The sequence below is a fragment of the Pseudophryne corroboree genome, chromosome 8, assembly GCF_028390025.1.
Source record: "Pseudophryne corroboree isolate aPseCor3 chromosome 8, aPseCor3.hap2, whole genome shotgun sequence".
In the NCBI taxonomy this organism is placed as follows: Eukaryota; Metazoa; Chordata; class Amphibia; order Anura; family Myobatrachidae; genus Pseudophryne; species Pseudophryne corroboree.
The window spans coordinates 165,351,850-165,418,816 of record NC_086451.1 but is presented as its reverse complement, the minus strand read 5'-3'; the positions used below and the strand labels follow the sequence as shown (position 1 = coordinate 165,418,816).

At 46.0% G+C, this 66,967-nt stretch overlaps 40 non-coding genes and 4 pseudogenes across 40 annotated transcripts; 24 read left to right on the top strand and 20 right to left on the bottom strand.

The window, feature by feature from the left end:
• Positions 1-477: 477 nt before the first annotated feature.
• LOC134952370 (U1 spliceosomal RNA) lies at positions 478-640 on the top strand. Its single transcript, XR_010184911.1, has one exon. It is a non-coding gene; the product is annotated as a U1 spliceosomal RNA (small nuclear RNA).
• Positions 641-25,779: 25,139 nt separating this feature from the next.
• On the top strand, positions 25,780-25,943 carry LOC134951008 (U1 spliceosomal RNA). Its single transcript, XR_010183825.1, has one exon. It is a non-coding gene; the product is annotated as a U1 spliceosomal RNA (small nuclear RNA).
• A 152-nt stretch (positions 25,944-26,095) lies between these two features.
• Positions 26,096-26,258, top strand: LOC134953057 (U1 spliceosomal RNA). The gene has a single exon (XR_010185397.1). It is a non-coding gene; the product is annotated as a U1 spliceosomal RNA (small nuclear RNA).
• A 670-nt stretch (positions 26,259-26,928) lies between these two features.
• On the top strand, positions 26,929-27,092 carry LOC134950503 (U1 spliceosomal RNA). The gene has a single exon (XR_010183410.1). It is a non-coding gene; the product is annotated as a U1 spliceosomal RNA (small nuclear RNA).
• A 152-nt stretch (positions 27,093-27,244) lies between these two features.
• Positions 27,245-27,407, top strand: LOC134952524 (U1 spliceosomal RNA). Its single transcript, XR_010185029.1, has one exon. It is a non-coding gene; the product is annotated as a U1 spliceosomal RNA (small nuclear RNA).
• Positions 27,408-28,077: 670 nt separating this feature from the next.
• Positions 28,078-28,241, top strand: LOC134950792 (U1 spliceosomal RNA). The gene has a single exon (XR_010183649.1). It is a non-coding gene; the product is annotated as a U1 spliceosomal RNA (small nuclear RNA).
• Positions 28,242-28,393: 152 nt separating this feature from the next.
• Positions 28,394-28,556, top strand: LOC134952970 (U1 spliceosomal RNA). The gene has a single exon (XR_010185326.1). It is a non-coding gene; the product is annotated as a U1 spliceosomal RNA (small nuclear RNA).
• Positions 28,557-29,227: 671 nt separating this feature from the next.
• Positions 29,228-29,391, top strand: LOC134951469 (U1 spliceosomal RNA). The gene has a single exon (XR_010184203.1). It is a non-coding gene; the product is annotated as a U1 spliceosomal RNA (small nuclear RNA).
• Positions 29,392-29,543: 152 nt separating this feature from the next.
• On the top strand, positions 29,544-29,706 carry LOC134953203 (U1 spliceosomal RNA). Its single transcript, XR_010185483.1, has one exon. It is a non-coding gene; the product is annotated as a U1 spliceosomal RNA (small nuclear RNA).
• Positions 29,707-30,377: 671 nt separating this feature from the next.
• LOC134951049 (U1 spliceosomal RNA) lies at positions 30,378-30,541 on the top strand. Its single transcript, XR_010183860.1, has one exon. It is a non-coding gene; the product is annotated as a U1 spliceosomal RNA (small nuclear RNA).
• A 152-nt stretch (positions 30,542-30,693) lies between these two features.
• LOC134953573 (U1 spliceosomal RNA) lies at positions 30,694-30,856 on the top strand. Its single transcript, XR_010185649.1, has one exon. It is a non-coding gene; the product is annotated as a U1 spliceosomal RNA (small nuclear RNA).
• A 2,621-nt stretch (positions 30,857-33,477) lies between these two features.
• Positions 33,478-33,641, top strand: LOC134950280 (U1 spliceosomal RNA). The gene has a single exon (XR_010183225.1). It is a non-coding gene; the product is annotated as a U1 spliceosomal RNA (small nuclear RNA).
• Positions 33,642-33,793: 152 nt separating this feature from the next.
• LOC134952873 (U1 spliceosomal RNA) lies at positions 33,794-33,956 on the top strand. The gene has a single exon (XR_010185256.1). It is a non-coding gene; the product is annotated as a U1 spliceosomal RNA (small nuclear RNA).
• Positions 33,957-34,617: 661 nt separating this feature from the next.
• Positions 34,618-34,781, top strand: LOC134950980 (U1 spliceosomal RNA). The gene has a single exon (XR_010183803.1). It is a non-coding gene; the product is annotated as a U1 spliceosomal RNA (small nuclear RNA).
• A 152-nt stretch (positions 34,782-34,933) lies between these two features.
• On the top strand, positions 34,934-35,075 carry LOC134953114 (U1 spliceosomal RNA; annotated as a pseudogene).
• Positions 35,076-37,407: 2,332 nt separating this feature from the next.
• On the top strand, positions 37,408-37,571 carry LOC134951468 (U1 spliceosomal RNA). The gene has a single exon (XR_010184202.1). It is a non-coding gene; the product is annotated as a U1 spliceosomal RNA (small nuclear RNA).
• Positions 37,572-37,723: 152 nt separating this feature from the next.
• LOC134953202 (U1 spliceosomal RNA) lies at positions 37,724-37,886 on the top strand. Its single transcript, XR_010185482.1, has one exon. It is a non-coding gene; the product is annotated as a U1 spliceosomal RNA (small nuclear RNA).
• A 670-nt stretch (positions 37,887-38,556) lies between these two features.
• Positions 38,557-38,720, top strand: LOC134950970 (U1 spliceosomal RNA). Its single transcript, XR_010183794.1, has one exon. It is a non-coding gene; the product is annotated as a U1 spliceosomal RNA (small nuclear RNA).
• Positions 38,721-38,872: 152 nt separating this feature from the next.
• LOC134953070 (U1 spliceosomal RNA) lies at positions 38,873-39,035 on the top strand. Its single transcript, XR_010185406.1, has one exon. It is a non-coding gene; the product is annotated as a U1 spliceosomal RNA (small nuclear RNA).
• Positions 39,036-39,706: 671 nt separating this feature from the next.
• LOC134951240 (U1 spliceosomal RNA) lies at positions 39,707-39,870 on the top strand. Its single transcript, XR_010184017.1, has one exon. It is a non-coding gene; the product is annotated as a U1 spliceosomal RNA (small nuclear RNA).
• A 152-nt stretch (positions 39,871-40,022) lies between these two features.
• Positions 40,023-40,164, top strand: LOC134953296 (U1 spliceosomal RNA; annotated as a pseudogene).
• A 695-nt stretch (positions 40,165-40,859) lies between these two features.
• LOC134951368 (U1 spliceosomal RNA) lies at positions 40,860-41,023 on the top strand. The gene has a single exon (XR_010184121.1). It is a non-coding gene; the product is annotated as a U1 spliceosomal RNA (small nuclear RNA).
• Positions 41,024-41,175: 152 nt separating this feature from the next.
• On the top strand, positions 41,176-41,338 carry LOC134952402 (U1 spliceosomal RNA). The gene has a single exon (XR_010184934.1). It is a non-coding gene; the product is annotated as a U1 spliceosomal RNA (small nuclear RNA).
• Positions 41,339-42,008: 670 nt separating this feature from the next.
• LOC134950731 (U1 spliceosomal RNA) lies at positions 42,009-42,172 on the top strand. Its single transcript, XR_010183599.1, has one exon. It is a non-coding gene; the product is annotated as a U1 spliceosomal RNA (small nuclear RNA).
• A 2,074-nt stretch (positions 42,173-44,246) lies between these two features.
• On the bottom strand, positions 44,247-44,410 carry LOC134952746 (U1 spliceosomal RNA). The gene has a single exon (XR_010185181.1). It is a non-coding gene; the product is annotated as a U1 spliceosomal RNA (small nuclear RNA).
• A 156-nt stretch (positions 44,411-44,566) lies between these two features.
• On the bottom strand, positions 44,567-44,730 carry LOC134951367 (U1 spliceosomal RNA). The gene has a single exon (XR_010184120.1). It is a non-coding gene; the product is annotated as a U1 spliceosomal RNA (small nuclear RNA).
• A 695-nt stretch (positions 44,731-45,425) lies between these two features.
• On the bottom strand, positions 45,426-45,567 carry LOC134953468 (U1 spliceosomal RNA; annotated as a pseudogene).
• A 152-nt stretch (positions 45,568-45,719) lies between these two features.
• On the bottom strand, positions 45,720-45,883 carry LOC134950730 (U1 spliceosomal RNA). Its single transcript, XR_010183598.1, has one exon. It is a non-coding gene; the product is annotated as a U1 spliceosomal RNA (small nuclear RNA).
• A 695-nt stretch (positions 45,884-46,578) lies between these two features.
• On the bottom strand, positions 46,579-46,720 carry LOC134953372 (U1 spliceosomal RNA; annotated as a pseudogene).
• Positions 46,721-46,872: 152 nt separating this feature from the next.
• LOC134950669 (U1 spliceosomal RNA) lies at positions 46,873-47,036 on the bottom strand. Its single transcript, XR_010183548.1, has one exon. It is a non-coding gene; the product is annotated as a U1 spliceosomal RNA (small nuclear RNA).
• Positions 47,037-47,706: 670 nt separating this feature from the next.
• On the bottom strand, positions 47,707-47,869 carry LOC134952420 (U1 spliceosomal RNA). The gene has a single exon (XR_010184945.1). It is a non-coding gene; the product is annotated as a U1 spliceosomal RNA (small nuclear RNA).
• Positions 47,870-48,021: 152 nt separating this feature from the next.
• On the bottom strand, positions 48,022-48,185 carry LOC134951185 (U1 spliceosomal RNA). The gene has a single exon (XR_010183973.1). It is a non-coding gene; the product is annotated as a U1 spliceosomal RNA (small nuclear RNA).
• A 661-nt stretch (positions 48,186-48,846) lies between these two features.
• Positions 48,847-49,009, bottom strand: LOC134952872 (U1 spliceosomal RNA). Its single transcript, XR_010185255.1, has one exon. It is a non-coding gene; the product is annotated as a U1 spliceosomal RNA (small nuclear RNA).
• Positions 49,010-49,161: 152 nt separating this feature from the next.
• Positions 49,162-49,325, bottom strand: LOC134950319 (U1 spliceosomal RNA). The gene has a single exon (XR_010183258.1). It is a non-coding gene; the product is annotated as a U1 spliceosomal RNA (small nuclear RNA).
• Positions 49,326-51,948: 2,623 nt separating this feature from the next.
• LOC134953253 (U1 spliceosomal RNA) lies at positions 51,949-52,111 on the bottom strand. Its single transcript, XR_010185520.1, has one exon. It is a non-coding gene; the product is annotated as a U1 spliceosomal RNA (small nuclear RNA).
• A 152-nt stretch (positions 52,112-52,263) lies between these two features.
• On the bottom strand, positions 52,264-52,427 carry LOC134951118 (U1 spliceosomal RNA). Its single transcript, XR_010183916.1, has one exon. It is a non-coding gene; the product is annotated as a U1 spliceosomal RNA (small nuclear RNA).
• A 671-nt stretch (positions 52,428-53,098) lies between these two features.
• Positions 53,099-53,261, bottom strand: LOC134953063 (U1 spliceosomal RNA). The gene has a single exon (XR_010185401.1). It is a non-coding gene; the product is annotated as a U1 spliceosomal RNA (small nuclear RNA).
• Positions 53,262-53,413: 152 nt separating this feature from the next.
• LOC134951467 (U1 spliceosomal RNA) lies at positions 53,414-53,577 on the bottom strand. Its single transcript, XR_010184201.1, has one exon. It is a non-coding gene; the product is annotated as a U1 spliceosomal RNA (small nuclear RNA).
• Positions 53,578-54,248: 671 nt separating this feature from the next.
• LOC134953442 (U1 spliceosomal RNA) lies at positions 54,249-54,411 on the bottom strand. The gene has a single exon (XR_010185581.1). It is a non-coding gene; the product is annotated as a U1 spliceosomal RNA (small nuclear RNA).
• A 152-nt stretch (positions 54,412-54,563) lies between these two features.
• Positions 54,564-54,727, bottom strand: LOC134950918 (U1 spliceosomal RNA). Its single transcript, XR_010183752.1, has one exon. It is a non-coding gene; the product is annotated as a U1 spliceosomal RNA (small nuclear RNA).
• Positions 54,728-55,397: 670 nt separating this feature from the next.
• Positions 55,398-55,560, bottom strand: LOC134953119 (U1 spliceosomal RNA). Its single transcript, XR_010185436.1, has one exon. It is a non-coding gene; the product is annotated as a U1 spliceosomal RNA (small nuclear RNA).
• Positions 55,561-55,712: 152 nt separating this feature from the next.
• Positions 55,713-55,876, bottom strand: LOC134951943 (U1 spliceosomal RNA). The gene has a single exon (XR_010184582.1). It is a non-coding gene; the product is annotated as a U1 spliceosomal RNA (small nuclear RNA).
• Positions 55,877-56,549: 673 nt separating this feature from the next.
• On the bottom strand, positions 56,550-56,706 carry LOC134953655 (U1 spliceosomal RNA). The gene has a single exon (XR_010185700.1). It is a non-coding gene; the product is annotated as a U1 spliceosomal RNA (small nuclear RNA).
• A 152-nt stretch (positions 56,707-56,858) lies between these two features.
• On the bottom strand, positions 56,859-57,022 carry LOC134950502 (U1 spliceosomal RNA). Its single transcript, XR_010183409.1, has one exon. It is a non-coding gene; the product is annotated as a U1 spliceosomal RNA (small nuclear RNA).
• Positions 57,023-66,967: the final 9,945 nt, after the last annotated feature.

Here is a 66,967-nt window from a genome sequence, read left to right as displayed (position 1 = left end):
GAGAGCTGCGCATTGGAAAATTCAGGGCTATGCCGTGTAGATGATGGCCTAACAGGAGGCTTTAAAATTTTCTTTCTAGTGTCCTTCGTTTGGGAGAAAAATGCAAAGGTACAAGACAGCTTTTCCTTGCCAAAATCTCTCTTTTGCAAAGAGCTGCGCAATGGAAAATTCAGGGCTATGCCGTGTAGATGATGGCCTAACAGGAAGCTTTAAAATTTTCTTTCTAGTGTCCTTCGTTTGGGAGAAAAATGCAAAGGTACAAGACAGCTTTTCCTTGGCAATATCTCTCTTTTGCAAAGAGCTGCGCATTGAAATATTCAGGGCTATACCGTGTAGATGAAGCACTAACAGGAGGCTTTAAAATTTTCATTCTAGTGTCCTTCGTTTCGAGAGTTTCCTTGTGCTGCCTCGGTTGGATCTCCTTCACTTGACAGGGGGGTGCCCGAGCAGCGACCCTCCCCAGCTCTATCCCAAATCTTACTTACCTGCCAGGTGAGATACTATGATCATGAAGCTGCTTCTCCCAGGGCAAGGCTCACCCATTGCACTCTGGGTGTGCTGCTCCTGCGATTTCCCCAAATGTGGGAAACTTGACTGCATAATTTGTGTTTCCCCTGGTCGGCTCTCGTATAATTCAGATCTCTTTGTCTCAGGTCTCTCTCCAGCCTAGTTTGCTGTCTGTTTCCACTTCTCTTTTCTTGAGCCGCTCCCTTCTATGCCCTTGCGCACTATCCTGACTTCTCCCGTCTGCTTAATTTGTGCCTTCCAACGCACAATGCGAACTACAGGTAGTGCTGCAGGGCCCACACCCTTTTACTTGCCTTACAGATCAGCTCTGGAGCTGTTACAGTGCCCAGCTGCTGCAAGAAATCAGCTTGAATGCTTCAGGGGCTGGGGCATAGCCAACATGAGCCCCACACCGAAGGAGGGTGGAGGTGTTTAATGCGAACTAGGGGTCATCCAAGCGCCGCAAAAGGCTGCCATGCCCTGCACGCCCCTTTTCTCTTTTCATATGCAGATGTAGGTCCCTGCGGCCCTGGCATTACCGCTCCAACTAGTCACCCCTGGCCGGGGTTCCCTGGAGGAGTGGGGACCCCTTAAATCAAGAGGTTCCTCCCCTCGAGGCACCCAAGGGCCAGAGGTGAAGCCCGAGGCTGTCCCCAGCACCCCTGGGTGGTGGGTGCCGGGCTGATAGCCATGTGTGTAAAAAAAGAATATTGTTTTTTGTTGTTGTAGAACTACAAGGCCCAGCAAGCCTCCCCTGCTTGCTGGTACTTGGAGAACCTCAAGTACCAGCAGGCAGGGAAATAACGGGCTTGCTGGTACCTGTAGTTCTACAACAACAAAAAATACCCAAATAAAAACACAAACACACACAGCGTGACAGTAAAATTATTGAGACAGGCTGTAGCATGTGGGTGCATGTAACCCTATAAAAGTGATGGATTGGGTGACTATTACAATACCCACTGTTGCTGTCTGAAAAATTATGGATTTATAGATTGCTCTGCCGAGACATGTTTTTTTCTAAAATGCACCACAGGTATGGATGGATAGTATACTTGACGACACAGAGGTAGGTAGAGCAGTGGCCTACTGTACCGTACTGCTATATATTATATTATTTATTATTATTATTATTATCCTTTATTTATATGGCGCCACAAGGGTTCCGCAGTGCCCAATTACAGAGTACATAAACAAATAATCAAACAGGAAAACAGCAACTTACAGTTGACGACAATATAGGACAAGTACAGGGTAAATAAACATAGCTACATCAGCAGATGACACTGGAATAAGTATCAGGTGGCAGAAGACTGCTGGATTTGGTGCAGCTGAAGATTATTAAAGTAAGAAAAGAGTAAGCACATGAGGGAAGAGGGCCCTGCTCGTGAGAGCTTACATTCTAAAAGGGAGGGGTAGACAGACAGGGGTGAGACAGATGGGGTACATAGAGAGCATGGAACAGAGGTTTAGGATGAGATTTGGCTGGGTTTGGTGAAGAAGTGGGTCTTGAGAGCCCGTTTGAAGTTTTGTAGAGAGGTGGAGAGTCTGAGGGGGAGAGGTAGGGAATTCCAGAGAAGTGGTGCAGCACGTGAAAAATCTTGGAGGTAGGAGTGGGAGGAAGTAATCCGTAGGCAGGAGTCGGTGTGCATTAGCAGAGCGAAGAGGACGGGTGGGAGTGTAAAGCGAGATAAGATCAGAGATGTAGATGGGAGAGGAGTGGGTGAGGGCTTTGTAAGCAAGTGTGAGAAGCTTGAAATGGATTCTGAAAGGGAAGCGGAGCCAGTGAAGGACTAGTAAGAGAGGAGAGGTGGACGTAGTGCGTTTGGTGAGGAAAATGAGCCGGGAAGCAGCATTGAGGATAGATTGGAGTGGAGAGAGGTATTTGTCAGGAATGCCAGTCAGGAAGAGATTACAGCAGTCCAGTCTGGAGATGACCAGTGAGTGGATAAGAGTCTTAGTAGCATCCTGGGTCAGAAAGGGTCTGATCCTGGAAATATTTTTTAGATGAAAACGGCAGGTTTGTGAGAGGTGCTGAATGTGTGGTTTGAAGGAGAGGGAGGAGTCAAGGATTACTCCAAGACAGCGCACTTGGGGGGTAGAGGAGATAGTAGTGCCATCAATAGATAATGAGATTGTAGGAGGTGAGGTTATGCGGGAGGGAGGGAAGATGATCAGCTCGGTCTTAGACATGTTAAGTTTAAGAAAGAGCTGGGACATCCAGGAAGAGATAGCAGAGAGACAGTTGGAGATACGAGTGAGGAGAGTAGGGGAGAGGTCTGGAGAGGAAAGATAGATTTGAGTGTCATCAGCATAGAGATGATATTGGAAACCAAAAGAACTAATGAGCTTACCTAGTGAGGACGTATAGAGAGAGAAGAGAAGAGGACCAAGGACAGAACCTTGGGGAACCCCTACAGTTAGTGGAAGTGAGGGGGAGGTGGAGTCATGAGAGGAGACAGAGAATGAACGGTCAGAAAGGTAGGACAACAACCAAGAGAGGGCTGTGTTACGCAGACCAATGGAGTGAAGGATTTGCAGTAGGAGAGGATGGTCCACAGTGTCAAAAGCAGCAGAGAGATCAAGTAGAATAAGTAGAGAGTAGTGTCCCTTAGATTTAGCAGCATAGAGGTCATTGCATACTTTTGTAAGGGCAGTTTCAGTGGAGTGGAGAGGACGGAAGCCAGACTGGAATGGGTCAAGCAGTGAGTGTGAGGAAAGAAAGGAAGTAAGGCGGTTGTAGACAATACGCTCAAGGAGTTTGGAGGCAAAAGGGAGGAGAGAGATGGGTCGGTAGTTGGAGAGAGTGTTTGGATCAAGGGTAGGTTTTTTAAGAATAGGAGAGATGAGAGCGTGCTTGAAGGCAGAGGGGACAGTGCCTCATGAGAGGGAGAGATTGAGAAGGTGGGAAAGATGGGAAAAAGCAGAAGAAGAGAGGTGGCAAAGGAGGCGGGAGGGGATTGGGTCAAGTGGGGAGGTGGTGAGGGGACAGGAACGAATGAGGGCCATGACTTCCTCTCCAGATGCATGGGAGAAAGATGACAGAGTTGGTGCGAGGGATGGGGAGGGTTGGTAAGGGTTGGGAGAAGGCTGGTTACTGATAGTCTGGTGTGATGTGATGTCCTGACGTATGGAGTCAATTTTGGATGTGAAGTAAGTGGCAAAGTCAAGAGCAGAGAGTGAGGAAGGGAGACGAGGTGGAGGTGGGCAGAGGAGTGAGTTGAGAGTGGCAAAGAGGCGCCGGGGGTTGGAAGACTGGGAGGAGATGAGGTTCTTGAAGTATGACTGTTTAGCAAGAGAAAGGGCAGCACTGAAGGATGAGAGCCTAAGTTTGAAATGGAGGAAGTCTGCCTTAGAGCGTGATTTCCTCCAGTGTCGCTCAGCCGTACGTGAGCATTTTTGCAGATATCTGGTGCATTTGGTGTGCCAGGGTTGAGGTGTTAATTTGTGAGGGTGAATAGTGGTTGGTGGAGCAACAGAGTCAAGAGCAGAAGTAAGGGAAGCATTGTATGTGGAAGTGGCTTGTTCAGGGCATGAGAGAGAGAGAATAGGAGAGAGAAGTGAGTCAAACAGGGAGGAAAGGAATGTGGTGTCAATAGCCTCAATGTTACGCTTAGTGATGGTAGCCTTAGGAGGTAGAGATGGGGAAGTCGAGAGAGATAGGTTGAAGGAGAGCAGGTGGTGGTCAGAGAGGGGAAATGGGGAGTTGGAAAAATCAGAAATATCACAGCGGTGAGTGAAGACCAGATCCAGTGAGCTCCCATTCACATGGGAGGGTGAGGAGGTCCACTGGGAGAGACCAAGTGAAGAGGTGAGGTTAAGGAGTTTAGAGGCAGGGGATTGTGTGGGGATGTCAATAGGGATGTTGAAATCGCCAAGGATAATGGTGGGAATGTCAGAAGAGAGGAAGTGAGGAAGCCAGGAAGCAAAGTTGTCGATTAATTTGGAAGCAGTGCCAGGGGGGCGGTAAATGACAGCTTCTCTAAGATGGACTGGTTGGAAGAGGCATATGGCGTGGACCTCAAATGTAGAGAATATAAGGGATGGTTCTGGTGGTATGAGTTGGTAGGAGTTACTAGAAGGTAAAAGGACCCCAACACCACCCCCATGGCGACCCCCAGGTCGGGGTGTGTGTGTGAATGTAAGGCCCCCAGCAGAGAGAGCAGCAGCAGAAGTAGTGTCAGAGGGCGTAATCCAAGTTTCAGTAATGGCTAGTAGGTGTAGGGAGTTGGAAATGAAAAGGTCATGAGTGGGGACCAGTTTGTTATAAACAGATCTGGCATTCCAGAGGGCACAGGATAGGGGGTATGAGTTTGTGGGAGAGATGTGAATTAGATTTTCAGGGTTGCTGTAGCGATGAGGTGGGATTAACTTTGAGGGCAGGGATGATGAGAGAGTAGTGATGGTACGGGTGCCTGAGCTAGGAGGGGAAACTGCAGGAGGTGGGCAGGGAGGGAGGTCAGTGTGATGTGAATGGGGGTGTGGGGAGGTGACAGGGAAGGGAGAGAGGGAGCAGGGCTGAGTTGTGGGGTAGCAGGACCATGGGGCAGAGGTGAATGAAAGTGGGGTAACAGGAAAGGTGGGGGAAGGAAACAGAGGGATGGAGGGGAGACAGAGGAGGGGAGAGAGGAGGAGGTGGAGGAGACTAGGGGGGAAGGCTAAAGATACATTATTAGGTAGACACTGAGTGATGTGGGGAGTATAAGAAAACCTTGACATAGTGTTAAGTAGGTAAATAGGTTGAGGGAAAGTGGAAGTAGGAGAGGAGACTGTAAGGCAATCCGAGCAGAAGAATTGCAGAAATGCAGGTGAGAAAAGCAGTGTAGGCTCAAGGGGTGTAGATTTAGTATGAAATGAGTCAAAAGCGTAGATAAAGTGGGTGCAGAAAAGTATTTGGAGTGTAAGAAATGAAAGGATTGTGAGAGGTTTAAGAAGCAATGGTAATTATGTTAGATGTTTTAAGTGTTTGCAGGTAAAATTGCATTGGTGCAGCTGTGCTTAAAAAACAAAATTACAATAATACAGATACAGGCATTTGTAGGTGAAATGGGTGGTTTATGAAATGTCCAAGTAAGGTAGTTCTGTGCTATGTAATCAGATGCAACAATCAGGAGGTGAGTGATCTGAGGAGTAAGTGACTCACATTTGTTATTAGTTCTTCAGTTTTCTTTGTTTTGTTAGATTGGTGTGCTTCTGTTTTCCTTCTTTTTCACTTCGATTGAACGCTGATTGAACACTGCTGTTATGTGTCAATTTTATCACGCTTTGATAAAAATGCACGCTTAGATCAATAAATGCACAGCCAAATGGCTTTGCACAGCCTACACCATTGGACTTAAGTAGAAGACTATTACAAGTGAAACCAATAATTGAAATCTGTAACCACACCCCACCCCCTCAAATGCCAGGCAATAAATTACCTTAAAAACAACAACCAGGCATTCCACAAAGATTAAACTGGGTCTATATCATTCAAAACTTTAAAAAAGTACTTCAAAATCACATACTATGCAATAATGTTTCAATTTGCATAACCCAGCAGAATTAGCTTTGCATATATAGATATAGTGCAGCAGAATATATTGGTGGTTGTAGTCAATTGTAATTACCTGTAGGTGACAAGAAGAGAAGAAACGTCAATTCACAATCAATATCAGCTGAAGATAAATTAACGCTGATTGAACGCTGCTGTTATGTGTCAATTTTATCACGCTTTGATAAAAATGCACGCTTAGATCAATAAATGCACAGCCAAACGGCTTTGCACAGCCTACACCATTGGACTTAAGTAGAAGACTATTACAAGTGAAACCAATAATTGAAATCTGTAACCACACCCCACCCCCTCAAATGCCAGGCAATAAATTACCTTAAAAACAACAACCAGGCATTCCACAAAGATTAAACTGGGTCTATATCATTCAAAACTTTAAAAAAGTACTTCAAAATCACATACTATGCAATAATGTTTCAATTTGCATTACCCAGCAGAATTAGCTTTGCATATATAGATATAGTGCAGTAGAATATATTGGTGGTTGTAGTCAATTGTAATTACCTGTAGGTGACAAGAAGAGAAGAAACGTCAATTCACAATCAATATCAGCTGAAGATAAATTAACGCTGATTGAACGCTGCTGTTATGTGTCAATTTTATCACGCTTTGATAAAAATGCACGCTTAGATCAATAAATGCACAGCCAAACGGCTTTGCACAGCCTACACCATTGGACTTAAGTAGAAGACTATTACAAGTGAAACCAATAATTGAAATCTGTAACCACACCCCACCCCCTCAAATGCCAGGCAATAAATTACCTTAAAAACAACAACCAGGCATTCCACAAAGATTAAACTGGGTCTATATCATTCAAAACTTTAAAAAAGTACTTCAAAATCACATACTATGCAATAATGTTTCAATTTGCATAACCCAGCAGAATTAGCTTTGCATATATAGATATAGTGCTGCAGAATATATTGGTGGTTGTAGTCAATTGTAATTACCTGTAGGTGACAAGAAGAGAAGAAACGTCAATTCACAATCAATATCAGCTGAAGATAAATTAACGCTGATTGAACGCTGCTGTTATGTGTCAATTTTATCACGCTTTGATAAAAATGCACGCTTAGATCAATAAATGCACAGCCAAACGGCTTTGCACAGCCTACACCATTGGACTTAAGTAGAAGACTATTACAAGTGAAACCAATAATTGAAATCTGTAACCACACCCCACCCCCTCAAATGCAAGGCAATAAATTACCTTAAAAACAACAACCAGGCATTCCACAAAGATTAAACTGGGTCTATATCATTCAAAACTTTAAAAAAGTACTTCAAAATCACATACTATGCAATAATGTTTCAATTTGCATTACCCAGCAGAATTAGCTTTGCATATATAGATATAGTGCAGTAGAATATATTGGTGGTTGTAGTCAATTGTAATTACCTGTAGGTGACAAGAAGAGAAGAAACGTCAATTCACAATCAATATCAGCTGAAGATAAATTAACGCTGATTGAACGCTGCTGTTATGTGTCAATTTTATCACGCTTTGATAAAAATGCACGCTTAGATCAATAAATGCACAGCCAAACGGCTTTGCACAGCCTACACCATTGGACTTAAGTAGAAGACTATTACAAGTGAAACCAATAATTGAAATCTGTAACCACACCCCACCCCCTCAAATGCCAGGCAATAAATTACCTTAAAAACAACAACCAGGCATTCCACAAAGATTAAACTGGGTCTATATCATTCAAAACTTTAAAAAAGTACTTCAAAATCACATACTATGCAATAATGTTTCAATTTGCATAACCCAGCAGAATTAGCTTTGCATATATAGATATAGTGCAGCAGAATATATTGGTGGTTGTAGTCAATTGTAATTACCTGTAGGTGACAAGAAGAGAAGAAACGTCAATTCACAATCAATATCAGCTGAAGATAAATTAACGCTGATTGAACGCTGCTGTTATGTGTCAATTTTATCACGCTTTGATAAAAATGCACGCTTAGATCAATAAATGCACAGCCAAACGGCTTTGCACAGCCTACACCATTGGACTTAAGTAGAAGACTATTACAAGTGAAACCAATAATTGAAATCTGTAACCACACCCCACCCCCTCAAATGCCAGGCAATAAATTACCTTAAAAACAACAACCAGGCATTCCACAAAGATTAAACTGGGTCTATATCATTCAAAACTTTAAAAAAGTACTTCAAAATCACATACTATGCAATAATGTTTCAATTTGCATTACCCAGCAGAATTAGCTTTGCATATATAGATATAGGAGCAGCAGAATATATTGGTGGTTGTAGTCAATTGTAATTACTCAGCAGAATTAGCTTTGCATATATAGATATAGTGCAGCAGAATATATTGGTGGTTGTAGTCAATTGTAATTACCCAGCAGAATTAGCTTTGCAAATATAGATTTAGTGCAGCAGAATATATTGGTGGTTGTAGTCAGTTGTAATTACCCAGCAGAATTAGCTTTGCATATATATAGTGCAGCAGAATATATTGGTGGTTGTAGTCAATTGTAATTACCCAGCAGCAGCTCTACTGCACTCAACATCACCAGTGCTCACAATATATATAATGCTATATACTATGCCATAGTGGTGCTTACTATATAACACCTCCTACTGCGTTCCCCCTGGCAATGAGCATGACACCCAGAGAGTGAAACCCCTGGCAATGAGCATGACACCCAGCACGTGAAACTCTTGGCATTGAGCAGTTTTTGTAAAAGTAATTAGAAGCTTTACTGTAGGGCATAGTGTATCACAGATATTGTGGTGAGTGACATAATATGTTCCAAAGGGCATTAATGTGTGGGGCTTAACATGGTGGAAATTACTGTACTTTTTTCCCTGTGGTGGCCGAGGTCTGTTGGTGCAGGGTCAAGAACTGGGGTGTAAGGTAGTCTTTGCCTGCAAGGCTACGCCCATTTTATGGAGACCATACCCATTTTTGCGAGGTCACGCCCCCCCATCCCGTCCGGAGCGCTCACGCAAATATAGTTTTTTTTATATATATATATATATATGGGGGAGGGGCACAATTTTTAATGCCAATGGTGGCGGGGGGCACGCATTTGAAGCCAAATTGTTTAGAAACACCCCTGCAAGAAAATATCTGCAAATCCAATGTTACCATAAGTGTGGCATATACCTGCGCTTGCTCGCGGGGTGAGAACATCTCCCTAATTGAATTCAGCGATATGAATAGAGGTTGTGCAGCAGCCACAGAAAGGGTTAATCTCTGCAGCTTGTCACTAAATTACATTGTTGCAATTTTAGCTGGGAGCTGCAATAATTACTCTAATACATAACACAGCCAACACTTCTATATTCACACAATATACTGCATGGTGAATATAGAAGTGGTGCTTACTAAACAGCACCTCCTACTGCATTCCACATCACCGCTGGTCACACTCATATCAGGCCCATAATGCTGTATACTATGCCATAGTGGTGCTTACTATATAACACCAGGTGATGTGCAGTGGTCAAAACACACTAACTGGTCCCATGCTGTTGTTGAACTAAAGGCCTATACACACGATGAGATTCGGTCTATGCTAATAGGTTTAAAAAGGTTACATAAAAGCTACTTTATGTATTTATTCATTAAAGTTTTTAAGTTGTATTTTACAACCATACAATGATATGATATATAATGTATCGTATAATCATTACATAATGTTGATGGCATTGAATTGTCTCTGCCTTGACTAGTGGCAGCAGCTTCAGCACTAGGTGGAAGTGGATCTTGATCTTTCCCTATTTTACCCTCCACCTTTTTGTTCTCCGTTTTTTAATGTGTGGAATTATATGCCAGTAATATATCTGGAATTAGACGGTGGTAATGTCTGGAATTAGATACCACTAGATAGATACCAGATATCACTGTGACTGGAATGATGACATATGCACAGTGACAGGACACTACCACAGCACCCTACAGCAGCCATATGCGGCACAAGACACTGGAGTATTAGTAATGTACTGTAGTATACTGAGCACCACAAGACAATGAGCAGTGATACGGAGCACTGATGAGATTACTAGAACTGACACTGAGCAGCCAGATGCAGCACTGGACTATTAGTAATGTACTCTAGTATACTGAGCACCACAATGCAGCACAAGACAATGAGCAGTGATACTGAGCACTGATGAGGATACTACTGAGAACTGACACTGAGCAGGAGAGACACACTACAATTTCATCTTGCGCCTCTTTTTTTATTTATCTTTGCATCATATGCTGTTTGGGGCTATTTTTTTAAGTGCCATCCTGTCTGACACTGCAGTGCCACTCCTAGATGGGCCAGGTGTTTGTGCTGCCCACTTGGGTCGCTTAGCTTAGTCATCCAGGGACCTTGGTGCAAATTTTAGGACTAAAAATAATATTGGGAGGTGTGAGGTGTTCAGAATAGACTGGAAAGGAGTAGAAATTATGGTTATTGAGCTTAATACTATAGGATCAAAATTACCCCCAAATTCTATGATTTTAGCTGTTTGAGGTTTTAAAAAAAAATCACCCGAATCCAAAACCCGAAAGGGTGGTTTTGCCAAAACGCGTCCGTATCCAAAACACAACTGCGGATCCGAAACCAAAACCAAAACATGAAACACGAAAAATGCCCGCTGCACATCTCTAGTTAGGGGAGAAGCATGTAGCCTTGTAGACTATGCACAGCTATATCTAGAAAAATATACGATCTAATCTTTAACCAACCAATGCAAGAAAGTATTTAATGTGAAAATACGAAACACTAGACTAATTGGAGGTGCGCCCTAAAGCAAATTACAATGTTAGGATTAGGGGGTTCGGAAAGACCTCTAGTGTATACACTACTATATACATTTTAAGATAGGAAGGTACAAATTACATATTCACATTGCATCTATGGGCTGGATTCAAATGTCCCTTTCCTCCCTCAATCGTGCCCGTCAGCAGCTATTCTAATGTTGCTGCCAACGGGTGCGACATGTTTATTTCAGCTCGCTACCCCCAGGGGAAACAAGCTGAAATGTGAGCAAAGAGACCCATTTGGGCAACCAAACGGTGTCTTTTCACGATCGCGCCCATTACTTTATTCAGGTTTAGGTGCTTTGTGCACCTAAACCAGAGTGTAATGGGCGCAATAATTGAGGGCATTTGAATTTCCCTTATATGTGTGTGTGTGATATACACACAGACACACATACTGTATTTCTTTATATAATGGACACCTCAGTTTCTATTCATTCATGTCCTGCCCCCTACTCTGTCAGACCCCTTCCCCTCTACTTTTCTGACCCCAAACGCCACTCATTCTTGTTGAGTGCTGGTGGGCCCATTCAGAATTTTGCTATGGGGCCCACAAAGGTCTAGTTACGCCACTGGGCAGGGTTATAGAGGAGGCGGTGCAAGGCATCCTGGGAACAGTCAAAGCTTTAGCCTGTTGGTGCCTTGGATCAACATCCAACTCTACACCCCGATGTTAGTGTAGTGCCTTTTGGGGTTAAGGTTTTACAGAAAGTTACAGGTTTTTTTAATTTAGTAAAATATGCCCCATTTTAAAGATAGGGCATTTAAATTTGTTGCACCTGTGCAGTACATAGCAGCCTGCAGGGCATGTACAGTGGCTTCATTTGGGTGCACATACATTGCCGGCTCCTGGTCGCAAACTGAAATTATTGTGTGTAAGTGGAATTAGCGGTGTTTATGTCATACAGGGGGGTGGGGGAGGTTTGTGGTTGGCGGGGGGCACGCTGTGCGATTATTATCCTGCATCTATACATACATGCGCTAACACCTGGACATACACTGATGTACCCACACCTAATATCCATACATACACGCCCTGACACCTGGACATACACCAACATTCCCACACCTGCATCTATACATACACATGCTGACACCTGGACATACACCAACATTCAAGCACCTGCATCTATATATACACGCGCTGACAAATGGACATACACCGACGTACCCACACTTGCATCTATACATACATGCACTGACATCTGGACATACAAGCACCTGCATCTATACATACACGCGCTGACACCAGAACCTACACTGACGTTCCCACACCTGCATCTATACATACACATTCTGACACCTGGACATACACAGACGTACCCACACCTGCATCTATACATACACGCGTTGACACCTGGACGTACACTGACGTACACACACCTACATCTATATATGCATGGATGCAAATGTGGGTACGTCTGTATACGTCCAGTTGTTAGCATGTGTATGTATAGATGTTAGGTGTGGGTACATCAGTGTATGTCCAGGTGTCAGCACATGTATGTATAGATTCACATGTGGGTACGTTGGTGTACGTTTAGGGGTCAGCGTGTTTATGTATAGATGTTGGTGTGTGTATGTCAGTGTACGTACAGATATAGGTGTGTGTATGTATGTATGTATGTATGTATGTATATGTATAGAGGAAGGTGTGATACATACATATAACACATACATGATAGATACATACATATATCACACACACGATAGATAGATAGATAGATAGATAGATAGAACACATACATACAAGATAGATACATACATACATACATACATGATAGATACATATATACACACACATACGATAGATAGATAGATAGATAGATAGATAGATATATAATTATTTATATATCACAAACATATATGATTCATACATATATCACACTCACATACATGATACATACATGAGAAAGACCTGGGAAGGTGATGAGGCCCGGGCCCCCTGCTGATGTTGCGTTGAGGAAGGCAGTGTTCCAGGGCGGATGCCAGTCGGGGAGAGCGCCGCGCAGCCCGGGAAAAATACTGCTGAGGAGCTACATCTGGAAGAGCCCCAGGGAGGGAGAGTGTCACATGCCCCATCCTGCGCGGCACACTCTGCAGGCCTGCACATGGGAAGGGAGGTCTCTGGCCACACATACTCACCCTGCTGCTGAAGCCCCGTTGCTGTCCCCATCAGCGCTCTCCAGCGGGGAGCGGGGCCAGGATGAACCTCAACCTGTGAGAACTATCTTCATGATCAAGAGATCTCATATGCAAGATAAGTATGTGTTGGGAAAGGGCTGGGGAGGGCGGCTGCTCGGGCACACCCTCGTCAAGTTAAGGAGATTTAACTGAGGAAGCACAAGGGAACTCTCGTCTGGGGACAACAACTGCAGGGAGACCACATCTTTTCAGATGAACATGGGAGGGCGGAAGGCTGCCTAATACTGAAGCACCCTCAGACATTAAACCATATGCAACAACTATTGCAAGCATTCCTGGGGGAAGGTCTGCAGCAGACGGATTTGCATTCAGTGATGTCATCCAAGCAGTGGGCCAAAGTTGGCTGGAACCCTCATCTGTATATGAAAAGAGAAAAGGGGCATGCGGGGCATGGCGGTCTTTTGCGGCGCTTGGATAACCCCAAGTTTGCATTAAACACCCCCACCCTCCTTCGGTGTGGGGCTCATGTTGGCCATGCCCAAGCCCCTGAAGCATTCAAGCTGATTTCTTGCAGCAGCTGGGCTCTACAAGACAAGTAAAAGGGTGTGGGCCCTGCAGCACCACCGGTAGTTTGCATACACACATATATAGGACAGCATCTCTTATATGCCCCAGGGTCAATAAAATAGTATCCTTGTCTAGGCTATCCATCCCCTCAGATAAGGCATTTGTCCATGCCGCTACAGCACTACACACCCAGGTCGACGCAATTGCCGGTCTGAGTAAGGTACCTGAATGTGTATAAATGGACTTCAGGGTAATCTCCTGTTTGCGGTCAGCACACTCTTTGAGGGTAGCCGTATCCTGGGACGGGAGGGCTACCTTCTTGGATAAGCGTGTTAATGCTTTGTCCACCCTAGGGGAGGATTCCCATCGTAACCTATCCGTTGATGGGAAAGGATACGCCATAAGATTCCTTTTGGAAATCTGCAGTCTTTTATCTGGAGATTTCCAAGCTTTTTTACATAACTCGTTCAGCTCGTGTGAGGGGGGAAAGGTTACCTCAGGCTTCTTTCCCTTGTACATATGTACCCTCTTGTCAGCGACAGGGGGTTACTCTGTGATGTGCAAAACATCTTTTATTGCCATAATCATAAATCGAATGGATTTTGCCAATTTTGGCTGTAACTTTGCATCATCGTAATCGACACTGGAGTCAGAATCCGTGTCGGTATCTGTGTCAACAAACTGGGATAGTGGGCGCTTATGAGACCCTGACAGTCCCTGCAACATAGGATCAGGCATGGGTTGAGACCCTGACTGTCCCAAAGCTTCTGCCTTGTCTAATCTTTTGTGCAATGAGTTTACACTAGCATTTAAAACATTCCACATATCCATCCAATCAGCTGTCGGCAGAGAAACCACATTCATTTGCTCCCGCTCCTCTCTAATATAGCCTTCTTCCTCAGACATGTCGACACACGTGTACCGACACACCACACACACAGGGAATGCTTTTTCTGAAGACAGTTTCCCCACAAGGCCCTTTGGAGAGACAGAGAGGGAGTATGCCAGCACACACCCCAGCGCTATATAACCCAGGAATAAAACAGTAACTTAATGTTTGCCCAGTAGTGCTGCTGTATGTAATTTGCGAATTATGTGCCCCCCCCCCCTCTTTTCAACCCTCTTGTCTAACGTGGTATAAGCAGGGTAGAGTCCGGGGAGCTTCCTCTCAGCGGTGCTGTGGAGAAAAAATGGCGCTGGTGAGTGCTGAGGGAGAAGCCCCGCCCCCTCGGAGGCGGGCTTCTGTCCCGCTTAAACTGTAAAATTGGTGGGGGCTCATACATTTATACAGTGCCCAGCTGTATATATGTTATATTTTTGCGAAAGAGGTTTATATTGCTGCCCAGGGCGCCCCCCCTGCGCCCTGCACCCTTACAGTGACCGGAGTATGTGAGGTGTATGGGAGCAAAGGCACACAGCTGCAGTGCTGTGCGTTACCTCAGTGAAGATCATGAAGTCTTCTGCCGCCTCTGAAGTCTTCTTTTCTTCTCATACTCACCCGGCTTCTATCTTCCGGCTCTGCGAGGGGGACGGCGGCGTGGCTCTGGGACGGACGGCGAGGGTGAGATCCTGCGTACCAATCCCTCTGGAGCTAATGGTGTCCAGTAGCCTAAGAAGCAGGACCTTGCAACTCAGAGAGTAGGGCTGCTTCTCTCCCCTCAGTCCCTCGATGAGGGAGTCTGTTGCCAGCAGTGCTCCCTGAAAATTAAAAACCTAACAAAATACTTTCTGTCAGAAAGCTCAGGAGAGCTCCTGAAAAGCACCCAGTCTCCACTGGGCACAGTATCAAACTGAGGTCTGGAGGAGGGGCATAGAGGGAGGAGCCAGTGCACACCCAGAACTAAAGTCTTTCTTAAAGTGCCCATGTCTCCTGCGGAGCCCGTCTATCCCCATGGTCCTTACGGAGTCCCCAGCATCCTCTAGGACGTTAGAGAAAATAGGATTTTAATACCTACTGGTAAATCCTTTTCTCTTATTCCGTAGAGGATGCTGGGCACCCGTCCCAGTGCGTACTGTGTCTGCAGTTATTAAATGGCCCTTAACTCCAGAACATTTATGTGGAGACAACTTTCCTGACTTGACCATCTTCCTTGGATGTTTTCCCCCTGTGTGACTGCTCCCCAGCCTCGGAGGGTTGCATCCGTGGTCCCTAGGATCCCGTCCTGGATCCCAAACCATCGCCCCTCTAGGTGGTGAGAACTGTGCAGCCACCAATGGAGTGAGATTCTGGTCTTGGAAGACAGGATTATCCTCCGGTGCATGTGTAGGTGGGATCCGGACCACTTGTCCAACAGGTCCCACTGGAACACTCTGGCATGGAGCCTGCCAAACTGAATGGCATCGTAGGCCGCAACCATCTTCCCCAGCAACAGAATGCATTGATGGATTAACACTCTTGCTGGTTTCAGAATTTGTTTGACCAGACTCTGGATCTCCAGAGCCATTCCACTAGAAGAAAACCTCTTCTGTGTCCAGTATCACTCCCAAAAACAACAACCGCGTCATTAGGACCAACTGCGATTTTGGCAAGTTTAGGAGCCAACCATGTTGTTAAAGAACTGTCAGGGAGAGTAGATGTTTTGCACCAACTGGTACCGGGATCGCGTCCTTTATCAGGAGATCATCCAAGTACGGGATAATTGTGACTCCTTGCTTGCGAAGGAGAACCATCATTTCCGCCATCACCCTGGTGAAAATCCTCGGAGCCGTGGACAGACCAAACGGCAACGTCTGAAATTGGTAATGACAATCCTGAATTGCAAACCTCAGGTAGCTTGATGCAGTGGCTAAATGGGAACATGTAAGTAGGCATCCTTTATGTCTACCAAAACCATGAAATCTCCTTTATCCCCCGGACTGGAGATCACTACCCTGAGAGATTCCATCTTGAAATTGAATTTCTTTAGGTAGAAATTAAGGGATTTCAGATTTAAGATTGGTCTGACTGAGCCGTCCGGCTTCGGGACCACGAAGAGGCTTGAATAAAAACCTTCTCCCTGCTGACTAAGGCTGATTTGAACAATTGGTGAGGGGGAACTTCTTGAAACCCCAGTTTGTACCCTTGGGACACTATTTGTAAAACCCACGAGTCCAGGTCCGAATGAATCCAGAACTGACTGAAGAGTTTTAGACGTGCCCCCCAGTGGCGGAACTAGCGAGCAGTGGGCCCATGTGCGACAAAATGGCTTGGGCCCCCCCCCCCCCCATCCCATCCCATCCAAGTCCACCCCCTCACCCCTGGAGAGGATCTGGTGAGGGGGGCCTGCTCAGGGAAGTGGATACCTAGCAACAGTGCCGTAACTAGACATTTTAGCAGTGTGTGCAAGAAACGGCATTGGAGCCCCACCCCTGCATGCAAAACAGGGGCAGTGCGCGCCGTAGGCGCGCGCAAAAAAACATAGTGGCGTGGCTTCGTGGTTAAGGGGTGTGGCCACAAAATAATACCAATTCATAAAACGGTGCACAGTAGTCTCCATTATTCAAATTACGCCGCACAGTAGCACCACTACACCAGGTAGAGACCCTTTTACACCTTACGGCGGACAGATTCCTCTTTTTACACATTACAGCAGACAGCGTCCTCTTTTTACACATTACAGCAGACAGCGTCCCCTTTTTACACATTACGGCAGACAGCATCCCCCTTTTTTACACAACGGCAGACAGCGTGCCCTTGTTACACATAGCGGCAGACAGCGTACATTTTTTTCACATAACGGCAGACAGCCTGCCCTTGTTAAACATAGCGGCAGACAGCGTACACTTTTTTCACATAACAGCAGTCAGCCTGCCCTTGTTACACATAATGGCAGACATCGTACACTTTTTACACATTACAGCAGACAGCTTGCCCTTGTTACACATTACAGCAGACAGCTTGCCCTTGTTACACATTATGGCAGACAGCGTGCCCTTGTTACACATTAAGGCAGACAGCATCTCCCTTGTTACACATTACGGCAGGCAGATTCCCCCTTGTTACACATTGCGGCAAGCAGATTCCCCCTTTTTACACATTGCGGCAAGCAGCTTCCCCCTTTTTACACATTGCGGCAGGCAGATTCCCCCTTTTTACACATTGCGGCAGGCAGTCCCCCTTTTTACACATAGCTGCAGGCAGATTCCCCCTTTTTACACATAGCGGCAGGCAGATTCCCCCTTTTTACACATTGCGGCAGGCAGTCCCCCTTTTTACACATAGCTGCAGGCAGATTCCCCCTTTTAACACATAGCTGCAGGCAGATTCCCCCCTTTTACACATAGCTGCAGGCAGATTCCCCCTTTTTACACAAAAAGCGGCAGGCAGATTCCCCCTTTTTACACATAGCGGCAGGCAGATTCCCCCTTTTTACACATAGCGGCAGGCAGATTCCCCCTTTTTACACATAGCGGCAGGCAGTCCCAACAAAGAAAGAAAGAGAAGAAAGAAAGAAAGAAAGAAAGAAAGAAAGAAAGAAAGAAAGAAGAATTATACTTACCCTCTCCGCTGGCTCAGGCTCCTCGTGCAGCTTGACGATTCCCGGGCAGTAGAGAAGGAGGAGAAGGGAGGTGGAGGAGGGAGCCGCAGCAGCGCTGTGTTATTGGTGGAGGCGCTGCTGCTGCTGCCCCTCTGCTTCACTATAGGCTGTTCTCGGAAGACAGCCTATAGTGAAGCAGAGGGGCAGCAGCAGCAGCGCCTCCACCAGTAACAAAGCGCTGCTGCGGCTCCTTCCTTCACCTCCCTCCTCCTCCTCCCCCCCCCCCCCCGTGCCGCTGCTCCTCTCATCTCCAAGCGACCCTCCTCCCTCTTCGTGTGTTACAGAGGCGGCAGCGTGTCTGGTGCTGCGGCTGCTGCCCGTAGTGCCCTGGCCTGATCTGTTCGTTACGACGGGCGGGCGGCGGGAGTCGCAGGACGCAGACCCGACGGGAGCGCTGGTGTGCGGCTGCGGCATGATACAATGAGTCATTGTGACTCATTGTAATGCCGGCGGCTGTGGGCCCTTGAGTGCGGCGGGGCCCCAGTGCAATGCACTGCCTGCCCTGCCAGTAGTTCCGCCCCTGGTGCCCCCCACTGGTGTGGGCTCCTGCAAGAGAGCCCCAGCGTCATACAGTGGATTTGGCAGAAGCAGAGGACTCTGCTCCTGCGATCTTGAAGAGGCTTCTTGGAGTCAGCATCAGCATTCCCTTGGTGAATCCACAATGCCCTCCTATCCGAGACTGCCATGAAATTGGCCCGTGAGCACTTGTGCCCGGTGTAGGATTTTTAAATATGTGTAGTTTACTGTATGCAAGGGTTTAAAACCTTTTAGGAACTGAGATCTAAGGTGTATTACATGTAGTTTAAAAAAAACAAAAAAGGTTTATTTTATGGCAGTAGTTTCCAAACTGGGGTTCTTGCACTGGTAGCATAGTTTGGTGGTCCAGGACCAATTAAAATTATTTATACTTTAATAAATTGGCAAAACCATTCCCTCACAACATAACTGAACCTGAGGATGACATGCTATAAACACAATTTACTTAATTTTATATTTTTTTCTGAATTTCTCAATAAAGAAAACTTTGGCCTAGGGGTGCCGTGAAACAAATTTTGATACTATTTATTTATATAGTGCTCTTTCTCCAACAGGACTCAAGGCGCTTGAGATATGGCTTCTGGAACTGAACACAGGATTCTAAATGTGGCTGTACCAAGGACCTATACAGTGGCATTACAGGTTGAGTATCCCTTATCCAAAATGCTTGGGACCAGAGGAATTTTGAATATCGGATTTTTCTGTATTTTGGAATAATTGCATATCATAACGAGATATTATGGTGATGGGACCTAAATCTAAGCACAGAATGCATTTATGTTTCATATATACCATATACACACAGCCTGAAGGTCATTTTAGCCAATATTTTTTATAACTTTGTGCATTAAACAAAGTGTGTGTACATTCACAGAATTCATTTATGTGTCATATACACCTTATACACACAGTCTGAAGTTCATTTAATACAATATTTTTAATAACTTTGAGTATTAAACAAAGTTTGTGTACACTGAGCCATCAAAAAACAAAGGTTTCACTATCTCAGTCTCACTCAAAAAAGTCCGTATTTCGGAATATTCCGTATTTCGGAATATTTGGATATGGGATACTCAACCTGTATTACTTTTTTCTGCTACTGGTTCTTTACCTATGCAAACAAGCATCTGACTTGCCTTTCCTATTGCTTTGTTACATTGCTCACCTGAAATAGTAATACTTAGATAGCTTTCCTCTTGCCATAATAATGCCCTTAATATTATAGTTAGCCTTTGTATTTTTGAGACGTGTATGATTTTGCATTTTTTGGCATTAAATGTTGCCATGTTCTTGACCATTCCTCTAGTGCAGGGGCGGAACTGCCAGAGACAACGGAGTCAGTTGCCGCCGGGCTCCAGCCCTAAAGGGGCTTCCTCCATTGCCCTCCGGCTGTTACGTGCCCTTCCTACTAAATAGACAAAGGCGCTACCAGCAGGGTCTCGCAGTTTGTACATTCCATGCCGTAACACCCTTCTTTCCACCTTTTTAAAGATCCAGCCCAGCAGCCTCGCCGCTGCCACCACCGCTAGCTGCAGCACTGCCAGCGGTGGGGTGCCCCTGCTTCTTCTCACACCACAGATAGCTGGGCAGCACTGCAACTGCCTGCCTGATTGCTCCGCCCCCTTCCGGCTCCCAAGCACCTCTGCTGCCCAGTGATCCAGGAGCCTGCTGCTAGGAAGAAGTGGCCGAGCTTCAGTAAGCGAGTCTGGACACTGGCGGAGGAAGCCATGATAACCAGATAATGGGGAGTGGAGAGCCAGTTCCAAGGTAATACTTTATACAGCTGGTTGAGATCCTGGTCGGTGGATATGGATTTCAAGAAAACCCTGGAGGTGCTTCCTTTCAAGGGAGACACTCTCTTTGGAGAAGACCTCAATAAGATTGTAGCTGATCTGGCTACTGCTAAAACAGCTTGCCTACCTTGTATGACTCCTACCACGCAGAAGGCTAAAAGTACTTTCCCTTGGCCCTTTCATCCTCAAGGTAAAGCGTACCCAAGGTCAGGCATACCCAAAGCAAGCTCATGCTTCCAGACCTGACAAGCCCAGACTGAAGCAAGCCTGGGCTGCCCATCAGCCTGCTTCCAAAACGGACAAGCCTGCCGCATGACGGTGCAGGCCTCCCTCTGGGGGATCCCAGGGTGGGGGGCCCGACTTCTAGGTTTGGCATAATTCTAAGCTAGAGAATTCTGTTTGGAGCTCACCTTGTACTTTGTGAAGAAATAATCAGCATTGTGGCTGAGCAGATACATGTAGTGTGTGGCTGCAAACTGCATGGATCTGCTGCGTTGTAATGCTGATACTTTTTTTTTCAAAGTACCAATAGCTTCATATAATGTTCACTATTTTTATGCAGGATCAAATAGCTCAGTAGGTAGGGTGTTTGATTAGAATTCAACAGGTTATAGGTTTGAATCCTGGGTATGGTAGTTATAGGTTTGAATCCTGGGTATGGTATAGTTGTTCTGACTGCCGGCATCCTATCACCTGGGATATCATACTAAATAAATGGAGTTGATCAATTTTTTTTATTTTTTTTTTAAACTAGGGACAATTTCCAGATACTTTTCTTTATAACTGAGATTGCCCCCTGGAACTTCACATCAGTTGACAACTATGCATGAGTGGGCAGTGCTTGCTCTGGATCTGCCCACCCATTTATGTGCCGTCATAAAAGAAAGCACAACTGACAGTTATCCTGGGCGTACACTACACAATTATCTGTCAGGCTATCTATCCAGTCTGGATGGATGGAATGAAAATCTGGTAATGTATAGGAGCAAATGTCAATTAACCATTTGCTCCCAAACACTAGAAAAGTGGTCAAAAATGGTCATTACACAAATTGGTTAAACCCAAAATTTAACCAATTTGTTTAGGGGACCATTTTTGTCCATTTTCTAGTGTTTGAGAGTAAATCGTTGATGGTCATTTGCTCACATAGATAACCGGATTTCTATTCCAACCAGCCAGTGTTGGAGATATGGTCTGCCAGATTACATAATGCATACCAGAGCCATAACTAGACTTTTTGGTGCCCTGTGACAGATAATTATATGCGCCCCCCCCCTCCCCATTTTTGCAATATGGACAAAAGGCGCATGCCTTGTGGGGAAGGGGCATAACAAGATTGGTCTCAGAGAAAGCACATGAGATATGAAGATATATCTAGTATACTTGACACTCAATGGTTTGTGGTATTGCCGGGGTGCCCTCCTTAAATGCATATACAGTCACACATGGCGTGTTTGTGCAAATGGCATATCAGCAGTCAGCACTAACTGGTGACATGCCATTTGTACAAGTAAGCCATGTGTGACTAATATATAAACATACTTTATTAAATAACACCTCAAACTATCATACCCAGGATTCAAACCTATAACCTGTTGAATTCTAATCAAATACCCTACCCATTGAGCTACTTGATCCTGCATCTATTCTAACCTCCAAAAACAGATTCAGTTGCATTTTCCAGCGTGTTTTGTTTGCGCCTTTGCAAATGTCTTACATCGACAAACTTATTTAGTACTATTTTGCAAATAGGGTTACATTGTCGCAACATTGTGTTCCCTAATTGCTTGATATTTTTAAATGCAACAATTGATAAAGACACCTGATAATTGCTCTGTGGAGTCTTATTTTGTGTCTACTTCTTATCTACATTTAATTCCCTACCTCTAATCAAGGCATTTTTAAATGCTGGGGGCTGCCAGGACGTGAGGCCTACCTAGACTTTAGATCTGAATTTGAAAGTACTTGTGAACTAACTTAATTTCCTACTTCTAAATTCATTCCTAAATTCACTACTTACATGAATCCTGTAGTTGGGCATTTTGAGCCTTCAATTGTGGGCATTGTTTTGTGTCCAGACCAGCAGCTGGTGGTGTGCATTTGCTGGAAAGGCATCGAAGACCTCCGATATGCTGCATCTCCTGATGTGTGTCTCCCTCAAGTGGCTGTCAGCAAATGCATGCTAGACACCCCATTCCAAGCTGATTGTGACATCACGGAACATGCATCATAGAACAGGCATGCTAGAATATGGGTCTTCAACCTGCGACCCTCCAGCTGCTGTGGAACTACATATACCAGCATGCCCTGCCTCAGTTTTAGCATACCTTAATAGCAAAACTGTGGCAGGGCATGCTGGGATGTGTAGTTTCACAGCAGCTGGAGGGCCACAGGATGAAGACCCATGTGCTAGAGCCAAGCCGCAGGTACATTGAATGCTAGCAAGCTGAATGTTTAAATCCTTTTTGTTCCGCAGCATTCCAATGCGGAAGATTCCATGGAACCAGAGATTATTCCATTGAGAAGGACATGCTGCCTGGATGACTGCACTGTGCAAATTAAATCACGGAGCCAGTTGGCTTGTGGGTGGCTCTGGTGACTGGGTGGTTGGGTGGGCGGTGTGTCGGAGGTGGAGCACATGCAAATGAATGTGTATCATCCAGCTAGTGAGAGTGAAAACTCATGCAGGAGTGTGCCTGCTTGTCAGTGGGTTATGCACCTTGCCAGGCGTCAAATCTACATGGAGCAGCTGGAGGGGACAAGAGCAGGTTTGCAAAATATAGATAGAAGAGCATATATGCTGGCGCATTCTCCATGATTGTGTCAGCTTATGTTTTGGTGCACTGCACTTTCCTTCACTAAGTTTTAGCCATTTTGGTTAAACGCAAGTGTAGTTGCTTCTCGCACTTTTGGCTGTGATCTTGTATCGTGGTTGAAGAGTCTGCTGGAGGGATTGTTTTCTTCATTGGCGAGAGACTGAAGATATTCCAGGATGGAAGGCTTGGGAACACTATCCGTTTTTCAGTTGTGGAAGAGTTGAAAGACCGGATTGGACTACATTCTATAGTAAAGGATATCTTTGTATTTATTAATCCTCCCTTTATATGTGTCTGTCTTTCAATAAAGCTTCGGGCTTGTGATTCCCTCACCCTCTTACACTCCACACACATAGCCTTATTAACTGTTGTATTATTGTATAGTTTAAATGTATAGTGCAGTTCATGATTTATAGTGTAGGCTGGCCTGTGCTGTAGTTCTTGAACTGTACTATACCGACAGCATTTGTATTGTGTTTTATCTGTGCTGCAACACAGTACTTATGTGTGTAATGTTTATGTATGTTTTTTTGCTTCTTTATGTCAATAAAGACTGCTTTTTCAATCCAATATCTGAAAACAATCAATGTTTATCTTTGATGGCAATAGAAGTGGTATGATATTTGCTGCTTTTGAAAGGCAATATCTGATATGTCCCCTATCTGGGAACCATATATTAAATGGCTTTTCAGAAAAGGAAGATGGTAGAAGAGCTTTCAGTTCTTGTTGGACCGATGCACATTTCCTATTCTAGCCTCCAAAAACAGATTCAGTTGCATTTTCCAGCGTGTTTTAAATGCGCCTTTGCAAATGTCTTACATCGACAAACTTATTTAGTACTATTTTGCAAATAGGGTTACATTGTTGCAACATTGTGTTCCCTAATTGCTTGATTTTTTAAATGCAACAATTGATAAAGACACCTGATAACTGCTCTGTGGAGTCTTATTTTGCGTCTACTTCTTATCTCCATTTAATTCCCTACCTCTAATCAAGGCATTTTTAAGTGCTGGGGGCTGCCAGGACGTGAGGCCTACCTAGACTTTAGATCTGAATTTGAATGTACTTGTGAACTAACTTAATTTCCTACTTCTAAATTCATTCCTAAATTCACTACTTACATGAATCCTGTAGTTGGGCATTTTGGGACTTCGATTGTGGGCATTGTTTTGTGTCCAGACCAGCAGCAGGTGGTGTGCATTTGCTGGAAAGGCATCGAAGACCTCCGATATGCTGCATCTCCTGATGTGTGTCTCCCTCAAGTGGCTGTCAGCAAATGCCTGCTAGACACCCCATTCCAAGCTGATTGTGACATCACGGTACATGCATCATAGAACAGGCATGCTAGAACATGGGTCTTCAACCTGCGACCCTCCAGCTGCTGTGGAACTACACATCCCAGCATGCCCTGCCTCAGTTTTAGCATACCTTAATAGCAAAACTGTGGCAGGGCATGCTGGGATGTGTAGTTTCACAGCAGCTGGAGGGCCACAGGATGAAGACCCATGTGCTAGAGCCAAGCCGCAGGTACATTGAATGCTAGCAAGCTGAATATTTAAATCATTTTTGTTCCGCAGCATTCCAATGTGGAAGATTCCATGGAACCAGAGATCCTTCCATTGAGAAGGACATGCTGCCTGGATGACTACACTGTGCAAATTAAATCACGGAGCCAGTTGGCTTGTGGGTGGCTCTGGTCACTGGGTGGTTGGGTGGGTGGTGTGTCGGAGGTGGAGCACATGCAAATGATTGTGTATCATCCAGCTAGTGAGAGAGAAAAATCATGCAGGAGTGTGCCTGCTTGTCAGTGGGTTATGCACCTTTCCAGACGTCAAATCTACATGGAGCAGCTGGAGAGGACAAGAGCAGGTTTGCAAAATATAGACAGAAGAGCTCTCCAGCCTAGTTTGCTGTCTGTTTCCACTTTTCTTTTCTTGAGCCGCTCCCTTCTATGCCCTTGCGCACTATCCTGACTTCTCCCGTCTGCTTACTTTGTGCCTTCCAATGCACAATGCAAACTACAGGTAGTGCTGCAGGGCCCACACCCTTTTACTTGCCTTACAGAGCAGCTCTGGAGCTGTTACAGTGCCCAGCTGCTGCAAGAAATCAGCTTGAATGCTTCAGGGGCTGGGGCATAGCCAACATGAGCCCCACACCGAAGGAGGGTGGAGGTGTTTAATGCGGACTAGAGGTCATCCAAGCGCCGCAAAAGGCCGCCATGCCCTGCACGCCCCTTTTCTCTTTTCATATGCAGACGAGGGTTAAAGCCAACTTTGACCCACTGCTTGGATGGCATTACCATATGCAAATCAATCTGCTGCAGGCCTTCCCCCAGGAATGCTTGCACTAGTTGTTGCATTTGGTTTGTTGTTTGGGGGTGCTTCAGTATTAGGCAGCCTTCTGCCCTCCCATGTTCATCTGAAAATATGTGTTCTCCCTGCAGTTGTTGTCCCCAGATGAGAGTTCCCTTGTGCTGCCTCAGTTGAATCTCCTTTACTTGACAGAGATGTGCCTGAGCAGCGGCCCTCTCCAGCCCTATCCCAAATCATACTTATCTTGCATAGGAGATACCATGGTCATGAAGATTGTTTTCCCAGGGTGAGGTTCATTCATTGCATTCTGGGTATGCTGACCCCTGTTATTTCCCCAAATGTGGGAAACTTGACTGCATTATTTGTAGTAGTGGGGGACTGTGTTTGTGCTTTCCTCTGGTCAGCTCTGGTAAAAGTCAGATTTCTTTGTCTCATTTCTTCCTCTAGCCTTGTTCTTCTTTCGAGAGTTCCCTTGTGCTGCCTCAGTTGGATCTCCTTCACTTGACAGGGGGGTGCCCGAGCAGCGACCCTCCCCAGCTCTAGCCCAACTCCTACTTACCTGCAAGGTGAGATACTATGATCATGTAGGTGCTTCTCCCAGGGCAAGGCTCACCCATTGCACTCTGGGTGTGCCGCTCCTGCGATTTCCCCAAATGTGGGACACTTGACTGCATAATTTGTGTTTCGCCTGGTCGGCTCTCGTATAATTCAGATCTCTTTGTCTCAGGTCTCTCTCCAGCCTAGTTTGCTGTCTGTTTCCACTTCTCTTTTCTTGAGCCGCTCCCTTCTATGCCCTTGCGCACTATTCTGACCTCTCCTGTCTGCTTACTTTGTGCCTTCCAACGCACAATGCAAACTACAGGTAGTGCTGCAGGGCCCACACCCTTTTACTTGCCTTACAGAGCAGCTCTGGAGCTGTTACAGTGCCCAGCTGCTGCAAGAAATCAGCTTGAATGCTTCAGGGGCTGGGGCATAGCCAACATGAGCCCCACACCGAAGGAGGGTGGAGATGTTTAATGCGAATTAGGGGTCATCCAAGCGCCGCAAAAGGCCGCCATGCCCTGCACATCCCTTTTTTCTTTTCATATGCAGACGAGGGTTGAAGCCAACTTTGACCCACTGCTTGGATGACATCACCATATGCAAATCCATCTGCTGCAGGCCTTCCCCAGGAATGCTTGCACTAGTTGTTGCATTTGGTTTGTTGTTTGGGGGTGCTTCAGTATTAGGCAGCCTTCTGCCCTCCCATGTTCATCTGAAAATATGTGTTCTCCCTGCAGTTGTTGTCCCCAGATGAGAGTTCCCTTGTGCTGCCTCAGTTGAATCTCCTTTACTTGACAGAGATGTGCCTGAGCAGCGGCCCTCCCCAGCCCTATCCCAAATCATACTTATTTTGCATAGGAGATACCATGGTCATGAAGATTGTTCTCCCAGGGTGAGGTTCATTCATTGCATTCTGGGTATGCTGACCCCTGTGATTTCCCCAAATGTGGGAAACTTGACTGCATTATTTGTGGTAGTGGGGGACTGTGTTTGTGCTTTCCTCTGGTCAGCTCTGGTAAAAGTCAGATTTCTTTGTCTCAGATCTTCCTCTAGCCTTGTTCTTCTTTCGAGAGTTCCCTTGTGCTGCCTCAGTTGGATCTCCTTCACTTGACAGGGGGGTGCCCGAGCAGCAACCCTCCCCAGCTCTAGCCCAACTCCTACTTACCTGCCAGGTGAGATACTATGATCATGTAGGTGCTTCTCCCAGGGCAAGGCTCACCCATTGCACTCTGGGTGTGCTGCCCCTGTGATTTCCCCAAATGTGGGAAACTTGACTGCATAATTTGTGTTTCCCCTGGTCGGCTCTCGTATAATTCAGATCTCTTTGTCTCAGGTCTCTCTCCAGCCTAGTTTGCAGTCTGTTTCCACTTCTCTTTTCTTGAGCCGCTCCCTTCTATGCCCTTGCGCACTATTCTGACCTCTCCTGTCTGCTTACTTTGTGCCTTCCAACGCACAATGCAAACTACAGGTAGTGCTGCAGGGCCCACACCCTTTTACATGCTTTACAGAGCAGCTCTGGAGCTGTTACAGTGCCCAGCTGCTGCAAGAAATCAGCTTGAATGCTTCAGGGGCTGGGGCATAGCCAACATGAGCCCCACACCGAAGGAGGGTGGAGATGTTTAATGCGAATTAGGGGTCATCCAAGCGCCGCAAAAGGCCGCCATGCCCTGCACATCCCTTTTTTCTTTTCATATGCAGACGAGGGTTGAAGCCAACTTTGACCCACTGCTTGGATGAGATCACCATATGCAAATCCATCTGCTGCAGGCATTCCCCAGGAATGCTTGCACTAGTTGTTGCATTTGGTTTGTTGTTTGGGGGTGCTTCAGTATTAGGCAGCCTTCTGCCCTCCCATGTTCATCTGAAAATATGTGTTCTCCCTGCAGTTGTTGTCCCCAGATGAGAGTTCCCTTGTGCTGCCTCAGTTGAATCGCCTTTACTTGACAGAGATGTGCCTGAGCAGCGGCCCTCCCCAGCCCTATCCCAAATCATACTTATTTTGCATAGGAGATACCATGGTCATGAAGATTGTTCTCCCAGGGTGAGGTTCATTCATTGCATTCTGGGTATGCTGACCCCTGTGATTTCCCCAAATGTTGGAAACTCGACTGCATTATTTGTGGTAGTGGGGGACTGTGTTTGTGCTTTCCTCTGGTCAGCTCTGGTAAAAGACAGATTTCTTTGTCTCAGATCTTCCTCTAGCCTTGTTCTTCTTTCGAGAGTTCCCTTGTGCTGCCTCAGTTGGATCTCCTTCACTTGACAGGGGGGTGCCCGAGCAGCGACCCTCCCCAGCTCTAGCCCAACTCCTACTTACCTGCCAGGTGAGATACTATGATCATGTAGGTGCTTCTCCCAGGGCAAGGCTCACCCATCGCACTCTGGGTGTGCTGCCCCTGTGATTTCCCCAAATGCGGGAAACTTGACTGCATAATTTGTGTTTCCCCTGGTCGGCTCTCGTATAATTCAGATGTCTTTGTCTCAGGTCTCTCTCCAGCCTAGTTTGCTGTCTGTTTCCACTTCTCTTTTCTTGAGCCGCTCCCTTCTATGCCCTTGCGCACTATCCTGACTTCTCCCGTCTGCTTACTTTTTGCCTTCCAACGCACAATGCGAACTACAGGTAGTGCTGCAGGGCCCACACCCTTTTACTTGCCTTACAGAGCAGCTCTGGAGCTGTTACAGTGCCCAGCTGCTGCAAGAAATCAGCTTGAATGCTTCAGGGGCTGGGGCATAGCCAACATGAGCCCAACACCGAAGGAGGGTGGAGGTGTTTAATGCGAACTAGGGGTCATCCAAGCGCCGCAAAAGGCCGCCATGCCCTGCACGCCCCTCTTCTCTATTCATATGCAGATGAGGGTTGAAGCCAACTTTGACCCACTGCTTGGATGACATCACCATATGCAAATCCATCTGCTGCAGGCCTTCCCCCAGGAATGCTTGCACTAGTTGTTGCATTTGGTTTGTTGTTTGGGGGTGCTTCAGTATTAGGCAGCCTTCTGCCCTCCCATGTTCATCTGAAAATATGTGTTCTCCCTGCAGTTGTTGTCCCCAGATGAGAGTTCGCTTGTGCTGCCTCAGTTGAATCTCCTTTACTTGACAGAGATGTGCCTGAGCAGCGGCCCTCCCCAGCTCTATCCCAAATCATACTTATTTTGCATAGGAGATACCATGGTCATGAAGATTGTTTTCCCAGGGTGAGGTTCATTCATTGCATTCTGGGTATGCTGACCCCTGTGATTTCCCCAAATGTGGGAAACTGGACTGCATTATTTGTGGTAGTGAGGGACTGTGTTTGTGCTTTCCTCTGGTCAGCTCTGGTAAAAGTCAGATTTCTTTGTCTCAGATCTTCCTCTAGCCTTGTTCTTCTTTCGAGAGTTCCCTTGTGCTGCCTCAGTTGGATCTCCTTCACTTGACAGGGGGGTGCCCGAGCAGCGACCCTCCCCAGCTCTAGCCCAGCTCCTACTTACCTGCCAGGTGAGATACTATGATCATGAAGGTGCTTCTCCCAGGGCAAGGCTCACCCATTGCACTCTGGGTGTGCAACTCCTGCGGTTTCCCCAAATGTTGGACACTTGACTGCATAATTTGTGTTTCACCTGGTCGGCTCTCGTATAATTCAGATCTCTTTGTCTCAGGTCTCTCTCCAGCCTAATTTGCAGTCTGTTTCCACTTCTCTTTTCTTGAGTTGCTCCCTTCTATGCCCTTGCGCACTATCCTGACTTCTCCCGTCTGCTTACTTTGTGCCTTCCAACGCACAATGCAAACTACAGGTAGTGCTGCAGGGCCCACACCCTTTTACTTGCCTTACAGAGCAGCTCTGGAGCTGTTACAGTGCCCAGCTGCTGCAAGAAATCAGCTTGAATGCTTCAGGGGCTGGGGCATAGCCATCATGAGCCCCACACCGAAGGAGGGTGGAGGTGTTTAATGCGAACTAGGGGTCATCCAAGCACCGCAAAAGGCCGCCATGCCCTGCATGCCAATTTTCTCTTTTCATATGCAGACGAGGGTTGAAGCCAACTTTGACCCACTGCTTGGATGACATCACCATATGCAAATCCATCTGCTGCAAGCCTTCCCCCAGGAATGCTTGCACTAGTTGTTGCATTTGGTTTGTTGTTTGGGGGTGCTTCAGTATTAGGCAGCCGTCTGCCCTCCCATGTTCATCTGAAAATATGTGTACCTCCTGCCGTTGTTGTCCCCAGATGAGAGTTCCCTTGTGCTGCCTCAGTTGAATCTCCTTTACTTGACAGAGATGTGCCTGAGCAGCGGCCCTCCCCAGCCCTATCCCAAATCATACTTATTTTGCATAGGAGATACCATGGTCATGAAGATTGTTCTCCCAGGGTGAGGTTCATTCATTGCATTCTGAGTATGCTGACCCCTGTTATTTCCCCAAATGTGGTAAACTTGACAGCATTATTTGTGGTAGTGGGGGACTGTGTTTGTGCTTTCCTCTGGTCAGCTCTGGTAAAAGTCAGATTTCTTTGTCTCAGATCTTCCTCTAGCCTTGTTCTTCTTTCGAGAGTTCCCTTGTGCTGCCTCAGTTGGATCTCCTTCACTTGACAGGGGGGTGCCCGAGCAGCGACCCTCCCCAGCTCTAGCCCAACTCCTTCTTACCTGCTAGGTAAGATACTATGATCATGAAGGTGCTTCTCCCAGGGCAAGGCTCACCAATTGCACTCTGGGTGTGCTGCTCCTGCGATTTCCCCAAATGTGGGAAACTTGACTGCATAATTTGTGTTTCCCCTGGTCGGCTCTCGTATAATTCAGATCTCTTTGTCTCATGTCTCTCTCCAGCCTAGTTTGCTGTCTGTTTACACTTCTCTTTTCTTGAGCCACTCCCTTCTATGCCTTGCGCACTATCTTGACTTCTCCCGTCTGCTTACTTTGTGCCTTCCAACGCACAATGCGAACTACAGGTAGTGCTGCAGGGCCCACACCCTTTTAGTTGCCTTACAGAGCAGCTCTGGAGCTATTACAGTGCCCAGCTGCTGCAAGTAATCAGCTTGATTGCTTCAGGGGCTGGGGCATAGCCAACATGAGCCCCACACCGAAGTAGGGTGGAGGTGTTTAATGCGAACTAGGGGTCATCCAAGCGCCGCAAAAGGCCGCCATGCCCTGCACGCCCCTTTTCTCTTTTCATATGCAGACGAGGGTTGAAGCCAACTTTGACCCACTGCTTGGATGACATCACCATATGCAAATCCATCTGCTGCAGGCCTTCCCCCAGGAATGCTTGTACTAGTTGTTGCATTTGGTTTGTTGTTTGGGGGTGCTTCAGTATTAGGCAGCCTTCTGCCCTCCCATGTTCATCTGAAAATATGTGTTCTCCCTGCAGTTGTTGTCCCCAGATGAGAGTTCCCTTGTGCTGCCTCAGTTGAATCTCCTTTACTTGACAAGGGAGGCATTTTGGATTTTTTCTTTGGGTACCCTTACACCTGATGGTCTGAATGAGAGCATCGAACTGAACAACATTGGCAGTCTCTGAAGATTTTATCTATTGATTTACCTAATATATTATTTATTGAATATCCATTTATTGTATGTTTAATAAATAAACAAAATTATTAGAAGTAGCTATTTTGGAAACAGCTTTCCTCTTAGGATGAAACTGTATAATCCTGTTGTGTGTATTCCTTTAATGTTCCTTAGTAAAATCCACTAGTAATGATGAACATCAGATTTCTTCCTCCATCCTCTTTTTACACTTTCTCTTGGTTCTATATATATATTTTTTTTTTCTATTTTTATTTTTTCCCCCTCCTTCTCCCAAAAGGCCCCCTCCCTCTCCCCCCCTCCCTGTTTTAAATTTTAAAATCTTTAAATATTTAAATCTTCGAATCCTTAAATTGTCTGTTTAATATTTATTTTTTCTTCAATTCTTTTTGTTGTTTAAACAGCAATGTAATTATTCCAGGGGTTAAAATAATGAAATATAGAAATAATATTAACAAAAATTAAAGGTAAAAATGAATTGATAGAATGATCCCATTAAAAGTAAATAAATAATATGGATGTTAAGCTGAGCAGGTTGGATTCGAACATGGGACTAGCTGCATAGAGTGCAGGTGATGTTTCCCCTGCGCCACAAGAACTGCTTTAGTAGTGGCATGGATTTATGTTACCCTAAAAGGTTTTATATAAGTAAATGGGGATCCTTAGTGCTGAGTCTCTGAATTATGTATATGTGATTATAGATATGAGGTATTGATTGAAAGATTATAGGTTAATCTGTATATAGATTATATATTTTCTGTTATTTTTTAAACCACCTTGTTGCTTATTTTATTATTATTTTTAATCACCATGTTGCTTATTTTTATATTATGAAATGCCTTTATATGTGCAATTGCAATTAGAAAGTTGTTCCATATGTGAGTCATTACATGTATGCATCCAATTAGTACATGTATGTATCCAATCAACTAATTAGTAATACTATTGGTCCGGTGCATTTTAAAAAGAGCCTGCTAGGCTGCTGATGTATCCTCTGACGAAACCGCTCTTGGATAACAGCGGAGAAACGCGTAAGGAAGGTGATTACCGGACACTCTGATTGCTGAGATATAAGCCCGTTCATGAACGAGCTACATCACAGCGGACGTCTGATGTAAAGACAGCGGTGAAGGGGAAAAAGCAATTTGAGACCGAGCAAAAGGAGGTCTCTACCCCACGGCAGGGAGAAATATCCCGACCGCGAGTGCCAATAAGATCCAGCCACGGTTAACGGGGGTCGTAGCATACCGCTGTGTTTCACCAACCATCACAGCGCTCTCCCCCTGTTTTCTTTCATTACTCACGTGAGTTACATATGAACTTTAACTGCAGTAAATAAGAGGCGTTGGTTACAACTGTTGCTGTTCATCCACAAGAAGGAATTTAATGTATCAATTACAATTGGAAAGTAACGATTAAATTACAACAGCTGTATCCAGGAGGATTTTTTGGACACTTTAATAAACATTCCGTTGTCATCAAGGGCAATATGAAATAGATCCTGATTACATTTAGATATGGATAGTGGTGCCTATATATGTTGACTCCATTATATTTTATTGAATGTGGGTTTCTTCTGTCTATATATATTTTTTTTAAAATAAAGAGCTTGTATATTTTATTTTTTGCGCTCCCTTGATAACAAGTGTGATTATCTTTAAAATTTGGTTTATTATTGGTAGAACAGTACTACCTATGGGAGCACCATTTTATAATATATGGTGAAAATTAATAGATGTATAAAGATTAAATAAGCAACAAATTGGTGAAATAGATAAGTTTTGATAGGAGCACTGGGTTCTATATATATTTATTGACATTTGGTTATATATATGTATAGACTTTATAAATTCTTGACAGAGATGTGCCTGAGCCCTCCCCAGCCCTATCCCAAATCATACTTATTTTGCATAGGAGATACCATGGTCATGAAGATTGTTCTCCCAGGGTGAGGTTCATTCATTGCATTCTGGGTATGCTGACCCCTGTGATTTCCCCAAATGTGGGAAACTCAACTGCATTATTTGTGGTAGTGGGGGACTGTGTTTGTGCTTTCCTCTGGTCAGCTCTGGTAAAAGTCAGATTTATTTGTCTCAGATCTTCCTCTAGCCTTGTTCTTCTTTCGAGAGTTTCCATGTGCTGCCTCAGTTGGATCTCCTTCACTTGACAGGGGGGTGCCCGAGCAGCGACCCTCCCCAGCTCTAGCCCAACTCCTACTTACCTGCCAGGTGAGATACTATGATCATGAAGGTGCTTCTCCCAGGGCAAGGCTCACCCATTGCACTCTGGGTGTGCTGCTCCTGCGGTTTCCCCAAATGTTGGACACTTGACTGCATAATTTGTGTTTCCCCTGGTCGGCTCTCGTATAATTCAGATCTCTTTGTCTCAGGTCTCTCTCCAGCTTAGTTTGCTGTCTGTTTCCACTTCTCTTTTCTTGAGTTGCTCCCTTCTATGCCCTTGCTCACTATCCTGACTTCTCCCGTCTGCTTACTTTGTGCCTTCCAACGCACAATGCAAACTACAGGTAGTGCTGCAGGGCCCACACCCTTTTACTTTCCTTACAGAGCAGCTCTGGAGTTGTTACAGTGCCCAGCTGCTGCAAGAAATCAGCTTGAATGCTTCAGGGGCTGGGGCATAGCCCCACACCGAAGGAGGGTGGAGGTGTTTAATGCGAACTAGGGGTCATCCAAGTGCCGCAAAAGGCCGCCATGCCCTGCACGCCCCTTTTCTCTTTTCATATGCAGACGAGGGTTGAAGCCAACTTTGACCCACTGCTTGGATGACATCACCATATGCAAATCCATCTGCTGCAGGCCTTCCCCCAGGAATGCTTGCACTAGTTGTTGCATTTGGTTTGTTGTTTGGGGGTGCTTCAGTATTAGGCAGCCTTCTGCCCTACCATGTTCATCTGAAAATATGTGTTCTCCCTGCAGTTGTTGTCCCCAGATGAGAGTTCCCTTGTGCTGCCTCAGTTGAATCTCCTTTACATGACAGAGATGTGCCTGAGCAGCGGCCCTCCCCAGCCCTATCCCAAGTCATACTTATTTTGCATAGGAGATACCATGGTCATGAAGATTGTTCTCCCAGGGTGAGGTTCATTCATTGCATTCTGGGTATGCTGACCCCTGTGATTTCCACAAATGTGGGAAACTCGACTGCATTATTTGTGGTAGTGGGGGACTGTGTTTGTTCTTTCCTCTGGTCAGCTCTGGTAAAAGTCAGATTTATTTGTCTCAGATCTTCCTCTAGCCTTGTTCTTCTATCGAGAGTTTCCTTGTGCTGCCTCAGTTGGATCTACTTCACTTGACAGGGGGGTGCCCGAGCAGCGACCCTCCCCAGCTCTAGCCCAACTCCTACTTACCTGCCAGGTGAGATACTATGATCGTGAAGTTGCTTCTCCCAGGACAAGGATCACCCATTGCACTCTGGGTGTGCTGCTCCTGCGATTTCCCCAAATGTGGGAAACTTGACTGCATAATTTGTGTTTCCCCTGGTCAGCTCTCATATAATTCAGATCTCTTTGTCTCAGGTCTCTCTCCAGCCTAGTTTGCTGTCTGTTTCCACTTCTTTTTTCTTGAGCCCCTCCCTTCTATACCCTAGTGCACTATCCTGACTTCTCCTCCCGTCTGGAAATACAAACGAAAAAAAGGTTTTTAGGCGCTGAACAGGGTCGTGCAAATATAGCACTGATAATGGCAGCCACTTGGTAAGGAGGTAGCCGGCCTCCTGAAAGTAAAACAACTAAAACAAAATCACCAAGTAGGCGCACAATACCAATGATGTTGATAAAAACACAATTTATTAACATAAAACCAATGACAAACTGATTAAAAAACACAACACTACACAGAGCATATAACTGAGGTATTATACCTTATAATTCACACATAAAGTGTATTATTAAGTGAAAGGGACACTGAAATGCAGGAGAACCCGTCTCTGTAAAATAGGGTTAATCTCTCACATTAATTCCATATCAGACAGTTTAAATGAAAAGGAAGTCCTGTAAACTGATGTAATAAGCGTTTGTGACCATAAAGGTATCCGGATTTAAATAATGTTTCCTTGGAGCAAAATAAACCAACCGATTAATGTTACTCACAGAGACGTAATGATCTCTTGCTGCACGGGATAAATGGTTAAGGAACCGCTTGTTATCACCCTGTGCATGGGTGAGACATCCGTCAGCGGTATATTCAGATGAAAGCCATTTCTTTCTGTGCAGCACCAGTTGCCTGTATCAGACAACCATACAGATCCTCCAGCTTGCTGAGCGACGCCCGGCCGGGCAGGAGGTAACAATGTTCCAAATGCAAGGAGAGTTAGAGTGGAATGATTGAATCACAGGCTGGATCATTCACCGGTGACTTGTAACGGACGGCTGAAAGTGATGGATGTCGTGCTCCGTGGGACACTTAATGGTCAAGTGTGGCCCTTTCTTCTGTACCCTCAACGCGTTTCTCCGCACCTAAGGCGGCTTCTTCAAGAGGCAGAGTGTCTCTGCCTCTTGAAGAAGCCGCCTTAGGTGCGGAGAAACGCGTTGAGGGTACAGAAGAAAGGGCCACACTTGACCATTAAGTGTCCCACGGAGCACGACATCCATCACTTTCAGCCGTCCGTTACAAGTCACCGGTGAATGATCCAGCCTGTGATTCAATCATTCCACTCTAACTCTCCTTGCATTTGGAACATTGTTACCTCCTGCCCGGCCGGGCGTCGCTCAGCAAGCTGGAGGATCTGTATGGTGGTCTGATACAGGCAACTGGTGCTGCACAGAAAGAAATGGCTTTCATCTGAATATACCGCTGACGGATGTCTCACCCATGCACAGGGTGATAACAAGCGGTTCCTTAACCATTTATCCCGTGCAGCAAGAGATCATTACGTCTCTGTGAGTAACATTAATCGGTTGGTTTATTTTGCTCCAAGGAAACATTATTTAAATCCGGATACCTTTATGGTCACAAACGCTTATTACATCAGTTTACAGGACTTCCTTTTCATTTAAACTGTCTGATATGGAATTAATGTGAGAGATTAACCCTATCTTACAGAGACGGGTTCTCCTGCATTTCAGTGTCCCTTTCACTTAATAATACACTTTATGTGTGAATTATAAGGTATAATACCTCAGTTATATGCTCTGTGTAGTGTTGTGTTTTTTAATCAGTTTGTCATTGGTTTTATGTTAATAAATTGTGTTTTTATCAACATCATTGGTATTGTGCGCCTACTTGGTGATTTTGTTTTAGTTCTCCTCCCGTCTGCTTACTTAGTGCCTTACAATGCACAATGCAAACTACAGGTAGTGCTGCAGGGCCCACACCCTTTTACTTGCCTTACAGAGCAGCTCTGGAGCTGTTACAGTGCCCAGCTGCTGCAAGAAATCAGCTTGAATGCTTCAGGGGCTGGGGCATAGCCAACATGAGCCCCACACCGAAGGAGGGTGGAGGTGTTTAATGCGAACTAGGGGTCATCCAAGCGCCGCAAAAGGCCGCCATGCCCTGCACGCCCCTCTTCTCTATTCATATGCAGATGAGGGTTGAAGCCAACTTTGACCCACTGCTTGGATGACATCACCATATGCAAATCCATCTGCTGCAGGCCTTCCCCCAGGAATGCTTGCACTAGTTGTTGCATTTGGTTTGTTGTTTGGGGGTGCTTCAGTATTAGGCAGCCTCTGCCCTCCCATGTTCATCTGAAAATATGTGTTCTCCCTGCAGTTGTTGCCCCCAGATGAGAGTTCCCTTGTGCTGCCTCAGTTGAATCTCCTTTACTTGACAGAGATGTGCCTGAGCAGCGGCCCTCCCCAGCTCTATCCCAAATCATACTTATTTTGCATAGGAGATACCATGGTCATGAAGATTGTTTTCCCAGGGTGAGGTTCATTCATTGCATTCTGGGTATGCTGACCCCTGTGATTTCCCCAAATGTGGGAAACTGGACTGCATTATTTGTGGTAGTGAGGGACTGTGTTTGTGCTTTCCTCTGGTCAGCTCTGGTAAAAGTCAGATTTCTTTGTCTCAGATCTTCCTCTAGCCTTGTTCTTCTTTCGAGAGTTCCCTTGTGCTGCCTCAGTTGGATCTCCTTCACTTGACAGGGGGGTGCCCGAGCAGCGACCCTCCCCAGCTCTAGCCCAGCTCCTACTTACCTGCCAGGTGAGATACTATGATCATGAAGGTGCTTCTCCCAGGGCAAGGCTCACCCATTGCACTCTGGGTGTGCAACTCCTGCGGTTTCCCCAAATGTTGGACACTTGACTGCATAATTTGTGTTTCACCTGGTCGGCTCTCGTATAATTCAGATCTCTTTGTCTCAGGTCTCTCTCCAGCCTAATTTGCAGTCTGTTTCCACTTCTCTTTTCTTGAGTTGCTCCCTTCTATGCCCTTGCGCACTATCCTGACTTCTCCCGTCTGCTTACTTTGTGCCTTCCAACGCACAATGCAAACTACAGGTAGTGCTGCAGGGCCCACACCCTTTTACTTGCCTTACAGAGCAGCTCTGGAGCTGTTACAGTGCCCAGCTGCTGCAAGAAATCAGCTTGAATGCTTCAGGGGCTGGGGCATAGCCATCATGAGCCCCACACCGAAGGAGGGTGGAGGTGTTTAATGCGAACTAGGGGTCATCCAAGCGCCGCAAAAGGCCGCCATGCCCTGCACGCCCCTCTTCTCTATTCATATGCAGATGAGGGTTGAAGCCAACTTTGACCCACTGCTTGGATGACATCACCATATGCAAATCCATCTGCTGCAGGCCTTCCCCCAGGAATGCTTGCACTAGTTGTTGCATTTGGTTTGTTGTTTGGGGGTGCTTCAGTATTAGGCAGCCTCTGCCCTCCCATGTTCATCTGAAAATATGTGTTCTCCCTGCAGTTGTTGCCCCCAGATGAGAGTTCCCTTGTGCTGCCTCAGTTGAATCTCCTTTACTTGACAGAGATGTGCCTGAGCAGCGGCCCTCCCCAGCTCTATCCCAAATCATACTTATTTTGCATAGGAGATACCATGGTCATGAAGATTGTTTTCCCAGGGTGAGGTTCATTCATTGCATTCTGGGTATGCTGACCCCTGTGATTTCCCCAAATGTGGGAAACTGGACTGCATAATTTGTGGTAGTGAGGGACTGTGTTTGTGCTTTCCTCTGGTCAGCTCTGGTAAAAGTCAGATTTCTTTGTCTCAGATCTTCCTCTAGCCTTGTTCTTCTTTCGAGAGTTCCCTTGTGCTGCCTCAGTTGGATCTCCTTCACTTGACAGGGGGGTGCCCGAGCAGCAACCCTCCCCAGCTCTAGCCCAGCTCCTACTTACCTGCCAGGTGAGATACTATGATCATGAAGGTGCTTCTCCCAGGGCAAGGCTCACCCATTGCACTCTGGGTGTGCTACTCCTGCGGTTTTCCCAAATGTTGGACACTTGACTGCATAATTTGTGTTTCACCTGGTCGGCTCTCGTATAATTCAGATCTCTTTGTCTCAGGTCACTCTCCAGCCTAATTTGCAGTCTGTTTCCACTTCTCTTTTCTTGAGTTGCTCCCTTCTATGCCCTTGCGCACTATCCTGACTTCTCCCGTCTGCTTACTTTGTGCCTTCCAACGCACAATGCAAATTACAGGTAGTGCTGCAGGGCCCACACCCTTTTACTTGCCTTACAGAGCAGCTCTGGAGCTGTTACAGTGCCCAGCTGCTGCAAGAAATCAGCTTGAATGCTTCAGGGGCTGGGGCATAGCCATCATGAGCCCCACACCGAAGGAGGGTGGAGGTGTTTAATGCGAACTAGGGGTCATCCAAGCACCGCAAAAGGCCGCCATGCCCTGCATGCCAATTTTCTCTTTTCATATGCAGACGAGGGTTGAAGCCAACTTTGACCCACTGCTTGGATGACATCACCATATGCAAATCCATCTGCTGCAGGCCTTCCCCCAGGAATGCTTGCACTAGTTGTTGCATTTGGTTTGTTGTTTGGGGGTGCTTCAGTATTAGGCAGCCTTCTGCCCTCCCATGTTCATCTGAAAATATGTGTAACTCCTGCAGTTGTTGTCCCCAGATGAGAGTTCCCTTGTGCTGCCTCAGTTGAATCTCCTTTACTTGACAGAGATGTGCCTGAGCAGCGGCCCTCCCCAGCCCTATCCCAAATCATACTTATTTTGCATAGGAGATACCATGGTCATGAAGATTGTTCTCCCAGGGTGAGGTTCATTCATTGCATTCTGGGTATGCTGACCCCTGTTATTTCCCCAAATGTGGTAAACTTGACAGCATTATTTGTGGTAGTGGGGGACTGTGTTTGTGCTTTCCTCTGGTCAGCTCTGGTAAAAGTCAGATTTCTTTGTCTCAGATCTTCCTCTTGCCTTGTTCTTCTTTCGAGAGTTCCCTTGTGCTGCCTCAGTTGGATCTACTTCACTTGACAGGGGGGTGCCCGAGCAGCGACCCTCCCCAGCTCTAGCCCAACTCCTACTTACCTGCCAGGTGAGATACTATGATCATGAAGTTGCTTCTCCCTGGGCAAGGATCACCCATTGCACTCTGGGTGTGCTGCCCCTGTGATTTCCCCAAATGTGGGAAACTTGACTGCGTAATTTGTGTTTCCCCTGGTCGGCTCTCATATAATTCAGATCTCTTTGTCTCAGGTCTCTCTCCAGCCTAGTTTGCTGTCTGTTTCCACTTCTTTTTTCTTGAGCCCCTCCCTTCTATACCCTTGTGCACTATCCTGACTTCTCCTCCCGTCTGCTTACTTTGTGCCTTACAATGCACAATGCAAACTACAGGTAGTGCTGCAGGGCCCACACCCTTTTACTTGCCTTACAGAGCAGCTCTGGAGCTGTTACAGTGCCCAGCTGCTGCAAGAAATCAGCTTGAATGCTTCAGGGGCTGGGGCATGGCCAACATGAGCCCCACAGAGAAGGAGGGTGGGGGTATTTAATGCGAACTAGGGGTCATCCAAGCGCCGCAAAAGGCCGCCATGCCCTGCATACCCCTTTTCTCTTTTCATATGCAGATGAGGGTTCCAGCCAACTTTGGCCCACTGCTTGGATGACATCACCGTATGCAAATCTGTCTTCTGCAGACCTTCCCCCAGGAATGCTTGTACTAGTTGTTGCATTTGGTTTGTTGTTTGGGGGTGCTTCAGTATTAGGCAGCCTTCTGCCCTCCCTTGTTCATCTGAAAATATGTGTTCTCCCTGCAGTTGTTGTCCCCAGATGAGAGTTCCCTTGTGCTGCCTCAGTTGAATCTCCTTTACTTGACAGAGATGTGCCTGAGCAGCGGCCCTCCCCAGCCCTATCCCAAATCATACTTATTTTGCATAGGAGATACCATGGTCATGAAGATTGTTCTCCCAGGGTGAGGTTCATTCATTGCATTCTGGGTATGCTGACCCCTGTGATTTCCCCAAATGTGGGAAACTTGACTGCATTATTTGTGGTAGTGAGTGACTGTGTTTGTGCTTTCCTCTGGTCAGCTCTGGTAAAAGTCAGATTTCTTTGTCTCAGATCTTCCTCTAGCCTTGTTCTTCTTTCGAGAGTTTCCTTGTGCTGCCTCAGTTGGATCTCCTTCACTTGACAGGGGGGTGCCCGAGCAGCGACCCTCCCCAGCTCTAGCCCAACTCCTACTTACCTGCCAGGTGAGATACTATGATCATGAAGGTGCTTCTCCCAGGGCAAGGCTCACCCATTGCACTCTGGGTGTGCTGCTCCTGCGATTTCCCCAAATGTGAGAAACTTGACTGCATAATTTGTGTTTCCCCTGGTCGGCTCTCGTATAATTCAGATCTCTTTGTCTCAGGTCTCTCTCCAGCCTAGTTTGCTGTCTGTTTCCACTTCTCTTTTCTTGAGCCGCTCCCTTCTATGCCCTTGCGCACTATCCTGTCTTCTCCCGTCTGCTTACTTTTTGCCTTCCAACGCACAATGCGAACTACAGGTAGTGCTGCAGGTCCCACACCCTTTTATTTGCCTTACAGAGCAGCTCTGGAGCTGTTACAGTGCCAACTGCTGCAAGAAATCAGCTTGAATGCTTCAGGGGCTGGGGCATAGCCAACATGAGCCCCACACCGAAGGAGGGTGGAGGTGTTTAATGCGAGCTAGGGGTCATCCAAGCGCCGCAAAAGGCTGCCATGCCCTGCACGCCCCTTTTCTCTTTTCATATGCAGACGAGGGTTGAAGCCAACTTTGACCCACTGCTTGGATGACATCACCATATGCAAATCCATCTGCTGCAGGCCTTCCCCCAGGAATGCTTGCACTAGTTGTTGCATTTGGTTTGTTGTTTGGGGGTGCTTCAGTATTAGGCAGCCTTCTGCCCTCCCATGTTCATCTGAAAATATGTGTTCTCCCTGCAGTTGTTGTCCCCAGATGAGAGTTCCCTTGTGCTGCCTCAGTTGAATCTCCTTTACTTGACAGAGATGTGCCTGAGCAGCGGCCCTCCCCAGCCCTATCCCAAATCATACTTATTTTGCATAGGAGATACCATGGTCATGAAGATTGTTCTCCCAGGGTGAGGTTCATTCATTGCATTCTGGGTATGCTGACCCCTGTGATTTCCACAAATGTGGGAAACTCGACTGCATTATTTGTGGTAGTGGGGGACTGTGTTTGTGCTTTCCTCTGGTCAGCTCTGGTAAAAGTCAGATTTCTTTGTCTCAGATTTTCCTCTAGCCTTGTTCTTCTTTCGAGAGTTCCCTTGTGCTGCCTCAGTTGGATCTCCTTCACTTGACAGGGGGCTGCCCGAGCAGCGACCCTCCCCAGCTCTAGCACATGTAAGTTTGTTTTTATTTTACTACATTGTGGTTTGTGGCTCTATACCATGTAATGCATGTCTTTTAACAGTAGTCAAGTCTTCCAATGTGCTTGTTAGTGAAACCCAATACATAGCTTTATTTTATTTTGTTTCTTCAAATATTGAATGCATATGTCTTATAACTTTTTTTTCAATATATAAACATTTTTATTATAAGATTTTCAATGACACAAGTACATCCAAGTTGCAGATTATGGGTTGTGAAGGACAAATCAACCATATAAACAATTTAAGCAATTTAAATTGCATGCAGGTAGTAGAATATCAAACTCCTTGGATGAGAGTTGGTCGTAATAAACTAGGATAGAAAAGAATAAAGTAGAAAATAAGATTTTAAACCTACCGGTAAATCTTTTTCTCGTAGTCCGTAGAGGGTGCTGGGGACTCCGTAAGGACCATGGGGATAGACGGGCTCCGCAGGAGACATGGGCACTTTAAGAAAGACTTTAGTTCTGGGTGTGCACTGGCTCCTCCCTCTATGCGCCTCTATGCCACAGTTAGAGAAACTGTGCCCAGAGGAGACTGACAGTATGAGGAAAGGATTTTGTTAATCCAGGGCAAGATTCATACCAGCCACACCAATCACACTGTATAACTTGTGATAAACTACCCAGTTATGAGTACGAAAAAACAACATACTGTAGCATCAGTGCAGGACCGATGCAACTATAACATAACCCTTATTGAAGCAATAACTATATACAAGTATTGCAGAAGTAGTCCGCACTTGGGATGGGCGCCCAGCATCCTCTACGGACTACGAGAAAAAGATTTACCGGTAGGTTTAAAATCTTATTTTCTCTAACGTCCTAGAGGATGCTGGGGACTCCATAAGGACCATGGGGATTATACCAAAGCTCCAAAACGGGCGGGAGAGTGCGGATGACTCTGCAGCACCGATTGAGCAAACATGAGTTCCTCCTCAGCCAGGGTATCAAACTTATAGTATTTTGAAAAGGTGTTTGAACCTGACCAAGTAGCAGCTCGACACAGCTGTAGTGCCGAGACCCCTCGGGCAGCCGCCCAAGAAGAGCCCACTTTCCTCGTGGAATGGGCCTAGACCGATTTCGGTAACTGCAATCCAGCCATAGAATGCGCTTGCTGAATCGTGTTACAAATCCAGCGAGCAATAGCCTGCTTTGAAGCAGGGGCACCAATCTTGTTGGTTGCATACAGGACAAACAGCGCTTCAGTTTTCCTGACTCTAGCCGTCCTGGCCACGTAAATTTTCAAAGCCCTGACCACATCAAGTAACTCGGAATCCTCCAAGTCACGCGTAGCCAAAGGCACCACAATAGATTGGTTCATATGAAAAGATGAGACCACTTTTGGTAGGAATTGAGGATGGGTCCGCAATTCCGCTCTATCCACATGGAACACCAAATATGGGCTTTTATGTGACAAAGCCGCTAATTCCGACACTCGCCTAGCCGAAGCCAAGGCTAATAACATGACCACCTTCCACGTGAGATATGTTAACTCCACCGTTTTAAGGCTGCTAAAAACTGCTAGCGAGCAATCAACTCAGAATGACCCCCATAGTGTATTGCAAGAAAATATCTGTAAATCCAATGGTACCGTAAGTGCGGTATATACTCGCACTTCTTTGCGGGGCGAGAACATCTCCCCTAAGTGAAGTCAGCCCTATGAATAGAGTTTGTGTGATCCCTGTGCAGCAGTCACAGAAAGGGTTCATCTCTGCAGTTTGTCACTCAAATTACATTGTTGCATTTTTTCTAGAAGTGGATCTGAGAGCTGTTACCCGCAGACCAGCTACAATAATTATCCAGGGATAGTGCGCAAGGGCATAGAAGGGAGCGGCTCAAGAAAAGAGAAGTGGAAACAGACAGCAAACTAGGCTGGAGAGAGACCTGAGACAAAGAGATCTGAATTATACGAGAGCCGACCAGGGGAAACACAAATTATGCAGTCAAGTTTCCCACATTTGGGGAAATCGCAGGAGCAGCACACCCAGAGTGCAATGGGTGAGCCTTGCCCTGGGAGAAGCACCTTCATGATCATAGTATCTCACCTGGCAGGTACAGTAAGTAGGAGTTGGGCTAGAGCTGGGGAGGGTCGCTGCTCGGGCACCCCCCTGTCAAGTGAAGGAGATCCAACTGAGGCAGCACAAGGAAACTCTCGAAAGAAGAACAAGGCTAGAGGAAGATCTGAGACAAAGAAATCTGACTTTTACCAGAGCTGACCAGAGGAAAGCACAAACACAGTCACTCACTACCACAAATAATGCAGTCAAGTTTCCCACATTTGGGGAAATCACAGGGGTCAGCATACCCAGAATGCAATGAATGAACCTCACCCTGGGAGAACAATCTTCATGACCATGGTATCTCCTATGCAAAATAAGTATGATTTGGGATAGGGCTGGGGAGGGCCGCTGCTCAGGCACATCTCTGTCAAGTAAAGGAGATTCAACTGAGGCAGCACAAGGGAACTCTCATCTGGGGACAACAACTGCAGGGAGAACACATATTTTCAGATGAACATGGGAGGGCAGAAGGCTGCCTAATACTGAAGCACCCCCAAACAACAAACCAAATGCAACAACTAGTACAAGCATTCCTGGGGGAAGGTCTGCAGAAGACGGATTTGCATACGGTGATGTCATCCAAGCAGTGGGCCAAAGTTGGCTGGAACCCTCATCTGCATATGAAAAGAGAAAAGGGGTATGCAGGGCATGGCGGCCTTTTGCGGCGCTTGGATGACCCCTAGTTCGCATTAAATACCCCCACCCTCCTTCTGTGTGGGGCTCATGTTGGCCATGCCCCAGTCCCTGAAGCATTCAAGCTGATTTCTTGCAGCAGCTGGGCACTGTAACAGCTCCAGAGCTGCTCTGTAAGGCAAGTAAAAGTGTGTGGGCCCTGCAGCACTACCTGTAGTTTGCATTGTGCATTGTAAGGCACAAAGTAAGCAGACGGGAGGAGAAGTCAGGATAGTGCACAAGGGTATAGAAGGGAGGGGCTCAAGAAAAAAGAAGTGGAAACAGACAGCAAACTAGGCTGGAGAGAGACCTGAGACAAAGAGATCTGAATTATATGAGAGCCGACCAGGGGAAACACAAATTACGCAGTCAAGTTTCCCACATTTGGGGAAATCACAGGGGCAGCACACCCAGAGTGCAATGGGTGATCCTTGCCATGGGAGAAGCAACTTCATGATCATAGTATCTCACCTGGCAGGTAAGTAGGAGTTGGGCTAGAGCTGGGGAGGGTCGCTGCTCGGGCAGCCCCCTGTCAAGTGAAGGAGATCCAACTGAGGCAGCACAAGGGAACTCTCGAAAGAAGAACAAGGCTAGAGGAAAATCTGAGACAAAGAAATCTGACTTTTACCAGAGCTGACCAGAGGAAAGCACAAACACAGTCCCCCACTACCACAAATAATGCAGTCGAGTTTCCCACATTTGTGGAAATCACAGGGGTCAGCATACCCAGAATGCAATGAATGAACCTCACCCTGGGAGAACAATCTTCATGACCATGGTATCTCCTATGCAAAATAAGTATGATTTGGGATAGGGCTGGGGAGGGCCGCTGCTCAGGCACATCTCTGTCAAGTAAAGGAGATTCAACTGAGGCAGCACAAGGGAACTCTCATCTGGGGACAACAACTGCAGGGAGAACACATATTTTCAGATGAACATGGGAGGGCAGAAGGCTACCTAATACTGAAGCACCCCAAAACAACAAACAAAATGCAACAACTAGTGCAGGCATTCCTGGGGGAAGGCCTGCAGCAGATGGATTTGCATATGGTGATGTCATCCAAGCAGTGGGTCAAAGTTGGCTTCAACCCTCGTCTGCATATGAAAAGAGAAAAGGGGCGTGCAGGGCATGGCAGCCTTTTGCGGCGCTTGGATGACCCCTAGCTCGCATTAAACACCTTCACCCTCCTTCGGTGTGGGGCTCATGTTGGCCATGCCCCAGCCCCTGAAGCATTCAAGCTGATTTCTTGCAGCAACTGGGCACTGTAACAGCTCCAGAGCTGCTCTGTAAGGCAAGTAAAAGGGTGTGGGCCCTGCAGCACTACCTGTAGTTTGCATTGTGCATTGTAAGGCACAAAGTAAGCAGACGGGAGGAGAAGTCAGGATAGTGCACAAGGGTATAGAAGGGAGGGGCTCAAGAAAAAAGAAGTGGAAACAGACAGCAAACTAGGCTGGAGAGAGACCTGAGACAAAGAGATCTGAATTATATGAGAGCCGACCAGGGGAAACACAAATTACGCAGTCAAATTTCCCACATTTGGGGAAATCACAGGGGCAGCACACCCAGAGTGCAATGGGTGATCCTTGCCCAGGGAGAAGCAACTTCATGATCATAGTATCTCACCTGGCAGGTAAGTAGGAGTTGGGCTAGAGCTGGGGAGGGTCGCTGCTCGGGCACCCCCCTGTCAAGTGAAGGAGATCCAACTGAGGCAGCACAAGGGAACTCTCGAAAGAAGAACAAGGCTAGAGGAAAATCTGAGACAAAGAAATCTGACTTTTACCAGAGCTGACCAGAGGAAAGCACAAACACAGTCCCCCACTACCACAAATAATGCAGTCGAGTTTCCCACATTTAAGGAAATCACAGGGGTCAGCATACCCAGAATGCAATGAATGAACCTCACCCTGGGAGAACAATCTTCATGACCATGGTATCTCCTATGCAAAATAAGTATGATTTGGGATAGGGCTGGGGAGGGCCGCTGCTCAGGCACATCTCTGTCAAGTAAAGAAGATTCAACTGAGGCAGCACAAGGGAACTCTCATCTGGGGACAACAACTGCAGGGAGAACACATATTTTCAGATGAACATGGGAGGGCAGAAGGCTGCCTAATACTGAAGCACCCCCAAACAACAAACCAAATGCAACAACTAGTGCAAGCATTCCTGGGGGAAGGCTGCAGCAGATGGATTTGCATATGGTGATGTCATCCAAGCAGTGGGTCAAAGTTGGCTTCAACCCTCGTCTGCATATGAAAAGAGAAAAGGGGCGTGCAGGGCATGGCGGCCTTTTGCGGCGATTGGATGACCCCTAGTTCGCATTAAACACCTCCACCCTCCTTCGGTGTGGGGCTCATGTTGGCTATGCCCCAGCCCCTGAAGCATTCAAGCTGATTTCTTGCAGCAGCTAGGCACTGTAACAGCTCCAGAGCTGCTCTGTAAGGCAAGTAAAAGGGCGTGGGCCCTGCAGCACTACCTTTAGTTCGCATTGTGCGTTGGAAGGCACAAATTAAGCAGACGGGAGAAGTCAGGATAGTGCGCAAGGGCATAGAAGGGAGCGGCTCAAGAAAAAAGAAGTGGAAATAGACAGCAAACTAGGCTGGAGAGAGACCTGAGACAAAGAGATCTGAATTATACGAGAGCCGACCAGGGGAAACACAAATTATGCAGTCAAGTTTCCCACATTTGGGGAAATCGCAGGAGCAGCACACCCAGAGTGCAATGGGTGAGACTTGCCCTGGGAGAAGCACCTTCATGATCATAGTATCTCACCTGGCAGGTAAGTAGGATTTGGGATAGAGCTGGGGAGGGTCGCTGCTCGGGCACCCCCCTGTCAAGTGAAGTAGATCCAACTGAGGCAGCACAAGGAAACTCTCGATAGAAGAACAAGGCTAGAGGAAGATCTGAGACAAATAAATCTGACTTTTACCAGAGCTGACCAGAGGAAAGAACAAACACAGTCCCCCACTACCACAAATAATGCAGTCGAGTTTCCCACATTTGGGGAAATCATAGGGATCAGCATACCCAGAATGCAATGAATGAACCTCACCCTGGGAGAACAATTTTCATGACCATGATATCTCCTATGCAAAATAAGTATGACTTGGGATAGGGCTGGGGAGGGCCGCTGCTCAGGCACATCTCTGTCAAGTAAAGGAGATTCAACTGAGGCAGCACAAGGGAACTCTCATCTGGGGACAACAACTGCAGGGAGAACACATATTTTCAGATGAACATGGGAGGGCAGAAGGCTGCCTAATACTGAAGCACCCCCAAACAACAAACCAAATGCAACAACTAGTGCAAGCATTCCTGGGGGAAGGCCTGCAGCAGATGGATTTGCATATGGTGATGTCATCCAAGCAGTGGGTCAAAGTTGGCTTCAACCCTCGTCTGCATATGAAAAGAGAAAAGGGGCGTGCAGGGCATGGCGGCCTTTTGCGGCGCTTGGATGACCCCTAGTTTGCATTAAACGCCTCCACCCTCCTTCGGTGTGGGGCTATGCCCCAGCCCCTGAAGCATTCAAGCTGATTTCTTGCAGCAGCTGGGCACTGTAACAGCTCCAGAGCTGCTCTGTAAGGCAAGTAAAAGGGTGTGGGCCCTGCAGCACTACCTGTGGTTTGCATTGTGCGTTGGAAGGCACAAAGTAAGCAGACGGGAGAAGTCAGGATAGTGCGCAAGGGCATAGAAGGGAGCAACTCAAGAAAAGAGAAGTGGAAACAGACAGCAAACTAGGCTGGAGAGAGACCTGAGACAAAGAGATCTGAATTATACGAGAGCCGACCAGGGGAAACACAAATTATGCAGTCAAGTGTCCAACATTTGGGGAAACCGCAGGAGCAGCACACCCAGAGTGCAATGGGTGAGCCTTGCCCTGGGAGAAGCACCTTCATGATCATAGTATCTCACCTGGCAGGTAAGTAGAAGTTGGGCTAGAGCTGGGGAGGGTCGCTGCTTGGGCACCCCCCTGTCAAGTGAAGGAGATCCAACTGAGGCAGCACATGGAAACTCTCGAAAGAAGAACAAGGCTAGAGGAAGATCTGAGACAAATAAATCTGACTTTTACCAGAGCTGACCAGAGGAAAGCACAAACACAGTCCCCCACTACCACAAATAATGCAGTCGAGTTTCCCACATTTGGGGAAATCACAGGGGTCAGCATACCCAGAATGCAATGAATGAACCTCACCCTGGGAGAACAATCTTCATGACCATGGTATCTCCTATGCAAAATAAGTATGATTTGGGATAGGGCTGGGGAGGGCCGCTGCTCAGGCACATCTCTGTCAAGAATTTATAAAGTCTATACATATATATAACCAAATGTCAATATATATATATAGAACCCAGCGATTCTATCAAAACTTATCTATTTCACCAATTTGTTGCTTATTTAATCTTTATACATCTATTAATTTTCACCATATATTATAAAATGCTGCTCCCATAGGTAGTACTGTTCTACCAATAATAAACCAAATTTTAAAGATAATCACACTTGTTATTAAGGGAGCGCAAAAAATAAAATATACAAGCTCTTTATTTTTAAAAAATATATATAGACAGAAGAAACCCACATTCAATAAAATACAATGGAGTCAACATATATAGGCACCACTATCCATATCTAAATGTAATCAGGATCTATTTCATATTGCCCTTGATGACAACGGAATGTTTATTAAAGTGTCCAAAAAATCCTCCTGGATACAGCTGTTGTAATTTAATCATTACTTTCCAATTGTAATTGATACATTAAATTCCTTCTTGTGGATGAACAGCAACAGTTGTAACCAACGCCTCTTATTTACTGCAGTTAAAGTTCATATGTAACTCACGTGAGTAATGAAAGAAAACAGGGGGAGAGCGCTGTGATGGTTGGTGAAACACAGCGGTATGCTACGACCCCCGTTAACCGTGGCTGGATCTTATTGGCACTCGCGGTCGGGATATTTCTCCCTGCCGTGGGGTAGAGACCTCCTTTTGCTCGGTCTCAAATTGCTTTTTCCCCTTCACCGCTGTCTTTACATCAGACGTCCGCCGTGATGTAGCTCGTTCATGAACGGGCTTATATCTCAGCAATCAGAGTGTCCGGTAATCACCTTCCTTACGCGTTTTTCCGCTGTTATCCAAGAGCGGTTTCGTCAGAGGATACATCAGCAGCCTAGCAGGCTCTTTTTAAAATGCACCGGACCAATAGCATTACTAATTAGTTGATTGGATACATACATGTACTAATTGGATGCATACATGTAATGACTCACATATGGAACAACTTTCTAATTGCAATTGCACATATAAAGGCATTTCATAATATAAAAATAAGCAACATGGTGATTAAAAATAATAATAAAATAAGCAACAAGGTGGTTTAAAAAATAACAGAAAATATATAATCTATATACAGATTAACCTATAATCTTTCAATCAATACCTCATATCTATAATCACATATACATAATTCAGAGACTCAGCACTAAGGATCCCCATTTACTTATATAAAACCTTTTAGGGTAACATAAATCCATGCCATTACTAAAGCAGTTCTTGTGGCGCAGGGGAAACATCAAATGCACTCTATGCAGCTAGTCCCATGTTCGAATCCAACCTGCTCAGCTTAACATCCATATTATTTATTTACTTTTAATGGGATCATTCTATCAATTCATTTTTACCTTTAATTTTTGTTAATATTATTTCTATATTTCATTATTTTAACCCCTGGAATAACTACATTGCTGTTTAAACAACAAAAAGAATTGAAGAAAAAATAAATATTAAACAGACAATTTAAGGATTCGAAGATTTAAATATTTAAAGATTTTAAAATTTAAAACAGGGAGGGGGGGGAGGGAGGGGGGCCTTTTGGGAGAAGGAGGGGAAAAAAATAAAAATAGAAAAAAAAATATATATAGAACCAAGAGAAAGTGTAAAAAGAGGATGGAGGAAGAAATCTGATGTTCATCATTACTAGTGGATTTTACTAAAGAACTTTAAAGGAACACACACAACAGGATTATACAGTTTCATCCTAAGAGGAAAGCTGTTTCCAAAATAGCTACTTCTAATAATTTTTTTATTTATTAAACATACAATAAATGGATATTCAATAAATAATGTATTAGGTAAATCAATAGATAAAATCTTCAGAGACTGCCAATGTTGTTCAGTTCGATGCTCTCATTCAGACCATCAGGTGTAAGGGTACCCAAAGAAAAAATCCAAAATGCCTCCCTTGTCAAGTAAAGGAGATTCAACTGAGGCAGCACAAGGGAACTCTCATCTGGGGACAACAACTGCAGGGAGAACACATATTTTCAGATGAACATGGGAGGGCAGAAGGCTGCCTAATACTGAAGCACCCCCAAACAACAAACCAAATGCAACAACTAGTACAAGCATTCCTGGGGGAAGGCCTGCAGCAGATGGATTTGCATATGGTGATGTCATCCAAGCAGTGGGTCAAAGTTGGCTTCAACCCTCGTCTGCATATGAAAAGAGAAAAGGGGCGTGCAGGGCATGGCGGCCTTTTGCGGCGCTTGGATGACCCCTAGTTCGCATTAAACACCTCCACCCTACTTCGGTGTGGGGCTCATGTTGGCTATGCCCCAGCCCCTGAAGCATTCAAGCTGATTACTTACAGCAGCTGGGCACTGTAATAGCTCCAGAGCTGCTCTGTAAGGCAACTAAAAGGGTGTGGGCCCTGCAGCACTACCTGTAGTTCGCATTGTGCGTTGGACGGCACAAAGTAAGCAGACGGTAGAAGTCAAGATAGTGCGCAAGGGCATAGAAGGTAGTGGCTCAAGAAAAGAGAAGTGTAAACAGACAGCAAACTAGGCTGGAGAGAGACATGAGACAAAGAGATCTGAATTATACGAGAGCCGACCAGGGGAAACACAAATTATGCAGTCAAGTTTCCCACATTTGGGGATATCGCAGGAGCAGCACACCCAGAGTGCAATTGGTGAGCCTTGCCCTGGGAGAAGCACCTTCATGATCATAGTATCTCACCTAGCAGGTAAGTAGGAGTTGGGCTAGAGCTGGGGAGGGTCACTGCTCGGGCACCCCCCTGTCAAGTGAAGGAGATCCAACTAAGGCAACACAAGGGAACTCTCGAAAGAAGAACAAGGCTAGAGGAAGATCTGAGACAAAGAAATCTGACTTTTACCAGAGCTGACCAGAGGAAAGCACAAACACAGTCCCCCACTACCACAAATAATGCTGTCAAGTTTACCACATTTGGGGAAATAACAGGGGTCAGCATACCCAGAATGCAATGAATGAACCTCACCCTGGGAGAACAATCTTCATGACCATAGTATCTCCTATGCAAAATAAGTATGATTTGGGATAGGGCTGGAGAGGGCCGCTGCTCAGGCACATCTCTGTCAAGTAAAGGAGATTCAACTGAGGCAGCACAAGGGAACTCTCATCTGGGGACAACAACTGCAGGAGGTACACATATTTTCAGATGAACATGGGAGGGCAGAAGGCTGCCTAATACTGAAGCACCCCCAAACAACAAACCAAATGCAACAACTAGTGCAAGCATTCCTGGGGGAAGGCCTGCAGCAGATGGATTTGCATATGGTGATGTCATCCAAGCAGTGGGTCAAAGTTGGCTTCAACCCTCGTCTGCATATGAAAAGATAAAATTGGCATGCAGGGCATGGCGGCCTTTTGCGGTGCTTCGATGACCCCTAGTTCGCATTAAACACCTCCACCCTCCTTCGGTGTGGGGCTCATGATGGCTATGCCCCAGCCCCTGAAGCATTCAAGCTGATTTCTTGCAGCAGCTGGGCACTGTAACAGCTCCAGAGCTGCTCTGTAAGGCAAGTAAAAGGGTGTGGGCCCTGCAGCACTACCTGTAGTTTGCATTGTGCGTTGGAAGGCACAAAGTAAGCAGACGGGAGAAGTCAGGACAGTGCGCAAGGGCATAGAAGGGAGCAACTCAAGAAAAGAGAAGTGGAAACAGACTGCAAATTAGGCTGGAGAGAGACCTGAGACAAAGAGATCTGAATTATACGAGAGCCGACCAGGTGAAACACAAATTATGCAGTCAAGTGTCCAACATTTGGGGAAACCGCAGGAGTAGCCCACCCAGAGTGCAATGGGTGAGCCTTGCCCTGGGAGAAGCACCTTCATGATCATAGTATCTCACCTGGCAGGTAAGTAGGAGCTGGGCTAGAGCTGGGGAGGGTCGCTGCTCGGGCACCCCCCTGTCAAGTGAAGGAGATCCAACTGAGGCAGCACAAGGGAACTCTCGAAAGAAGAACAAGGCTAGAGGAAGATCTGAGACAAAGAAATCTGACTTTTACCAGAGCTGACCAGAGGAAAGCACAAACACAGTCCCTCACTACCACAAATAATGCAGTCCAGTTTCCCACATTTGGGGAAATCACAGGGGTCAGCATACCCAGAATGCAATGAATGAACCTCACCCTGGGAAAACAATCTTCATGACCATGGTATCTCCTATGCAAAATAAGTATGATTTGGGATAGAGCTGGGGAGGGCCGCTGCTCAGGCACATCTCTGTCAAGTAAAGGAGATTCAACTGAGGCAGCACAAGGGAACTCTCATCGGGGGACAACAACTGCAGGGAGAACACAAATTTTCAGATGAACATGGGAGGGCAGAAGGCTGCCTAATACTGAAGCACCCCCAAACAACAAACCAAATGCAACAACTAGTGCAAGCATTCCTGGGGGAAGGCCTGCAGCAGATGGATTTGCATATGGTGATGTCATCCAAGCAGTGGGTCAAAGTTGGCTTCAACACTCATCTGCATATGAATAGAGAAGAGGGGCATGCAGGGCATGGCGGCCTTTTGCGGCGCTTGGATGACCCCTAGTTCGCATTAAACACCTCCACCCTCCTTCGGTGTGGGGCTCATGTTGGCTATGCCCCAGCCCCTGAAGCATTCAAGCTGATTTCTTGCAGCAGCTGGGCACTGTAACAGCTCCAGAGCTGCTCTGTAAGGCAAGTAAAAGGGTGTGGGCCCTGCAGCACTACCTGTAGTTCGCATTGTGCGTTGGAAGGCACAAAGTAAGCAGACGGGAGAAGTCAGGATAGTGCGCAAGGGCATAGAAGGGAGCGGCTCAAGAAAAGAGAAGTGGAAACAGACAGCAAACTAGGCTGGAGAGAGACCTGAGACAAAGACATCTGAATTATACGAGAGCCGACCAGGGGAAACACAAATTATGCAGTCAAGTTTCCCACATTTGGGGAAATCACAGGGGCAGCACACCAAGAGTGCGATGGGTGAGCCTTGCCCTGGGAGAAGCACCTACATGATCATAGTATCTCACCTGGCAGGTAAGTAGGAGTTAGGCTAGAGCTGGGGAGGGTCGCTGCTCGGGCACCCCCCTGTCAAGTGAAGGAGATCCAACTGAGGCAGCACAAGGGAACTCTCGAAAGAAGAACAAGGCTAGAGGAAGATCTGAGACAAAGAAATCTGACTTTTACCAGAGCTGACCAGAGGAAAGCACAAACACAGCCCCCCACTACCACAAATAATGCAGTCGAGTTTCCAACATTTGGGGAAATCACAGGGGTCAGCATACCCAGAATGCAATGAATGAACCTCACCCTGGGAGAACAATCTTCATGACCATGGTATCTCCTATGCAAAATAAGTATGATTTGGGATAGGGATGGGGAGGGCCGCTGCTCAGGCACATCTCTGTCAAGTAAAGGCGATTCAACTGAGGCAGCACAAGGGAACTCTCATCTTGGGACAACAACTGCAGGGAGAACACATATTTTCAGATGAACATGGGAGGGCAGAAGGCTGCCTAATACTGAAGCACCCCCAAACAACAAACCAAATGCAACAACTAGTGCAAGCATTCCTGGGGAAGGCCTGCAGCAGATGGATTTGCATATGGTGATGTCATCCAAGCAGTGGGTCAAAGTTGGCTTCAACCCTCGTCTGCATATGAAAAGAAAAAAGGGATGTGCAGGGAATGGTGGCCTTTTGCGGCGCTTGGATGACCCCTAATTCGCATTAAACATCTCCACCCTCCTTCGGTGTGGGGCTCATGTTGGTTATGCCCCAGCCCCTGAAGCATTCAAGCTGATTTCTTGCAGCAGCTGGGCACTGTAACAGCTCCAGAGCTGCTCTTTTAAGCATGTAAAAGGGTGTGGGCCCTGCAGCACTACCTGTAGTTTGCATTGTGCGTTGGAAGGCACAAAGTAAGCAGACAGGAGAGGTCAGAATAGTGCGCAAGGGCATAGAAGGGAGCGGCTCAAGAAAAGAGAAGTGGAAACAGACAGCAAACTAGGCTGGAAAGAGACCTGAGACAAAGAGATCTGAATTATACGAGAGCCGACCAGGGGAAACACAAATTATGCAGTCAAGTTTCCCACATTTGGGGAAATCACAGGGGCAGCACACCAAGAGTGCAATGGGTGAGCCTTGCCCTGGGAGAAGCACCTACATGATCATAGTATCTCACCTGGCAGGTAAGTAGGAGTTGGGCTAGAGCTGGGTAGGGTCGCTGCTCGGGCACTTCCCTGTCAAGTGAAGGAGATCCAACTGAGTCAGCACAAGGGAACTCTCGAAAGAAGAACAAGGCTAGAGGAAGATCTGAGACAAATAAATCTGACTTTTACCAGAGCTGACCAGAGAAAAGCACAAACACAGTCCCCCACTACCACAAATAATGAAGTCGAGTTTCCCACATTTGGGGAAATCACAGGGGTCAGCATACCCAGAATGCAATGAATGAACCTCACCCTGGGATAACAGTCTTCATTACCATGATATCTCCTATGCAAAATAAGTATGATTTGGGATAGGGCTGGGGAGGGCCGCTACTCAGGCACATCTCTGTCAAGTAAAGGAGATTCAACTGACGCAGCACAAGGGAACTCTCATCTGGGGACAACAACTGCAGGGAGAACACATATTTTCAGATGAACATGGGAGGGCAGAAGGCTGCCTAATACTGAAGCACACCCAAACAACAAACCAAATGCAACAACTAGTACAAGCATTCCTGGGGGAAGGTCTGCAGAAGACGGATTTGCATACAGTGATGTCATCCAAGCAGTGGGCACGGTTGGCTGGAACCCTCATCTGCATATGAAAAGAGAAAAGGGGTATGCAGGGAATGGCGGCCTTTTGCGGCGCTTGGATGACCCTTAGTTCGCATTAAACACCCCCACCCTCCTTCGGTGTGGGGCTCATGTTTGCAATGCCCCAGCCCCTGAAGCATTCAAGCTGATTTCTTGCAGCAGCTTGGCACTGTAACAGCTCCAGAGCTGCTCTGTAATGCAAGTAAAAGTTTGTGGGCCCTGCAGCACTACCTGTAGTTTGCATTGTGCATTGGAAGGCACAAAGTAAGCAGACAGGAGGAGAAGTCAGGATAGTGCACAAGGGTATAGAAGGGAGGGGCTCAAAAAAAAAGAAGTGGAAACAGACTGCAAACTAGGCTGGAGAGAGACCTGAGACAAAGAGATCTGAATTATATGAAAGCCGACCAGTGGAAACACAAATTATGCAGTCAAGTTTCCCACATTTGGGGAAATCACAGGGGCAGCACACCCAGAGTGCAATGGGTGAGCCTTGTCCTTGCACCTTCATGATCATAGTATCTCACCTGGCAGGTAAGTAGGAGTTGGGCTAGAGCTGGGGAGGGTCGCTGCTTGGGCACCCCCCTGTCAAGTAAAGGAGATCCAACTGAGGCAGCACAAGGGAACTCTCGAAAGAAGAACAAGGCTAGAGGAAGATCTGAGACAAAGAAATCTGACTTTTACCAGAGCTGACCAGAGGAAAGCACAAACACAGTCCCCCACTACCACAAATAATGCAGTCAAGTTTCCCACATTTGGGGAAATCACAGGGGTCAGCATACCCAGAATGCAATGAATGAACCTCACCCTGGGAGAACAATCTTCATGACCATGGTATCTCCTATGCAAAATAAGTATGATTTGGGATAGGGCTGGGGAGGGCCGCTGCTCAGGCACATCTCTGTCAAGTAAAGAAGATTCAACTGAGGCAGCACAAGGGAACTCTCATCTGGGGACAACAACTGCAGGGAGAACACATATTTTCAGATGAACATGGGAGGGCAGAAGGCTGCCTAATACTGAAGCACCCCCAAACAACAAACCAAATGCAACAACTAGTGCAAGGATTCCTGGAGGAAGGCCTGCAGCAGATGGATTTGCATATGGTGATGTCATCCAAGCAGTGGGTCAAAGTTGGCTTCAACCCTCGTCTGCATATGAATAGAGAAAAGGGGCGTGCAGGGCATGTCGGCCTTTTGCAGCGCTTGGATGACCCCTAGTTCGCATTAAACACCTCCACGCTCCTTCGGTGTGGGGCTCATGTTGGCTATGCCCCAGCCCCTGAAGCATTCAAGCTGATTTCTTGCAGAAGCTGGGCACTGTAACAGCTCCAGAGCTGCTCTGTATGGCAAGTAAAAGGGTGTGGGCCCTGCAGCACTACCTGTAGTTCGCATTGTGCGTTGGAAGGCACAAAGTAAGCAGATGGGAGAAGTCAGGATAGTGCGCAAGGGCATAGAAGGGAGCGGCTCAAGAAAAGAGAAGTGGAAACAGACAGCAAACTAGGCTGGAGAGCTCTTCTGTCTATATTTTGCAAACCTGCTCTTGTCCTCTCCAGCTGCTCCATGTAGATTTGACGTCTGGAAAGGTGCATAACCCACTGACAAGCAGGCACACTCCTGCATGAGTTTTCTCTCTCACTAGCTGGATGATACACAATCATTTGCATGTGCTCCACCTCCGACACACCACCCACCCAACCACCCAGTGACCAGAGCCACCCACAAGCCAACTGGCTCCGTGATTTAATTTGCACAGTGTAGTCATCCAGGCAGCATGTCCTTCTCAATGGAAGGATCTCTGGTTCCATGGAATCTTCCACATTGGAATGCTGCGGAATAAAAAGGATTTAAATATTCAGCTTGCTAGCATTCAATGTACCTGCGGCTTGGCTTTAGCACATGGGTCTTCATCCTGTGGCCCTCCAGCTGCTGTGAAACTACACATCCCAGCATGCCCTGCCACAGTTTTGCTATTAAGGTATGCTAAAACTGAGGCAGGGCATGCTGGGATGTGTAGTTCCACAGCATCTGGAGGGTCGCAGGTTGAAGACCCATGTTCTAGCATGCCTGTTCTATGATGCATGTACCGTGATGTCACAATCAGCTTGGAATGGGGTGTCTAGCAGGCATTTGCTGACAGCCACTTGAGGGAGACACACATCAGGAGATGCAGCATATCGGAGGTCTTCGATGCCTTTCCAGCAAATGCACACCACCTGCTGCTGGTCTGGACACAAAACAATGCCCACAATCGAAGTCCCAAAATGCCCAACTACAGGATTCATGTAAGTAGTGAATTTAGGAATGAATTTAGAAGTAGGAAATTAAGTTAGTTCACAAGTACATTCAAATTCAGATCTAAAGTCTAGGTAGGCCTCACGTCCTGGCAGCCCCCAGCACTTAAAAATGCCTTGATTAGAGGTAGAGAATTAAATGTAGATAAAAAGTAGACACAAAATAAGACTCCACAGAGCAGTTATCAGGTGTCTTTATCAATTGTTGCATTTAAAAAATCAAGCAATTAGGGAACACAATGTTGCAACAATGTAACCCTATTTGCAAAATAGTACTAAATAAGTTTGTCGATGTAAGACATTTGCAAAGGCGCATCCAAAACACGCTGGAAAATGCAACTGAATCTGTTTTTGGAGGCTAGAATAGGAAATGTGCATCGGTCCTACCAGTACTGAAAGCTCTTCTACCATCTCCCTTTTCTGAAAAGCCATTTAATATATGGTTCCCAGATAGGGGACATATCAGATATTGCCTTTCAAAAGCAGCAAATATCATACCACTTCTATTGCCATCAAAGATAAACATTGATTGTTTTCAGATATTGGATTGAAAAAGCAGTCTTTATTGACATAAAGAAGCAAAAAAACATACATAAACATTACACACATAAGTACTGTGTTGCAGCACAGATAAAACACAATACAAATGCTGTCGGTATAGTACAGTTCAAGAACTACAGCACAGGCCAGCCTACACTATAAATCATGAACTGCACTATACATTTAAACAATACAATAATACAACAGTTAATAAGGCTATGGGTGTGGAGTGTAAGAGGGTGAGGGAATCACAAGCCCGAAGCTTTATTGAAAGACAGACACATATAAAGGGAGGATTAATAAATACAAAGATATCCTTTACTATAGAATGTAGTCCAATCCGGTCTTTCAACTCTTCCACAACTTAAAAACGGATAGTGTTCCCAAGCCTTCCATCCTGGAATATCTTCAGTCTCTCGCCAATGAAGAAAACAATCCCTCCAGCAGACTCTTTAACCACGATACAAGATCACAGCCAAAAGGGCGAGAAGCAACTACACTTGCGTTTAACCAAAATAGCTAAAACGTAGTGGAGGAAAGTGCAGTGCACCAAAACATAAGCTGACACAATCATGGAGAATGCGCCAGCATATATGCTCTTCTATCTATATTTTGCAAACCTGCTCTTGTACCCTCCAGCTGCTCCATGTAGATTTGACGTCTGGCAAGGTGCATAACCCACTGACAAGCAGGCACACTCCTGCATGAGTTTTCACTCTCACTAGCTGGATGATACACATTCATTTGCATGTGCTCCACCTCCGACACACCGCCCACCCAACCACCCAGTCACCAGAGCCACCCACAAGCCAACTGGCTCCGTGACTTAATTTGCACAGTGCAGTCATCCAGGCAGCATGTCCTTCTCAATGGAATAATCTCTGGTTCCATGGAATCTTCCGCATTGGAATGCTGCGGAACAAAAAGGATTTAAACATTCAGCTTGCTAGCATTCAATGTACCTGCGGCTTGGCTCTAGCACATGGGTCTTCATCCTGTGGCCCTCCAGCTGCTGTGAAACTACACATCCCAGCATGCCCTGCCACAGTTTTGCTATTAAGGTATGCTAAAACTGAGGCAGGGCATGCTGGGATGTGTAGTTCCACAGCAGCTGGAGGGTCGCAGGTTGAAGACCCATGTTCTAGCATGCCTGTTCTATGATGCATGTTCCGTGATGTCACAATCAGCTTGGAATGGGGTATCTAGCAGGCATTTGCTGACAGCCACTTGAGGTAGACACACATCAGGAGATGCAGCATATCGGAGGTCTTCGATGCCTTTCCAGCAAATGCACACCACCTGCTGCTGGTCTGGACACAAAACAATGCCCACAATCGAAGTCCCAAAATGCCCAACTACAGGATTCATGTAAGTAGTGAATTTAGGAATGAATTTAGAAGTAGGAAATTAAGTTAGTTCACAAGTGCATTCAAATTCAGATCTAAAGTCTAGGTAGGCCCTACGTCCTGGCAGCCCCCAGCATTTAAAAATGCCTTGATTAGAGGTAGGGAATTAAATGTAGATAAGAAGTAGACGCAAAATAAGACTCCACAGAGCAGTTATCAGGTGTCTTTATCAATTGTTGCATTTAAAAAATCAAGCAATTAGGGAACACAATGTTGCAACAATGTAACCCTATTTGCAAAATAGTACTAAATAAGTTTGTCGATGTAAGACATTTGCAAAGGCGCATTTAAAACACACTGGAAAATGCAACTGAATCTGTTTTTGGAGGCTAGAATAGGAAATGTGCATCGGTCAAACAAGTACTGAAAGCTCTTCTACCATCTTCCTTTTCTGAAAAGCCATTTAATATATGGTTCCCAGATAGGGGACATATCAGATATTGCCTTTCAAAAGCAGCAAATATCATACCACTTCTATTGCCATCAAAGATAAACATTGATTGTTTTCAGATATTGGATTGAAAAAGCAGTCTTTATTGACATAAAGAAGCAAAAAAACATACATAAACATTACACACATAAGTACTGTGTTGCAGCACAGCCAAAACACAATACAAATGCTGTCGGTATAGTACAGTTCAAGAACTACAGCACAGGCCAGCCTACACTATAAATCATGAACTGCACTATACATTTAAACTATACAATAATACAACAGTTAATAAGGCTATGTGTGTGGAGTGTAAGAGGGTGAGGGAATCACAAGACCGAAGCTTTATTGTAACACAGACACATATAAGGGGAGGGGCAATAAATAGAAAGGTATCCTTTACTATAGAATGTAGTCCAATCCGACCTCTGTGCTCTTCCACAACTGAAAAACGGATAGTGTTCCCAAGCCTTCCATCCTGGAATATCTTTGGTCTTTCGCCAATGAAGAAAACAATCCCTCCCTCCAGCAGACCCTTCAACCACGATACAAGATCACAGCCAAAAGGCCGAGAAGCAACTACACTTGAGCTTAACAAAAATGGCTAAAACTTAGTGGAGGAAAGTGCAGTGCACCAAAACATAAGCTGACACAATCATGGAGAATGTGCCAGCATATATGCTCTTCTATCTATATTTTGCAAACCTGCTCTTGTCCCCTCCAGCTGCTCTATGTAGATTTGACGTCTGGCAAGGTGCATAACCCACTGACAAGCAGGCACACTCCTGCATGAGTTTTCTCTCTCACTAGCTGGATGATACACAATCATTTGCATGTGCTCCACCTCCGACACACCACCCACCCAACCACCCAGTCACCAGAGCCACCCACAAACCAACTAGCTCCGTGATTTAATTTGCACAGTGTAGTCATCCAGGCAGCATGTCCTTCTCAATGGAAGGATCTCTGGTTCCATGGAATCTTCCACATTGGAATGCTGCGGAACAAAAAGGATTTAAATATTCAGCTTGCTAGCATTCAATGTACCTGCGGCTTGGCTCTAGCACATGGGTCTTCATCCTGTGGCCCTCCAGCTGCTGTGAAACTACACATCCCAGCATGCCCTGCCACAGTTTTGCTATTAAGGTATGCTAAAACTGAGGCAGGGCATGCTGGGATGTGTAGTTCCACAGCAGCTGGAGGGTCGCAGGTTGAAGACCCATGTTCTAGCATGCCTGTTCTATGATGCATGTACCGTGATGTCACAATCAGCTTGGAATGGGGTGTCTAGCAGGCATTTGCTGACAGCCACTTGAGGGAGACACACATCAGGAGATGCAGCATATCGGAGGTCTTCGATGCCTTTCCAGCAAATGCACACCACCTGCTGCTGGTCTGGACACAAAACAATGCCCACAATCGAAGTCCCAAAATGCCCAACTACAGGATTCATGTAAGTAGTGAATTTAGGAATGAATTTAGAAGTAGGAAATTAAGTTAGTTCACAAGTACATTCAAATTCAGATCTAAAGTCTAGGTAGGCCTCACGTCCTGGCAGTTCCCAGCACTTAAAAATGCCTTGATTAGAGGTAGAGAATTAAATGTAGATAAAAAGTAGACACAAAATAAGACTCCACAGAGCAGTTATGAGGTGTCTTTATCAATTGTTGCATTTAAAAAATCAAGCAATTAGGGAACACAATGTTGCAACAATGTAACCCTATTTGCAAAATAGTACTAAATAAGTTTGTCGATGTAAGACATTTGCAAAGGCGCATCCAAAACACGCTGGAAAATGCAACTGAATCTGTTTTTGGAGGCTAGAATAGGAAATGTGCATCGGTCCTACCAGTACTGAAAGCTCTTCTACCATCTCCCTTTTCTGAAAAGCCATTTAATATATGGTTCCCAGATAGGGGACATATCAGATATTGCCTTTCAAAAGCAGCAAATATCATACCACTTCTATTGCCATCAAAGATAAACATTGATTGTTTTCAGATATTGGATTGAAAAAGCAGTCTTTATTGACATAAAGAAGCAAAAAAACATACATAAACATTACACACATAAGTACTGTGTTGCAGCACAGATAAAACACAATACAAATGCTGTCGGTATAGTACAGTTCAAGAACTACAGCACAGGCCAGCCTACACTATAAATCATGAACTGCACTATACATTTAAACAATACAATAATACAACAGTTAATAAGGCTATGGGTGTGGAGTGTAAGAGGGTGAGGGAATCACAAGCCCGAAGCTTTATTGAAAGACAGACACATATAAAGGGAGGATTAATAAATACAAAGATATCCTTTACTATAGAATGTAGTCCAATCCGGTCTTTCAACTCTTCCACAACTTAAAAACGGATAGTGTTCCCAAGCCTTCCATCCTGGAATATCTTCAGTCTCTCGCCAATGAAGAAAACAATCCCTCCAGCAGACTCTTTAACCACGATACAAGATCACAGCCAAAAGGGCGAGAAGCAACTACACTTGCGTTTAACCAAAATAGCTAAAACTTAATGGAGGAAAGTGCAGTGCACCAAAACATAAGCTGACACAATCATGGAGAATGCGCCAGCATATATGCTCTTCTATCTATATTTTGCAAACCTGCTCTTGTCCCCTCCAGCTGCTCCATGTAGATTTGACGTCTGGCAAGGTGCATAACCCACTGACAAGCAGGCACACTCCTGCATGAGTTTTCACTCTCACTAGCTGGATGATACACATTCATTTGCATGTGCTCCACCTCCGACACACCGCCCACCCAACCACCCAGTCACCAGAGCCACCCACAAGCCAACTGGCTCCGTGACTTAATTTGCACAGTGCAGTCATCCAGGCAGCATGTCCTTCTCAATGGAATAATCTCTGGTTCCATGGAATCTTCCGCATTGGAATGCTGCGGAACAAAAAGGATTTAAACATTCAGCTTGCTAGCATTCAATGTACCTGCGGCTTGGCTCTAGCACATGGGTCTTCATCCTGTGGCCCTCCAGCTGCTGTGAAACTACACATCCCAGCATGCCCTGCCACAGTTTTGCTATTAAGGTATGCTAAAACTGAGACAGGGCATGCTGGTATATGTAGTTCCACAGCAGCTGGAGGGTCGCAGGTTGAAGACCCATATTCTAGCATGCCTGTTCTATGATGCATGTTCCGTGATGTCACAATCAGCTTGGAATGGGGTGTCTAGCATGCATTTGCTGACAGCCACTTGAGGGAGACACACATCAGGAGATGCAGCATATCGGAGGACTTCGATGCCTTTCCAGCAAAATGCACACCACCAGCTGCTGGTCTGGACACAAAACAATGCCCACAATTGAAGGCTCAAAATGCCCAACTACAGGATTAATATAAGTAGTGAATTTAGGAATGAATTTAGAAGTAGGAAATTAAGTTAGTTCACAAGTACATTCAAATTCAGATCTAAAGTCTAGGTAGGCCTCACGTCCTGGCAGCCCCCAGCATTTAAAAATGCCTTGATTAGAGGTAGGGAATTAAATGTAGATAAGAAGTAGACACAAAATAAGACTCCACAGAGCAATTATCAGGTGTCTTTATCAATTGTTGCATTTAAAAAAATCAAGCAATTAGGGAACACAATGTTGCGACAATGTAACCCTATTTGCAAAATAGTACTAAATAAGTTTGTCGATGTAAGACATTTGCAAAGGCGCAAACAAAACACGCTGGAAAATGCAACTGAATCTGTTTTTGGAGGTTAGAATAGATGCAGGATCAAGTAGCTCAATGGGTAGGGTATTTGATTAGAATTCAACAGGTTATAGGTTTGAATCCTGGGTATGATAGTTTGAGGTGTTATTTAATAAAGTATGTTTATATACTAGTCACACATGGCTTACTTGTACAAATGGCATGTCACCAGTTAGTGCTGACTGCTAATATGCCATTTGCACAAACACGCCATGTGTGACTGTATATGCATTTAAGGAGGGCACCCCGGCAATACCACAAACCATTGAGTGTCAAGTATACTAGATATATCTTCATATCTCATGTGCTTTCTCTGAGACCAATCTTGTTATGCCCCTTCCCCACAAGGCATGCGCCTTTTGTCTATATTGCAAAAATGGGGAGGGGGGGGGGCATATAATTATCTGTCACAGGGCACCAAAAAGTCTAGTTATGGCTCTGGTATGCATTATGTAATCTGGCAGACCATATCTCCAACACTGGCTGGTTGGAATAGAAATCCGGTTATCTATGTGAGCAAATGACCATCAACGATTTACTCTCAAACACTAGAAAATGGACAAAAATGGTCCCCTAAACAAATTGGTTAAATTTTGGGTTTAACCAATTTGTGTAATGACCATTTTTGACCACTTTTCTAGTGTTTGGGAGCAAATGGTTAATTGACATTTGCTCCTATACATTACCAGATTTTCATTCCATCCATCCAGACTGGATAGATAGCCTGACAGATAATTGTGTAGTGTACGCCCAGGATAACTGTCAGTTGTGCTTTCTTTTATGACGGCACATAAATGGGTGGGCAGATCCAGAGCAAGCACTGCCCACTCATGCATAGTTGTCAACTGATGTGAAGTTCCAGGGGGCAATCTCAGTTATAAAGAAAAGTATCTGGAAATTGTCCCTAGTTTAAAAAAAAAATAAAAAAAAATTGATCAACTCCATTTATTTAGTATGATATCCCAGGTGATAGGATGCCGGCAGTCAGAACAACATACTTTATTAAATAACACATCTCAAACTACCATACCCAGGATTCAAACCTATAACCTGTTGAATTCTAATCAAACACCCTACCTATTGAGCTATTTGATCCTGCATAAAAATTGTGAACATTATATGAAGCTATTGGTACTTTGAAAAAAAAAGTATCAGCATTACAACGCAGCAGATCCATGCAGTTTGCAGCCACACACTACATGTATCTGCTCAGCCACAATGCTGATTATTTCTTCACAAAGTACAAGGTGAGCTCCAAACAGAATTCTCTAGCTTAGAATTATGCCAAACCTAGAAGTCGGGCCCCCCACCCTGGGATCCCCCAGAGGGAGGCCTGCACCGTCATGCGGCAGGCTTGTCCGTTTTGGAAGCAGGCTGATGGGCAGCCCAGGCTTGCTTCAGTCTGGGCTTGGCAGGTCTGGAAGCATGAGCTTGCTTTGGGTATGCCTGACCTTGGGTACGCTTTACCTTGAGGATGAAAGGGCCAAGGGAAAGTACTTTTAGCCTTCTGCGTGGTAGAAGTCATACTAGGTAGGCAAGCTGTTTTAGCGGTAGCCAGATCAGCTACAATCTTATTGAGGTCTTCTCCAAAGAGAGTGTCTCCCTTGAAAGGAAGCACCTCCAGGGTTTTCTTGGAATCCATATCCACCGACCAGGATCTCAACCAGCTGTATAAAGTATTACCTTGGAACTGGCTCTCCACTCCCCATTATCTGGTTATCATGGCTTCCTCCGCCAGTGTCCAGACTCGCTTGCTGAAGCTCGGCCACTTCTTCCTAGCAGCAGGCTCCTGGATCACTGGGCAGCAGAGGTGCTTGGGAGCCGGAAGGGGGCGGAGCAATCAGGCAGGCAGTTGCAGTGCTGCCCAGCTATCTGTGGTGTGAGAAGAAGCAGGGGCACCCCACCGCTGGCAGTGCTGCAGCTAGCGGTGGTGGCAGCGGCGAGGCTGCTGGGCTGGGTCTTTAAAAAGGTGGAAAGAAGGGTGTTACGGCATGGAATGTACAAACTGCGAGACCCTGCTGGTAGCGCCTTTGTCTATTTAGTAGGAAGGGCACGTAACAGCCGGAGGGCAATGGAGGAAGCCCCTTTAGGGCTGGAGCCCGGCGGCAACTGACTCCGTTGTCTCTGGCAGTTCCGCCCCTGGACTAGAGGAATGGTCAAGAACATGGCAACATTTAATGCCAAAAAATGCAAAATCATACACGTCTCAAAAATACAAAGGCTAACTATAATATTAAGGGCATTATAATGGCAAGAGGAAAGCTATCTAAGTATTACTATTTCAGGTGAGCAATGTAACAAAGCAATAGGAAAGGCAAGTCAGATGCTTGTTTGCATAGGTAAAGAACCAGTAGCAGAAAAAAGTAATACAGGTTGAGTATCCCATATCCAAATATTCCGAA